Source organism: Schistocerca cancellata, unplaced genomic scaffold (assembly GCF_023864275.1).
Source record: "Schistocerca cancellata isolate TAMUIC-IGC-003103 unplaced genomic scaffold, iqSchCanc2.1 HiC_scaffold_1147, whole genome shotgun sequence".
Classification (NCBI taxonomy): Eukaryota; Metazoa; Arthropoda; class Insecta; order Orthoptera; family Acrididae; genus Schistocerca; species Schistocerca cancellata.
Window position 1 is genome coordinate 4,383,158 of NW_026047146.1, and position 72,089 is coordinate 4,455,246.

The window sequence follows — 72,089 nt, forward strand, 5'->3', positions numbered from 1 at the left end:
TCTCCTTTCCGATGCAGTATTCCTTCTTTACTGCATCTCTCGCTCCCTCTTATTGACGAATTACACTGAAATTGCGTCGGTATGATATACCTTGGGTTATAGGAATTCTCCTTCAAAATCGAGGAACGTTTCTATTGAAACGACAGGATTTTCTTTTGGGATACGAGTATCTCCTTTTCGATGCACTATTCCTTCTTTACTGCATCTCTCGCTGCCTCTTATTACGAATTAACGCAGAGAATGCGTCGCTATGAAATACTATGGTTTATAGGAATTCTTATTCTAAATCGAGGAACGTTTCTATGGAAACGACAGGATTTAATTTTGGGATACGAGTATCTCCATTTCGATGCACTATTCCTTCTTTACTGCATCTCTCGCTCCCTCACATTGACGAATTAACACAGAATTGCGTCGCTATGAAATACCATGTGTTATAGGAATTCTCCTACTAAGTCAGGAACGTTTCTATGGAAACGACAGGATTTTCTTTTGGGATACGAGTATCTCCTTTCCGATGCACTATTCCTTCTTTACTGCAAATCTCGCTCTCTCTTATTGACGAATTACACTGAAATTGCGTCGCTATGAAATACCATGGGTTATAGGAATTCTCCTTCTAAATCGAGGAACGTTTCTATGGAAACGACAGGATTTTCTTTTGGGATACGAGTATCCCCTTTTCGGTGCACTATTCCTTCTTTAATGCATCTCTCCCTGCCTCTTATTACGAATTAAAACAGAAAATGCGTCGCTATGAAATACTATGGTTCATAGGAATTCTCCTTCTAAATCGAGGAACGTTTCTATGGAAACGACAGGATTTTCTTTTGGGATACGAGTATCTCCTTTTCGATGCACTATTCCTTCTTTACTGCATCTCTCGGTGCCTCTTATTACGAATTAACACAGAAAATGCGTCGCTATGAAATACTATGGTTTATAGGAATTCTCCTTCAAAAACGAGGAACGTTTCTATGGAAACGACAGGATTTTCTTTTGGGATACGAGTATCTCCTTTTCGATGCACTATTCCTTCTTTAATGCATCTCTCCCTGCCTCTTATTACGAATTAACACAGAAAATGCGTCGCTATGAAATACTATGGTTCATAGGAATTCTCCTTCTAAATCGAGGAACGTTTCTATGGAAACGACAGGATTTTCTTTTGGGATACGAGTATCTCCTTTTCGATGCACTATTCCTTCTTTACTGCATCTCTCGGTGCCTCTTATTACGAATTAACACAGAAAATGCGTCGCTATGAAATACTATGGTTTATAGGAATTCTCCTTCTAAATCGAGGAACGTTTCTATGGAAACGACAGGATTTTCTTTTGGGATACGAGTATCTCCTTTCCGATGCACTATTCCTTCTTTACTGCAAATCTCGCTCTCTCTTATTGACGAATTACACTGAAATTGCGTCGCTATGAAATACCATGGGTTATAGGAATTCTCCTTCTAAATCGAGGAACGTTTCTATGGAAACGACAGGATTTTCTTTTGGGATACGAGTATCTCCTTTCCGATGCACTATTCCTTCTTTACTGCAACTCTCGCTCTCTCTTATTGACGAAATACACTGAAATTGCGTCGCTATGAAATACCATGGGTTATAGGAATTCTCCTTCTAAATCGAGGAACGTTTCTATGGAAACGACAGGATTTTCTTTTGGGATACGAGTATCTCCTTTCCGATGCACTATTCCTTCTTTACCTCGCATTGACGAATTACACTGAAATAGCGTCGCTATGAAATAACATGGGTTATAGGAATTCTCCTTCTAAATCGAGGAACGTTTCTATGGAAACGACGGGATTTTCTTTTGGGATACGAGTATCTCCTTTTCGGTGCACTATTCCTTCTTTACTGCATCTTTCGCTCCCTCACATTGACGAATTAACACAGAATTGCGTCGCTATGAAATACCATGGGTTATAGGAATTCTCCTACTAAATCGAGGAACGTTTCTATGGAAACGACAGGATTTTCTTTTGGGATACGAGTATCTCCTTTCCGATGCACTATTCCTTCTTTACTACATCTCTCGCTCCCTCTTATTGACGAATTACACTGAAATTGCGTCGCTATGAAATACCATGGGTTATAGGATTTCTCCTTCTAAATCGAGGAACGTTTCTATGGAAACGACAGGATTTTCTTTTGGGATACGAGTATCTCCTTTCCGATGCACTATTCCTTCTTAACTGCATCTCTCGCTCCCTCTTATTGACGAATTACACTGAAATTGCGTCGCTATGAAATACCATGGGTTATAGGAATTCTCCTTCTAAATCGAGGAACGTTTCTATGCAAACGACAGGATTTTCTTTTGGGATACGAGTATCTCCTTTTCGATGCACGATTCCTTCTTTACTGCATCTCTCGCTGCCTCTTATTACGAATTAACACAGAAAATGCGTCGCTATGAAATACTATGGTTTATAGGAATTCTCCTTCTAAATCGAGGAACGTTTCTATGGAAACGACAGGATTTAATTTTGGGATACGAGTATCTCCTTTCCGATGCACTATTCCTTCTTTACTGCAACTCTCGCTGCCTCTTATTACGAATTAACACAGAAAATGCGTCGCTATGAATTACTATGGTTTATAGGAATTCTCCTTCTAAATCGAGGAACGTTTCAATGGAAACGACAGGATTTTCTTTTGGGATACGAGTATCTCCTTTTCGATGCACTATTCCTTCTTTACTGCATCTCTCGCTCCCTCACATTGACGAATTAACGCAGAATTGCGTCGCTATGAAATACTATGGGTTATAGGAATTCTCCGACTAAATCGTGGAACGTTTCTATGGAAATGACAGGATTTTCTTTTGGGATACGAGTATCTCCTTTCCGATGCATTATTCCTTCTTTACTGTATCTCTCGCCCCCTTTTATTGACGAATTACACTGAAATTGCGTCGCTATGAAATATTATGGGTTATAGGAATTCTCCTTCTAAATCGCGGAACGTTTCTATGGAAACGACAGGATTTTCTTTTGGGATACGAATATCTCCTTTTCGATGCACTATTCCTTCTTTATTGCATCTCTCGCTCCCTCACATTGACGAATTAACACAGAATAGCGTCGCTATGAAATACCATGGGTTATAGGAATTCTCCTACTAAATCGAAGAACGTTTCTATGGAAACGACAGGATTATCTTTTGGGATACGAGTATCTCCTTTCCGATGCACTATTCCTTCTTTACTGCATCTCTCGCTCCCTCTTATTGACGAATTACACTGAAATTGCGTCGCTATGAAATACAATGGGTTATAGGAATTCTCCTTCTAAATCGAGGAACGTTTCTATGGAAACGACAGGATTTTCTTATGGGATACGAGTATCTCCTTTTCGATTCACTATTCCTTCTTTACTGCATCTCTCGCTGCCTCTTATTACGAATTAACGCAGAGAATGCGTCGCTATGAAATACTATGGTTTATAGGAATTCTCCTTCTAAATCGAGGAACGTTTCTATGGAAAGGACAGGATTTTCTTTTGGGATACGAGTATCTCCATTTCGATGCACTATTCCTTCTTTACTGCATCTCTCGCTCCCTCACATTGACGAATTAACACAGAATTGCGTCGCTATGAAATACCATGTGTAATAGGAATTCTCCTACTAAATCAGGAACGTTTCTATGGAAGCGACGGGATTTTCTTTTGGGATACGAGTATCTCCTTTCCGATGCACTATTTCTTCTTTACTACATCTCTCGCTCCCTCTTATTGACGAATTACACTGAAATTGCGTCGTTATGAAATACCTTGGGTTATAGGAATTCTCCTTCAAAATCGAGGAACGTTTCTATGGAAACGACAGGATTTTCTTATGGGATACGAGTATCTCCTTTTCGATGCACTATTCCTTCTTTACTGCATCTCTCGCTGCCTCTTATTACGAATTAACGCAGAGAATGCGTCGCTATGAAATACTATGGTTTATAGGAATTCTCCTTCTAAATCGAGGAACGTTTCTATGGAAACGACAGGATTTTCTTTTGGGATACGAGTATCTCCTTTTCGATGCACTATTCCTTCTTTACTGCATCTCTCGCTCCCTCGCATTGACGAATTAACACAGAAATTGCGTCGCTATGAAATACTATGGGTTATAGGAATTCTCCTTCTAAATCGAGGAACGTTTCTATGCAAACGACAGGATTTTCTTTTGGGATACGAGTATCTCCTTTCCGATGCACTATTCCTTCTTTACTGCATCTCTCGCTCCCTCTTATTGACGAATTACACTGGAATTGCGTCGCTATGAAATACCATGGGTTATAGGAATCCTCCTTCTAAATCGAGGAACGTTTCTATGGAAACGACAGGATTTTCTTTTGGGATACGAGTATCTCCTTTCCGATGCACTATTCCTTCTTTACTGCATCTCTCGCTCCCTCTTATTGACGAATTACACTGGAATTGCGTCGCTATGAAATACCATGGGTTATAGGAATTCTCCTTCTAAATCGCGGAACGTTTCTATGGAAACGACAGGATTTTCTTTTGGGATACGAATATCTCCTTTTCGATGCACTATTCCTTCTTTATTGCATCTCTCGCTCCCTCACATTGACGAATTAACACAGAATAGCGTCGCTATGAAATACCATGGGTTATAGGAATTCTCCTACTAAATCGAAGAACGTTTCTATGGAAACGACAGGATTATCTTTTGGGATACGAGTATCTCCTTTCCGATGCACTATTCCTTCTTTACTGCATCTCTCGCTCCCTCTTATTGACGAATTACACTGAAATTGCGTCGCTATGAAATACAATGGGTTATAGGAATTCTCCTTCTAAATCGAGGAACGTTTCTATGGAAACGACAGGATTTTCTTATGGGATACGAGTATCTCCTTTTCGATTCACTATTCCTTCTTTACTGCATCTCTCGCTGCCTCTTATTACGAATTAACGCAGAGAATGCGTCGCTATGAAATACTATGGTTTATAGGAATTCTCCTTCTAAATCGAGGAACGTTTCTATGGAAAGGACAGGATTTTCTTTTGGGATACGAGTATCTCCATTTCGATGCACTATTCCTTCTTTACTGCATCTCTCGCTCCCTCACATTGACGAATTAACACAGAATTGCGTCGCTATGAAATACCATGTGTAATAGGAATTCTCCTACTAAATCAGGAACGTTTCTATGGAAGCGACGGGATTTTCTTTTGGGATACGAGTATCTCCTTTCCGATGCACTATTTCTTCTTTACTACATCTCTCGCTCCCTCTTATTGACGAATTACACTGAAATTGCGTCGTTATGAAATACCTTGGGTTATAGGAATTCTCCTTCAAAATCGAGGAACGTTTCTATGGAAACGACAGGATTTTCTTATGGGATACGAGTATCTCCTTTTCGATGCACTATTCCTTCTTTACTGCATCTCTCGCTGCCTCTTATTACGAATTAACGCAGAGAATGCGTCGCTATGAAATACTATGGTTTATAGGAATTCTCCTTCTAAATCGAGGAACGTTTCTATGGAAACGACAGGATTTTCTTTTGGGATACGAGTATCTCCTTTTCGATGCACTATTCCTTCTTTACTGCATCTCTCGCTCCCTCGCATTGACGAATTAACACAGAAATTGCGTCGCTATGAAATACTATGGGTTATAGGAATTCTCCTTCTAAATCGAGGAACGTTTCTATGCAAACGACAGGATTTTCTTTTGGGATACGAGTATCTCCTTTCCGATGCACTATTCCTTCTTTACTGCATCTCTCGCTCCCTCTTATTGACGAATTACACTGGAATTGCGTCGCTATGAAATACCATGGGTTATAGGAATCCTCCTTCTAAATCGAGGAACGTTTCTATGGAAACGACAGGATTTTCTTTTGGGATACGAGTATCTCCTTTTCGGTGCACTATTCTTTCTTTACTGCATCTCTCGCTCCCTCACATTGACGAATTAACACAGAATTGCGTCGCTATGAAATACCATGGCTTATAGGAATTCTCCTACTAAATCGAGGAACGTTTCTATGGAAACGACAGGATTTTCTTTTGGGATACGAGTATCTCCTTTCCGATGCACTATTCCTTCTTTACTGCATCTCTCGCTCCCTCTTATTGAGGAATTACACTGAAATTGCGTCGCTATGAAATACCATGGGTTATAGGAATTCTCCTTCTAAATCGAGGAACGTTTCTATGGAAACGACAGGATTTTCTTTTGGGATACGAGTATCTCCTTTTCGATGCACTATTCCTTCTTTACTGCATCTCTTGCTCCCTCACATTGACGAATTAACACAGAATTGCGTCGCTATGAAATACCATGGGTAATAGGAATTCTCCTACTAAATCGAGGAACGTTTCTATGGAAACGACAGGATTTTCTTTTGGGATACGAGTATCTCCTTTCCGATGCACTATTCCTTCTTTACTGCAACTCTCGCTGCCTCTTATTACGAATTAACACAGAAAATGCGTCGCTATGAATTACTATGGTTTATAGGAATTCTCCTTCTAAATCGAGGAACGTTTCAATGGAAACGACAGGATTTTCTTTTGGGATACGAGTATCTCCTTTTCGATGCACTATTCCTTCTTTACTGCATCTCTCGCTCCCTCACATTGACGAATTAACACAGAATTGCGTCGCTATGAAATACTATGGGTTATAGGAATTCTCCGACTAAATCGTGGAACGTTTCTATGGAAATGACAGGATTTTCTTTTGGGATACGAGTATCTCCTTTCCGATGCATTATTCCTTCTTTACTGTATCTCTCGCCCCCTTTTATTGACGAATTACACTGAAATTGCGTCGCTATGAAATATTATGGGTTATAGGAATTCTCCTTCTAAATCGCGGAACGTTTCTATGGAAACGACAGGATTTTCTTTTGGGATACGAATATCTCCTTTTCGATGCACTATTCCTTCTTTATTGCATCTCTCGCTCCCTCACATTGACGAATTAACACAGAATAGCGTCGCTATGAAATACCATGGGTTATAGGAATTCTCCTACTAAATCGAGGAACGTTTCTATGGAAACGACAGGATTATCTTTTGGGATACGAGTATCTCCTTTCCGATGCACTATTCCTTCTTTACTGCATCTCTCGCTCCCTCTTATTGACGAATTACACTGAAATTGCGTCGCTATGAAATACAATGGGTTATAGGAATTCTCCTTCCAAATCGAGGAACGTTTCTATGGAAACGACAGGATTTTCTATTGGGATACGAGTATCTCCTTTTCGATGCACTATTCCTTCTTTACTGCATCTCTCGGTGCCTCTTATTACGAATTAACACAGAAAATGCGTCGCTATGAAATACTATGGTTTATAATAATTCTCCTTCTAAATCGAGGAACGTTTCTATGGAAACGACAGGATTTTCTTTTGGGATACGAGTATCTCCTTTTCGATGCACTATTCCTTCTTTACTGCATCTCTCGCTCCCTCACATAGACGAATTAACACAGAATTGCGTCGCTATGAAATACTATGGGTTATAGGAATTCTCCTACTAAATCGAGGAACGTTTCTATGGAAACGACAGGATTTTTTTTTGGGATACGAGTATCTCCTTTCCGATGCAGTATTCCTTCTTTACTACATCTCTCGCTCCCTCTTATTGACGAATTACACTGAAATTGCGTCGTTATGAAATACCTTGGGTTATAGGAATTCTCCTTCAAAATCGAGGAACGTTTCTATGGAAACGACAGGATTTTCTTATGGGATACGAGTATCTCCTTTTCGATGCACTATTCCTTCTTTACTGCATCTCTCGCTGCCTCTTATTACGAATTAACGCAGAGAATGCGTCGCTATGAAATACTATGGTTTATAGGAATTCTCCTTCTAAATCGAGGAACGTTTCTATGGAAACGACAGGATTTTCTTTTGGGATACGAGTATCTCCATTTCGATGCACTATTCCTTCTTTACTGCATCTCTCGCTCCCTCACATTGACGAATTAACACAGAATTGCGTCGCTATGAAATACCATGTGTAATAGGAATTCTCCTACTAAATCAGGAACGTTTCTATGGAAACGACGGGATTTTCTTTTGGGATACGAGTATCTCCTTTCCGATGCACTATTCCTTCTTTACTGCAACTCTCGCTCTCTCTTATTGACGAATTACACTGAAATTGCGTCGCTATGAAATACCATGGGTTATAGGAATTCTCCTTCTAAATCGAGGAACGTTTCTATGGAAACGACAGGATTTTCTTTTGGGATACGAGTATCTCCTTTTCGGTGCACTATTCCTTCTTTAATGCATCTCTCCCTGCCTCTTATTACGAATTAACACAGAAAATGCGTCGCTATGAAATACTATGGTTCATAGGAATTCTCCTTCTAAATCGAGGAACGTTTCTATGGAAACGACAGGATTTTCTTTTGGGATACGAGTATCTCCTTTTCGATGCACTATTCCTTCTTTACTGCATCTCTCGGTGCCTCTTATTACGAATTAACACAGAAAATGCGTCGCTATGAAATACTATGGTTTATAGGAATTCTCCTTCTAAATCGAGGAACGTTTCTATGGAAACGACAGGATTTTCTTTTGGGATACGAGTATCTCCTTTTCGATGCACTATTCCTTCTTTAATGCATCTCTCCCTGCCTCCTATTACGAATTAACACAGAAAATGCGTCGCTATGAAATACTATGGTTCATAGGAATTCTCCTTCTAAATCGAGGAACGTTTCTATGGAAACGACAGGATTTTCTTTTGGGATACGAGTATCTCCTTTTCGATGCACTATTCCTTCTTTACTGCATCTCTCGGTGCCTCTTATTACGAATTAACACAGAAAATGCGTCGCTATGAAATACTATGGTTTATAGGAATTCTCCTTCTAAATCGAGGAACGTTTCTATGGAAACGACAGGATTTTCTTTTGGGATACGAGTATCTCCTTTTCGATGCACTATTCCTTCTTTACTGCATCTCTCGCTCCCTCTTATTGACGAATTACACTGAAATTGCGTCGCTATGAAATACCATGGGTTATAGGAATTCTCCTTCTAAATCGAGGAACGTTTCTATGCAAACGACAGGATTTTCTTTTGGGATACGAGTATCTCCTTTCCGATGCACTATTCCTTCTTTACTGCATCTCTCGCTCCCTCTTATTGACGAATTACACTGAAATTGCGTCGCTATGAAATACCATGGGTAATAGGAATTCTCCTACTAAATCGAGGAACGTGTCTATGGAAACGACAGGATTTTCTTTTGGGATACGAGTATCTCCTTTCCGATGCACTATTCCTTCTTTACTGCAACTCTCGCTCTCTCTTATTGACGAAATACACTGAAATTGCGTCGCTATGAAATACCATGGGTTATAGGAATTCTCCTTCTAAATCGAGGAACGTTTCAATGGAAACGACAGGATTTTCTTTTGGGATACGAGTATCTCCTTTTCGATGCACTATTCCTTCTTTACTGCATCTCTCGCTCCCTCACATTGACGAATTAACACAGAATTGCGTCGCTATGAAATACTATGGGTTATAGGAATTCTCCGACTAAATCGTGGAACGTTTCTATGGAAACGACAGGATTTTCTTTTGGGATAGGAGTATCTCCTTTCCGATGCATTATTCCTTCTTTACTGTATCTCTCGCTCCCTTTTATTGACGAATTACACTGAAATTGCGTCGCTATGAAATACCATGGGTTATAGGAATTCTCCTTCTAAATCGCGGAACGTTTCTATGGAAACGACAGGATTTTCTTTTGGGATACGAATATCTCCTTTTCGATGCACTATTCCTTCTTTACTGCATCTCTCGCTCCTTCACATTGACGAATTAACACAGAATAGCGTCGCTATGAAATACCATGGGTTATAGGAATTCTCCTACTAAATCGAGGAACGTTTCTATGGAAACGACAGGATTATCTTTTGGGATACGAGTATCTCCTTTCCGATGCACTATTCCTTCTTTACTGCATCTCTCGCTCCCTCTTATTGACGAATTACACTGAAATTGCGTCGCTATGAAATACAATGGGTTATAGGAATTCTCCTTCTAAATCGAGGAACGTTTCTATGGAAACGACAGGATTTTCTTTTGGGATACGAGTATCTCCTTTTCGATGCACTATTCCTTCTTTACTGCATCTCTCGGTGCCTCTTATTACGAATTAACACAGAAAATGCGTCGCTATGAAATACTATGGTTTATAGGAATTCTCCTTCTAAATCGAGGAACGTTTCTATGGAAACGACAGGATTTTCTTTTGGGATACGAGTATCTCCTTTTCGATGCACTATTCCTTCTTTACTGCATCTCTCACTCCCTCACATAGACGAATTAACACAGAATTGCGTCGCTATGAAATACTATGGGTTATAGGAATTCTCCTACTAAATCGAGGAACGTTTCTATGGAAACGACAGGATTTTTTTTTGGGATACGAGTATCTCCTTTCCGATGCAGTATTCCTTCTTTACTGCATCTCTCGCTCCCTCTTATTGACGAATTACACTGAAATTGCGTCGGTATGATATACCTTGGGTTATAGGAATTCTCCTTCAAAATCGAGGAACGTTTCTATTGAAACGACAGGATTTTCTTTTGGGATACGAGTATCTCCTTTTCGATGCACTATTCCTTCTTTACTGCATCTCTCGCTGCCTCTTATTACGAATTAACGCAGAGAATGCGTCGCTATGAAATACTATGGTTTATAGGAATTCTTATTCTAAATCGAGGAACGTTTCTATGGAAACGACAGGATTTAATTTTGGGATACGAGTATCTCCATTTCGATGCACTATTCCTTCTTTACTGCATCTCTCGCTCCCTCACATTGACGAATTAACACAGAATTGCGTCGCTATGAAATACCATGTGTTATAGGAATTCTCCTACTAAGTCAGGAACGTTTCTATGGAAACGACAGGATTTTCTTTTGGGATACGAGTATCTCCTTTCCGATGCACTATTCCTTCTTTACTGCAAATCTCGCTCTCTCTTATTGACGAATTACACTGAAATTGCGTCGCTATGAAATACCATGGGTTATAGGAATTCTCCTTCTAAATCGAGGAACGTTTCTATGGAAACGACAGGATTTTCTTTTGGGATACGAGTATCCCCTTTTCGGTGCACTATTCCTTCTTTAATGCATCTCTCCCTGCCTCTTATTACGAATTAAAACAGAAAATGCGTCGCTATGAAATACTATGGTTCATAGGAATTCTCCTTCTAAATCGAGGAACGTTTCTATGGAAACGACAGGATTTTCTTTTGGGATACGAGTATCTCCTTTTCGATGCACTATTCCTTCTTTACTGCATCTCTCGGTGCCTCTTATTACGAATTAACACAGAAAATGCGTCGCTATGAAATACTATGGTTTATAGGAATTCTCCTTCAAAAACGAGGAACGTTTCTATGGAAACGACAGGATTTTCTTTTGGGATACGAGTATCTCCTTTTCGATGCACTATTCCTTCTTTAATGCATCTCTCCCTGCCTCTTATTACGAATTAACACAGAAAATGCGTCGCTATGAAATACTATGGTTCATAGGAATTCTCCTTCTAAATCGAGGAACGTTTCTATGGAAACGACAGGATTTTCTTTTGGGATACGAGTATCTCCTTTTCGATGCACTATTCCTTCTTTACTGCATCTCTCGGTGCCTCTTATTACGAATTAACACAGAAAATGCGTCGCTATGAAATACTATGGTTTATAGGAATTCTCCTTCTAAATCGAGGAACGTTTCTATGGAAACGACAGGATTTTCTTTTGGGATACGAGTATCTCCTTTCCGATGCACTATTCCTTCTTTACTGCAAATCTCGCTCTCTCTTATTGACGAATTACACTGAAATTGCGTCGCTATGAAATACCATGGGTTATAGGAATTCTCCTTCTAAATCGAGGAACGTTTCTATGGAAACGACAGGATTTTCTTTTGGGATACGAGTATCTCCTTTCCGATGCACTATTCCTTCTTTACTGCAACTCTCGCTCTCTCTTATTGACGAAATACACTGAAATTGCGTCGCTATGAAATACCATGGGTTATAGGAATTCTCCTTCTAAATCGAGGAACGTTTCTATGGAAACGACAGGATTTTCTTTTGGGATACGAGTATCTCCTTTCCGATGCACTATTCCTTCTTTACCTCGCATTGACGAATTACACTGAAATAGCGTCGCTATGAAATAACATGGGTTATAGGAATTCTCCTTCTAAATCGAGGAACGTTTCTATGGAAACGACGGGATTTTCTTTTGGGATACGAGTATCTCCTTTTCGGTGCACTATTCCTTCTTTACTGCATCTTTCGCTCCCTCACATTGACGAATTAACACAGAATTGCGTCGCTATGAAATACCATGGGTTATAGGAATTCTCCTACTAAATCGAGGAACGTTTCTATGGAAACGACAGGATTTTCTTTTGGGATACGAGTATCTCCTTTCCGATGCACTATTCCTTCTTTACTACATCTCTCGCTCCCTCTTATTGACGAATTACACTGAAATTGCGTCGCTATGAAATACCATGGGTTATAGGATTTCTCCTTCTAAATCGAGGAACGTTTCTATGGAAACGACAGGATTTTCTTTTGGGATACGAGTATCTCCTTTCCGATGCACTATTCCTTCTTAACTGCATCTCTCGCTCCCTCTTATTGACGAATTACACTGAAATTGCGTCGCTATGAAATACCATGGGTTATAGGAATTCTCCTTCTAAATCGAGGAACGTTTCTATGCAAACGACAGGATTTTCTTTTGGGATACGAGTATCTCCTTTTCGATGCACGATTCCTTCTTTACTGCATCTCTCGCTGCCTCTTATTACGAATTAACACAGAAAATGCGTCGCTATGAAATACTATGGTTTATAGGAATTCTCCTTCTAAATCGAGGAACGTTTCTATGGAAACGACAGGATTTAATTTTGGGATACGAGTATCTCCTTTTCTATGCACTATTCCTTCTTTACTGCATCTCTCGCACCCTCTTATTGACGAATTACACTGAAATTGCGTCGCTATGAAATACCATGGGTGATAGGAATTCTCCTTCTAAATCGAGGAACGTTTCTATGCAAACGACAGGATTTTCTTTTGGGATACGAGTATCTCCTTTCCGATGCAATATTCCTTCTTTACTGCATCTCTCGCACCCTCTTATTGACGAATTACACTGAAATTGCGTCGCTATGAAATACCATGGGTTATAGGAATCCTCCTTCTAAATCGAGGAACGTTTCTATGCAAGCGACAGGATTTTCTTTTGGGATACGAGTATCTCCTTTTCGATGCACTATTCCTTCTTTACTGCATCTCTTGCTCCCTCACATTGACGAATTAACACAGAATTGCGTCGCTATGAAATACCATGGGTTATAGGAATTCTCCTACTAAATCGAGGAACGTTTCTATGGAAACGACAGGATTTTCTTTTGGGATACGAGTATCTCCTTTCCGATGCAGTATTCCTTCTTAACTGCATCTCTCGCTCCCTCTTATTGACGAATTACACTGAAATTGCGACGCTATGAAATACCATGGGTTATAGGAATTCTCCTTCTAAATCGAGGAACGTTTCTATGCAAACGACAGGATTTTCTTTTGGGATACGAGTATCTCCTTTTCGATGCACTATTCCTTCTTTACTGCATCTCTCGCTGCCTCTAATTACGAATTAAAACAGAAAATGCGTCGCTATGAAATACTATGGTTCATAGGAATTCTCCTTCTAAATCGAGGAACGTTTCTATGGAAACGACAGGATTTTCTTTTGGGATACGAGTATCTCCTTTTCGATGCACTATTCCTTCTTTACTGCATCTCTCGGTGCCTCTTATTACGAATTAACACAGAAAATGCGTCGCTATGAAATACTATGGTTTATAGGAATTCTCCTTCTAAATCGAGGAACGTTTCTATGGAAACGACAGGATTTTCTTTTGGGATACGAGTATCTCCTTTTCGATGCACTATTCCTTCTTTAATGCATCTCTCCCTGCCTCTTATTACGAATTAACACAGAAAATGCGTCGCTATGAAATACTATGGTTCATAGGAATTCTCCTTCTAAATCGAGGAACGTTTCTATGGAAACGACAGGATTTTCTTTTGGGATACGAGTATCTCCTTTCCGATGCAGTATTCCTTCTTAACTGCATCTCTCGCTCTCTCTTATTGACGAATTACACTGAAATTGCGTCGCTATGAAATACCATGGGTTATAGGAATTCTCCTTCTAAATCGAGGAACGTTTCTATGGAAACGACAGGATTTTCTTTTGGGATACGAGTATCTCCTTTCCGATGCACTATTCCTTCTTTACTGCAACTCTCGCTCTCTCTTATTGACGAAATACACTGAAATTGCGTCGCTATGAAATACCATGGGTTATAGGAATTCTCCTTCTAAATCGAGGAACGTTTCTATGGAAACGACAGGATTTTCTTTTGGGATACGAGTATCTCCTTTCCGATGCACTATTCCTTCTTTACCTCGCATTGACGAATTACACTGAAATAGCGTCGCTATGAAATAACATGGGTTATAGGAATTCTCCTTCTAAATCGAGGAACGTTTCTATGGAAACGACGGGATTTTCTTTTGGGATACGAGTATCTCCTTTTCGGTGCACTATTCCTTCTTTACTGCATCTTTCGCTCCCTCACATTGACGAATTAACACAGAATTGCGTCGCTATGAAATACCATGGGTTATAGGAATTCTCCTACTAAATCGAGGAACGTTTCTATGGAAACGACAGGATTTTCTTTTGGGATACGAGTATCTCCTTTCCGATGCACTATTCCTTCTTTACTACATCTCTCGCTCCCTCTTATTGACGAATTACACTGAAATTGCGTCGCTATGAAATACCATGGGTTATAGGATTTCTCCTTCTAAATCGAGGAACGTTTCTATGGAAACGACAGGATTTTCTTTTGGGATACGAGTATCTCCTTTCCGATGCACTATTCCTTCTTAACTGCATCTCTCGCTCCCTCTTATTGACGAATTACACTGAAATTGCGTCGCTATGAAATACCATGGGTTATAGGAATTCTCCATCTAAATCGAGGAACGTTTCTATGCAAACGACAGGATTTTCTTTTGGGATACGAGTATCTCCTTTTCGATGCACGATTCCTTCTTTACTGCATCTCTCGCTGCCTCTTATTACGAATTAACACAGAAAATGCGTCGCTATGAAATACTATGGTTTATAGGAATTCTCCTTCTAAATCGAGGAACGTTTCTATGGAAACGACAGGATTTAATTTTGGGATACGAGTATCTCCTTTTCTATGCACTATTCCTTCTTTACTGCATCTCTCGCACCCTCTTATTGACGAATTACACTGAAATTGCGTCGCTATGAAATACCATGGGTGATAGGAATTCTCCTTCTAAATCGAGGAACGTTTCTATGCAAACGACAGGATTTTCTTTTGGGATACGAGTATCTCCTTTCCGATGCAATATTCCTTCTTTACTGCATCTCTCGCACCCTCTTATTGACGAATTACACTGAAATTGCGTCGCTATGAAATACCATGGGTTATAGGAATCCTCCTTCTAAATCGAGGAACGTTTCTATGCAAGCGACAGGATTTTCTTTTGGGATACGAGTATCTCCTTTTCGATGCACTATTCCTTCTTTACTGCATCTCTTGCTCCCTCACATTGACGAATTAACACAGAATTGCGTCGCTATGAAATACCATGGGTTATAGGAATTCTCCTACTAAATCGAGGAACGTTTCTATGGAAACGACAGGATTTTCTTTTGGGATACGAGTATCTCCTTTCCGATGCAGTATTCCTTCTTAACTGCATCTCTCGCTCCCTCTTATTGACGAATTACACTGAAATTGCGACGCTATGAAATACCATGGGTTATAGGAATTCTCCTTCTAAATCGAGGAACATTTCTATGCAAACGACAGGATTTTCTTTTGGGATACGAGTATCTCCTTTTCGATGCACTATTCCTTCTTTACTGCATCTCTCGCTGCCTCTAATTACGAATTAAAACAGAAAATGCGTCGCTATGAAATACTATGGTTCATAGGAATTCTCCTTCTAAATCGAGGAACGTTTCTATGGAAACGACAGGATTTTCTTTTGGGATACGAGTATCTCCTTTTCGATGCACTATTCCTTCTTTACTGCATCTCTCGGTGCCTCTTATTACGAATTAACACAGAAAATGCGTCGCTATGAAATACTATGGTTTATAGGAATTCTCCTTCTAAATCGAGGAACGTTTCTATGGAAACGACAGGATTTTCTTTTGGGATACGAGTATCTCCTTTTCGATGCACTATTCCTTCTTTACTGCATCTCTCGCTCAATCACATTGACGAATTAACACAGAATTGCGTCGCTATGAAATACTATGGGTTATAGGAATTCTCCGACTAAATCGTGGAACGTTTCTATGGAAACGACAGGATTTTCTTTTGGGATACGAGTATCTCCTTTTCGATGCACTATTCCTTCTTTACTGCATCTCTCGGTGCCTCTTATTACGAATTAACACAGAAAATGCGTCGCTATGAAATACTATGGTTTATAGGAATTCTCCTTCTAAATCGAGGAACGTTTCTATGGAAACGACAGGATTTTCTTTTGGGATACGAGTATCTCCTTTTCGATGCACTATTCCTTCTTTACTGCATCTCTCGCTCCCTCACATAGACGAATTAACACAGAATTGCGTCGCTATGAAATACTATGGGTTATAGGAATTCTCCTACTAAATCGAGGAACATTTCTATGGAAACGACAGGAATTTTTTTTGGGATACGAGTATCTCCTTTCCGATGCAGTATTCCTTCTTTACTGCATCTCTCGCTGCCTCTTATTACGAATTAACGCAGAGAATGCGTCGCTATGAAATACTATGGTTTATAGGAATTCTCCTTCTAAATCGAGGAACGTTTCTATGGAAACGACGGGATTTTCTTTTGGGATACGAGTATCTCCTTTTCGGTGCACTATTCCTTCTTTACTGCATCTTTCGCTCCCTCACATTGACGAATTAACACAGAATTGCGTCGCTATGAAATACCATGGGTTATAGGAATTCTCCTACTAAATCGAGGAACGTTTCTATGGAAACGACAGGATTTTCTTTTGGGATACGAGTATCTCCTTTCCGATGCACTATTCCTTCTTTACTACATCTCTCGCTCCCTCTTATTGACGAATTACACTGAAATTGCGTCGCTATGAAATACCATGGGTTATAGGATTTCTCCTTCTAAATCGAGGAACGTTTCTATGGAAACGACAGGATTTTCTTTTGGGATACGAGTATCTCCTTTCCGATGCACTATTCCTTCCTAACTGCATCTCTCGCTCCCTCTTATTGACGAATTACACTGAAATTGCGTCGCTATGAAATACCATGGGTTATAGGAATTCTCCTTCTAAATCGAGGAACGTTTCTATGCAAACGACAGGATTTTCTTTTGGGATACGAGTATCTCCTTTTCGATGCACGATTCCTTCTTTACTGCATCTCTCGCTGCCTCTTATTACGAATTAACACAGAAAATGCGTCGCTATGAAATACTATGGTTTATAGGAATTCTCCTTCTAAATCGAGGAACGTTTCTATGGAAACGACAGGATTTAATTTTGGGATACGAGTATCTCCTTTTCTATGCACTATTCCTTCTTTACTGCATCTCTCGCACCCTCTTATTGACGAATTACACTGAAATTGCGTCGCTATGAAAGACCATGGGTGATAGGAATTCTCCTTCTAAATCGAGGAACGTTTCTATGCAAACGACAGGATTTTCTTTTGGGATACGAGTATCTCCTTTCCGATGCAATATTCCTTCTTTACTGCATCTCTCGCACCCTCTTATTGACGAATTACACTGAAATTGCGTCGCTATGAAATACCATGGGTTATAGGAATCCTCCTTCTAAATCGAGGAACGTTTCTATGCAAACGACAGGATTTTCTTTTGGGATACGAGTATCTCCTTTTCGATGCACTATTCCTTCTTTACTGCATCTCTTGCTCCCTCACATTGACGAATTAACACAGAATTGCGTCGCTATGAAATACCATGGGTTATAGGAATTCTCCTACTAAATCGAGGAACGTTTCTAAGGAAACGACAGGATTTTCTTTTGGGATACGAGTATCTCCTTTCCGATGCAGTATTCCTTCTCAACTGCATCTCTCGCTCCCTCTTATTGACGAATTACACTGAAATTGCGACGCTATGAAATACCATGGGTTATAGGAATTCTCCTTCTAAATCGAGGAACGTTTCTATGGAAACGACAGGATTTTCTTTTGGGATACGAGTATCTCCTTTTCGATGCACTATTCCTTCTTTACTGCATCTCTCGCTGCCTCTAATTACGAATTAACACAGAAAATGCGTCGCTATGAAATACTATGGTTTATAGGAATTCTCCTTCTAAATCGAGGAACGTTTCTATGGAAACGACAGGATTTTCTTTTGGGATACGAGTATCTCCTTTTCGATGCACTATTCCTTCTTTACTGCATCTCTCGCTCCCTCTTATTGACGAATTACACTGAAATTGCGTCGCTATGAAATACCATGGGTTATAGGAATTCTCCTTCTAAATCGAGGAACGTTTCTATGCAAACGACAGGATTTTCTTTTGGGATACGAGTATCTCCTTTCCGATGCACTATTCCTTCTTTACTGCATCTCTCGCTCCCTCTTATTGACGAATTACACTGGAATTGCGTCACTATGAAATACCATGGGTTATAGGAATCCTCCTTATAAATCGAGGAACGTTTCCATGGAAACGACAGGATTTTCTTTTGGGATACGAGTATCTCCTTTTCGGTGCACTATTCCTTCTTTACTGCATCTCTCGCTCCCTCACATTGACGAATTAACACAGAATTGCGTCGCTATGAAATACCATGGCTTATAGGAATTCTCCTACTAAATCGAGGAACGTTTCTATGGAAACGACAGGATTTTCTTTTGGGATACGAGTATCTCCTTTCCGATGCACTATTCCTTCTTTACTGCATCTCTCGCACCCTCTTATTGAGGAATTACACTGAAATTGCGTCGCTATGAAATACCATGGGTTATAGGAATTCTCCTTCTAAATCGAGGAACGTTTCTATGGAAACGACAGGATTTTCTTTTGGGATACGAGTATCTCCTTATCGATGCACTATTCCTTCTTTACTGCATCTCTTGCTCCCTCACATTGACGAATTAACACAGAATTGCGTCGCTATGAAATACCATGGGTAATAGGAATTCTCCTACTAAATCGAGGAACGTTTCTATGGAAACGACAGGCTTTTCTTTTGGGATACGAGTATCTCCTTTCCGATGCACTATTCCTTCTTTACTGCATCTCTCGCTGCCTCTTATTACGAATTAACACAGAAAATGCGTCGCTATGAATTACTATGGTTTATAGGAATTCTCCTTCTAAATCGAGGAACGTTTCTATGGAAACGACAGGATTTTCTTTTGGGATACGAGTATCTCCTTTTCGATGCACTATTCCTTCTTTACTGCATCTCTCGCTCAATCACATTGACGAATTAACACAGAATTGCGTCGCTATGAAATACTATGGGTTATAGGAATTCTCCTACTAAATCGTGGAACGTTTCTATGGAAACGACAGGATTTTCTTTTGGGATACGAGTATCTCCTTTCCGATGCACTATTCCTTCTTTACTGTATCTCTCGCTCCCTTTTATTGACGAATTACACTGAAATTGCGTCGCTATGAAATACCATGGGTTATAGGAATTCTCCTTCTAAATCGCGGAACGTTTCTATGGAAACGACAGGATTTTCTTTTGGGATACGAATATCTCCTTTTCGATGCACTATTCCTTCTTTTCTGCATCTCTCGCTCCCTCACATTGACGAATTAACACAGAATAGCGTCGCTATGAAATACCATGGGTTATAGGAATTCTCCTACTAAATCGAGGAACGTTTCTATGGAAACGACAGGATTTTCTTTTGGGATACGAGTATCTCCTTTTCGATGCACTATTCCTTCTTTACTGCATCTCTCGCTCCCTCACATTGACGAATTAACACAGAATTGCGTCGCTATGAAATACCATGGGTTATAGGAATTCTCCTACTAAATCGAGGAACGTTTCTATGGAAACGACAGGATTTTCTTTTGGGATACGAGTATCTCCTTTCCGATGCACTATTCCTTCTTTACTGCATCTCTCGCTCCCTCTTATTGACGAATTACACTGAAATTGCGTCGTTATGAAATACCTTGGGTTATAGGAATTCTCCTTCAAAATCGAGGAACGTTTCTATGGAAACGACAGGATTTTCTTTTGGGATACGAGTATCTCCTTTTCGATGCACTATTCCTTCTTTACTGCATCTCTCGCTGCCTCTTATTACGAATTAACGCAGAGAATGCGTCGCTATGAAATACTATGGTTTATAGGAATTCTCCTTCTAAATCGAGGAACGTTTCTATGGAAACGACAGGATTTTCTTTTGGGATACGAATATCTCCTTTTCGATGCACTATTCCTTCTTTACTGCATCTCTCGCTCCCTCACATTGACGAATTAACACAGAATAGCGTCGCTATGAAATACCATGGGTTATAGGAATTCTCCTACTAAATCGAGGAACGTTTCTATGGAAACGACAGGATTTTCTTTTGAGATACGAGTATCTCCTTTTCGATGCACTATTCCTTCTTTACTGCATCTCTCGCTCCCTCACATTGACGAATTAACACAGAATTGCGTCGCTATGAAATACCATGGGTTATAGGAATTCTCCTAATAAATCGAGGAACGTTTCTATGGAAACGACAGGATTTTCTTTTGGGATACGAGTATCTCCTTTCCGATGCACTATTCCTTCTTTACTGCATCTCTCGCTCCCTCTTATTGACGAATTACACTGAAATTGCGTCGTTATGAAATACCTTGGGTTATAGGAATTCTCCTTCAAAATCGAGGAACGTTTCTATGGAAACGACAGGATTTTCTTTTGGGATACGAGTATCTCCTTTCCGATGCACTATTCCTTCTTTACTGCATCACTCGCTCCCTCTTATTGACGAATTACACTGAAATTGCGTCGCTATGAAATACCATGGGTTATAGGAATTCTCCTTCTAAATCGAGGAACGTTTCTATGGAAACGACAGGATTTTCTTTTGGGATACGAGTATCTCCTTTTCGGTGCACTATTCCTTCTTTAATGCATCTCTCCCTGCCTCTTATTACGAATTAACACAGAAAATGCGTCGCTATGAAATACTATGGTTCATAGGAATTCTCCTTCTAAATCGAGGAACGTTTCTATGGAAACGACAGGATTTTCTTTTGGGATACGAGTATCTCCTTTTCGATGCACTATTCCTTCTTTACTGCATCTCTCGCTCCCTCACATAGACGAATTAACACAGAATTGCGTCGCTATGAAATACTATGGGTTATAGGAATTCTCCTACTAAATCGAGGAACGTTTCTATGGAAACGACAGGATTTTTTTTTGGGATTCGAGTATCTCCTTTCCGATGCAGTATTCCTTCTTTACTGCATCTCTCGCTCCCTCTTATTGACGAATTACACTGAAATTGCGTCGTTATGAAATACCTTGGGTTATAGGAATTCTCCTTCAAAATCGAGGAACGTTTCTATGGAAACGACAGGATTTTCTTTTGGGATACGAGTATCTCCTTTTCGATGCACTATTCCTTCTTTACTGCATCTCTCGCTGCCTCTTATTACGAATTAACGCAGAGAATGCGTCGCTATGAAATACTATGGTTTATAGGAATTCTCCTTCTAAATCGAGGAACGTTTCAATGGAAACGACAGGATTTTCTTTTGGGATACGAGTATCCCCATTTCGATGCACTATTCCTTCTTTACTGCATCTCTCGCTCCCTCAAATTGACGAATTAACACAGAATTGCGTAGCTATGAAATACCATGTGTTATAGGAATTCTCCTACTAAATCGAGGAACGTTTCTATGGAAACGACAGGATTTTCTTTTGGCATACGAGTATCTCCTTTCCGATGCACTATTCCTTCTTTACTGCATCTCTCGCTCCCTCTTATTGAGGAATTACACTGAAATTGCGTCGCTATGAAATACCATGGGTAATAGGAATTCTCCTACTAAATCGAGGAACGTTTCTATGGAAAAGACAGGATTTTCTTTTGGGATACGAATATCTCCTTTCCGATGCACTATTCCTTCTTTACTGCATCTCTCGCTGCCTCTTATTACGAATTAACACAGAAAATGCGTCGCTATGAAATACTATGGTTTATAGGAATTCTCCTTCTAAATCGAGGAACGTTTCTATGGAAACGACAGGATTTTCTTTTGAGATACGAGTATCTCCTTTTCGATGCACTATTCCTTCTTTACTGCATCTCTCGCTCCCTCACATTGACGAATTAACACAGAATTGCGTCGCTATGAAATACCATGGGTTATAGGAATTCTCCTAATAAATCGAGGAACGTTTCTATGGAAACGACAGGATTTTCTTTTGGGATACGAGTATCTCCTTTCCGATGCACTATTCCTTCTTTACTGCATCTCTCGCTCCCTCTTATTGACGAATTACACTGAAATTGCGTCGTTATGAAATACCTTGGGTTATAGGAATTCTCCTTCAAAATCGAGGAACGTTTCTATGGAAACGACAGGATTTTCTTTTGGCATACGAGTATCTCCTTTTCGATGCACTATTCCTTCTTTACTGCATCTCTCGCTCCCTCACATTGACGAATTAACACAGAATTGCGTCGCTATGAAATACCATGGGTTATAGGAATTCTCCTACTAAATCGAGGAACGTTTCTATGGAAATGACAAGATTTTGTTTTGGGATACGAGGAACTCCTTTTCGATGCACTATTCCTTCTTTACTGCATCTCTCGCTCCCTCTTATTGACGAATTACACTGAAATTGCGTCGCTTTGAAATACCATGGGTTATAGGAATTCTCCTTCTAAATCGAGGAACGTTTCTATGGAAACGACAGGATTTTCTTTTGGGATACGAGTATCGCCTTTTCGATGCAGTATTCCTTCTTTACTGCATCTCTGGCTTTCTCTTGTTACGAATTAACACAGAATTGCGTCGCTATGAAATACTATGGGTTATAGGAATTCTCCTACTAAATCGAGGAATGTTTCTATGGAAACGAAAGGATTTTCTTTTGGGATACGAGTATCTCCTTTCCGATGCACTATTCCTTCTTTACTGCATCTCTCGCTCCCTGTTATTGACGAATTACACTGAAATTGCGTCGCTATGAAATACCATGGGTTATAGGAACTCTCCTTCTAAATCGAGGAACGTTTCTATGGAAACGACAGGATTTTCTTTTGGGATACGAGTATCTCCTTTTCGGTGCACTATTCCTTCTTTTCTGCAACTCTCGCTGCCTCTTATTACGAATTAACACAGAAAATGCGTCGCTATGAAATTCTATGGTTTATAGGAATTCTCCTTCTAAGTCGAGGAACGTTTCTGTGGAAACGACAGGATTTTATTTTGGGATACGAGTATCTCCTTTTCGATGCACTATTCCTTCTTTACTGCAGCTCTCGCTCCCTCACATTGACGAATTAACACAGAATTGCGTCCCTATGAAATACCATGGGTTATAGGAATTCCCCTACTAAATCCAGGAACGTTTCTATGGAAACGACAGAATTTTCTTTTGGGATACGAGTATCTCCTATCCGATGCACTGTTCCTTCTTTACTGCATCTCTCGCTTTCTCACATTGACGAATTAACACAGAAATTGCGTCGCAATGAAATACTGTGGGTTATAGGAAACCTCCTTCTCAATCGAGGAACGTTTCTATGGAAACGACAGGATTTTCTTTTGGGATACGAGTATCTCCTATCCGATGCACTATTCCTACTTTACTGGATCTCTCGCTCCCTCACATCGACGAATTGACACAGAAATTGCGTCGCTCTGAAATACTTTGGGTTCTATGACTTCTCCTTCTAAATGGAGGAATGTTTCTATGGAAACGACAGGATTATCTTTTGGGATACGAGTATCTCCTATCCGATGCACTATTCCTTCTTTACTGCATCTCCCTCTTATTGGCGAATTAACTCAGAAATTGCGCCGCTATGAAAAACTATGTGTTATAGGAGTCCTCCTTCTAAATCGAGGAACGTTTCTATGGAAACGACAGGATTATCTTTTGGGATACGAGTATCTCCTTTCCGATGCACTATTCCTTCTTTACTGCAACTCTCGCTGCCTCTTATTGACGAATTAACACAGAATATGCGTCGCTATGAACTACTATGGTTTATAGGAATTCTCCTTCTAAATCGAGGAACGTTTCTATGGAAACGACCGGATTATCTTTTCGGATACGAGTATCTCCTTTTCGATGCGCTATTCCTTCTTTACTGCATATCTCGCTCCCTCGCAATTACGAATTAACACAGAAATTGCGTGGCTATGAAATACTATGGGTTATAAGAATTGTCCTTCTAAATCGAGGAACGTTTCTATGGAAACGACAGGATTTTCTTTTGGGATACGATTATCTCCTTTCCGATGCACTATACCTTCTTTACTGCATCTCACGTTCCCTCACATTGACGAATTAACACAGATATTGCGTCGCTATGAAAAACTATGTGTTATAGGAGTTCTCATTCTAAATCGTGGAACGTTTCTATGGAAACGGCAGGATTATCTTTTGGGATACGAGTATCTCCTTTCCGATGCACTATTACATCTTTACTGCAACTCTCGCTCCCTCCCATTGACGAATTTACACAGAAAATGCGTCGCCATGTAATATTATGGGTTATAAGAAATCTCCATCTAAATCGAGGAACGTTTCTATGAAACGACAGGATTTTCTTTTGGGATACGAGTATCTCCTTTCCGATGCACTATTCCTTCTTTACTGCATCTCTCGCTCCCTCACATTTACGAATTGACAGGGAAATTGCGTCGCTATGAAATACTATGGGTTATAGGAATTCTAATTCAAAATGGAGGAACGTTTCTATGGAAACGACAGGATTTTCTTTTGGGATACGAGTATCTCCTTTTCGATGCACTATTCCTTCTTTACTGCATCTCTCGCTCCCTCGCATTGACGAATTAACACAGAAATTATGTCGCTAAGAAATACTATGTGTTATAGGAGTTCTCCTTGAAAATCGAGGAACGTTTCTATGGAAACGACAGGATTATCTTTTGGGATACGAGTATCTCCTTTCCGATGCACTATTCCTTCTTTACTGCATCTCTCGCTCCCTCACAGTGACGAATTAACACAGAATTGCGTCGCTATGAAATACCGTGGGTTATAGGAATTCTCCTACTAAATCGAGGAACGTTTCTATGGAAACGAGAGGATTTTCTTTTGGGATACGAGTATCTCCTTTTCGATGCACTATTCCTTCTTTACTGCATCTCTCGCTGCCTCTTATTACGAATTAACACAGAAAATGCGTCGCTATGAAATACTATGGTTTATAGGAATTCTGCTTCTAAATCGAGGAACGTTTCTATGGAAACGACAGGATTTTCTTTTGGGATACGAGTATCTCCTTTTCGATGCACTATTCCTTCTTTACTGCATCTCTCGCTGCCTCTTATTACGAATTAACACAGAAAATGCGTCGCTATGAAATTTTATGGTTTATAGGAATTCTCCTTCTAAATCGAGGAACGTTTCTATGGAAATGAAAGGATTTTCTTTTGGGATACGAGTATCTCCTTTTCGATGCACTATTCCTTCTTTACTGCATCTCTCGCTAACTCACATTGACGAATTAACACAGAATTGCGTCGCTATGTAATACTATGGGTTATAGGAATTCTCCCACTAAATCGAGGTACGTTTCTATGGAAACGAAAGGATTTTCTTTTGGGATACGAGTATCTCCTTTCCGATGCACTATTCCTTCCTTACTGCATCTCTCGCTCCCTCTTATTGACGAATTACACTGAAATTGCGTCGCTATGAAATACCATGGGTTATAGGAATTCTCCTTCTAAATCGAGGAACGTTTCTATGGAAACGACAGGATTTTCTTTTGGGATACGAGTATGTCCTTTTCGATGCACTATTCCTTCTTTACTGCATCTCTCGCTCCCTCCCATTGACAAATTAACATAGAATTGCGTCGCTATGAAATACCATGGGTTATAGGAATTCTACTAAATCGAGGAACGTTTCTATGGAAATGACAGGATTTTCTTTTGGGATACGAGTAACTCCTTTTCGATGCACTATTCCTTCTTTAGTGCATCACTCGCTCCCTCTTATTGACGAATTACACTGAAATTGCGTCACTTTGAAATACCATGGTTTATAGGAATTCTCCTTCTAAATCGAGGAACGTTTCTATGGAAACCACAGGATTTTCTTTTGGGATACGAGTATCTCCTTTTCGATGCACTATTCCTTCCGTACTGCATCTCTCGCTGCCTCTTATTACGAATTAACACAGAAAATGCGTCGCTATGAAATACTATGGTTTATTGGAATTCTCTTTCTAAATCGAGGAACGTTTCTATGGAAACGACAGGATTTTCTTTTGGGATACGAGTATCTCCTTTTCGATGCAGTATTCCTTCTTTACTGCATCTCTCGCTCCCTCACATTGACGAATTAACACAGAATTGCGTCGCTATGAAATACTATGGGTTATAGGAGTTCTCCTTCTAAATCGAGGAACGTTTCTATGGAAACGACAGGATTTTCATTTGGGATACGAGTATCTCCTTTCCGATGCACTATTCCTTCTTTACTGCTTCCCTCGCTCCCTCTTATTGACGAATTACACAGAAATTGCGTCGCTATGAAATACCATGGGTTATAGGAATTCTCCTTCTAAATCGAGGAACGTTTCTATGGAAACGACAGGATTTTCTTTTGGGATACGAGTATCTCCTTTTCGATGCACTATTCCTTCTTTACTGCATCTCTCGCTCCCTTACATTGACGAATTAACACAGAATTGCGTCGCTATGTAATACTATGGGTTATAGAAATTCTCCTACTAAATCGAGGTACGTTTCTATGGAAACGACAGGATTTTCTTTTGGGATACGAGTATCTCCTTTCCGATGCACTATTCCTTCTTTCCTGCATCTCTCGCTCCCTGTTATTGACGAATTACTCTGAAATTGCGTCGCCATGAAATACCATGGGTTATAGGAATTCTCCTTCTAAATCGAGCAACGTTTCTATGGAAACGACAGGATTTTCTTTTGCGTTACGAGTATGTCCTTTACGATGCACTATTCCTTCTTTACTGCATCTCACGCTCCCTCCCATTGACGAATTAACACAGAATTGCGTCGCTATGAAATACCATGGGTTATAGGAATTCTCCTACTAAATCCAGGAACGTTTCTATGGAAATGACAGGATTTTCTTTTGGGATACGAGTAACTCCTTTTCGATGCACTATTCCTTCTTTAGTGCATCTCTCGCTCACACTTATTGACGAATTACACTGAAATTGCGTCGCTTTGAAATACCATGGGTTATAGGAAATCTCCTTCTAAATCGAGGAACGTTTCTATGGAAACGACAGGATTTTCTTTTGGGATACGAGTATCTCCTTCTCGATGCACTATTTCTTCTTTACTGCATCTCTCGCTGCCTCTTATTACGAATTAACACAGAAAATGCGTCGCTATGAAATACTATGGTTTATAGGAATTCTCCTTCTAAATCGAGGAACGTTTCTATGGAAACGACAGGATTTTCTTTTGGGATACGAGTATCTCCTTTTCGATGCACTATTCCTTCTTTACTGCATCTCTCGCTCCCTCACATTGACAAATTAACACAGAATTGCGTCGCTATGAAATACTATGGGTTATAGGAATTCTCCTACTAAATCGAGGAACGTTTCTATGGAAACGACAGGATTTTCTTTTGGGATACGAGTATGTCCTTTCCGATGCACTATTCCTTCTTTACTGCATCCCTCGCTCCCTCTTATTGACGAATTACACAGAAATTGCGTCGCTATGAAATACCATGGGTTATAGGAATTCTCCTTCTAAATCGAGGAACGTTTCTATGGAAACGACAAGGATTTTCTTTTGGGATACTATCTCCTTTTCGATGCACTATTCCTTCTTTACTGCATCTCTCGCTGCCTCTTATTACGAATTAACACAGAAAATGCGTCGCTATCAAATACAATGGTTTATAGGAATTCTCCTTCTAAATCGAGGAACGTTTCTATGGAAACGACAGGATTTTCTTTTGGGAGACGAGTATCTCCTTTTCGATGCACTATTCCTTCTTTACTGCATCTCTCGCTCCCTCACATTGACGAATTAACACAGAATTGCGTCGCTATGAAATACTATGGGTTATAGGAATTTTCCTACTAAATCGAGGATCGTTTCTATGGAAGCGACAGGATTTTCTTTTGGGATACGATTATCTCCATTCCGATGCACTATTCCTTCTTTACCTCGCATTGACGAATTACACTGAAATAGCGTCGCTATGAAGTAACATGGGTTATAGGAATTCTCCTTCTAAATCGAGGAACGTTTCTATGGAAACGACGGGATTTTCTTTTGGGATACGAGTATCTCCTTTTCGGTGCACTATTCCTTCTTTACTGCAACTTTCGCTCCCTCACATTGACGAATTAACACAGAATTGCGTCGCTATGAAATACCATGGGTTATAGGAATTCTCCTACTAAATCGAGGAACGTTTCTATGGAAACGACAGGATTTTCTTTTGGGATACGAGTATCTCCTTTCCGATGCACTATTCCTTCTTTACTGCATCTCTCGCTCCCTCTTATTGACGAATTACACTGAAATTGCGTCGCTATGAAATACCATGGGTTATAGGAATTCTCCTTCTAAATCGAGGAACGTTTCTATGGAAACGACAGGATTTTCTTCTGGGATACGAGTATCTCCTTTCCGATGCACTATTCCTTCTTAACTGCATCTCTCGCTCCCTCTAATTGACGAATTACACTGAAATTGCGTCGCTATGAAATACCATGGGTTATAGGAATTCTCCTTCTAAATCGAGGAACGTTTCTATGCAAACGACAGGATTTTCTTTTGGGATACGAGTATCTCCTTTTCGATGCACTATTCCTTCTTTACTGCATCTCTCGCTGCCTCTTATTACGAATTAACACAGAAGATGCGTCGCTATGAAATACTATGGTTTATAGGAATTCTCCTTCTAAATCGAGGAACGTTTCTATGGAAACGACAGGATTTTCTTTTGGGATACGAGTATCTCCTTTTCTATGCACTATTCCTTCTTTACTATATCTCTCGCTCCCTCTTATTGACGAATTACACTGAATTTGCGTCTCTATGAAATACCATGGGTTATAGGAATTCTCCTTCTAAATCGAGGAACGTTTCTATGCAAACGACAGGATTTTCTTTTGGGATACGAGTATCTCCTTTCCGATGCAATATTCCTTCTTTACTGCATCTCTCGCTCCCTCTTATTGACGAATTACACTGAAATTGCGTCGCTATGAAATACCATGGGTTATAGGAATCCTCCTTCTAAATCGAGGAACGTTTCTATGCAAACGACTGGATTTTCTTTTGGGATACGAGTATCTCCTTTTCGATGCACTATTCCTTCTTTACTGCATCTCTTGCTCCCTCACATTGACGAATTAACACAGAATTGCGTCGCTATGAAATACCATGGGTTATAGGAATTCTCCTACTAAATCGAGGAACGTTTCTATGGAAACGACAGGATTCTCTTTTGGGATACGAGTATCTCCTTTCCGATGCACTATTCCTTCTTAACTGCATCTCTCGCTCCCTCTTATTGACGAATTACACTGAAATTGCGACGCTGTGAAATACCATGGGTTATAGGAATTCTCCTTCTAAATCGAGGAACGTTTCTATGCAAACGACAGGATTTTCTTTTGGGATACGAGTATCTCCTTTTCGATGCACTATTCCTTCTTTACTGCATCTCTCGCTGCCTCTAATTACGAATTAACACAGAAAATGCGTCGCTATGAAATACTATGGTTTATAGGAATTCTCCTTCTAAATCGAGGAACGTTTCTATGGAAACGACAGGATTTTCTTTTGGGATACGAGTATCTTCTTTTCGATGCACTATTCCTTCTTTACTGCATCTCTCGCTCCCTCTTATTGACGAATTACACTGAAATTGCGTCGCTATGAAATACCATGGGTTATAGGAATTCTCCTTCTAAATCGAGGAACGTTTCTATGCAAACGACAGGAATTTCTTTTGGGATACGAGTATCTCCTTTCCGATGCACTATTCCTTCTTTACTGCATCTCTCGCTCCCTCTTATTGACGAATTACACTGGAATTGCGTCGCTATGAAATACCATGGGTTATAGGAATCCTCCTTCTAAATCGAGGAACGTTTCTATGGAAACGACAGGATTTTCTTTTGGGATACGAGTATCTCTTTTTCGGTGCACTATGCCTTCTTTACTGCATCTCTCGCTCCCTCACATTGACGAATTAACACAGAATTGCGTCGCTATGAAATACCATGGGTTATAGGAATTCTCCTACTAAATCGAGGAACGTTTCTATGGAAACGACAGGATTTTCTTTTGGGATACGAGTATCTCCTTTCCGATGCACTATTCCTTCTTTACTGCATCTCTCGCTCCCTCTTATTGAGGAATTACACTGAAATTGCGTCGCTATGAAATACCATGGGTTATAGGAATTCTCCTTCTAAATCGAGGAACGTTTCTATGGAAACGACAGGATTTTCTTTTGGGATACGAGTATCTCCTTTTCGATGCACTATTCCTTCTTTACTGCATCTCTTGCTCCCTCACATTGACGTATTAACACAGAATTGCGTCGCTATGAAATACCATGGGTAATAGGAATTCTCCTACTAAATCGAGGAACGTTTCTATGGAAACGACAGGATTTTCTTTTGGGATACGAGTATCTCCTTTCCGATGCACTATTCCTTCTTTACTGCATCTCTCGCTGCCTCTTATTACGAATTAACACAGAAAATGCGTCGCTATGAATTACTATGGTTTATAGGAATTCTCCTTCTAAATCGAGGAACGTTTCTATGGAAACGACAGGATTTTCTTTTGGGATACGAGTATCTCCTTTTCGATGCACTATTCCTTCTTTACTGCATCTCTCGCTCCCTCACATTGACGAATTAACACAGAATTGCGTCGCTATCAAATACAATGGTTTATAGGAATTCTCCTTCTAAATCGAGGAACGTTTCTATGGAAACGACAGGATTTTCTTTTGGGAGACGAGTATCTCCTTTTCGATGCACTATTCCTTCTTTACTGCATTTCTCGCTCCCTCACATTGACGAATTAACACAGAATTGCGTCGCTATGAAATACTATGGGTTATAGGAATTCTCCTACTAAATCGAGGATCGTTTCTATGGAAGCGACAGGATTTTCTTTTGGGATACGAGTATCTCCATTCCGATGCACTATTCCTTCTTTACCTCGCATTGACGAATTACACTGAAATAGCGTCGCTATGATGTAACATGGGTTATAGGAATTCTCCTTCTAAATCGAGGAACGTTTCTATGGAAACGACGGGATTTTCTTTTGGGATACGAGTATCTCCTTTTCGGTGCACTATTCCTTCTTTACTGCAACTTTCGCTCCCTCACATTGACGAATTAACACAGAATTGCGTCGCTATGAAATACCATGGGTTATAGGAATTCTCCTACTAAATCGAGGAACGTTTCTATGGAAACGACAGGATTTTCTTTTGGGATACGAGTATCTCCTTTCCGATGCACTATTCCTTCTTTACTGCATCTCTCGCTCCCTCTTATTGACGAATTACACTGAAATTGCGTCGCTATGAAATACCATGGGTTATAGGAATTCTCCTTCTAAATCGAGGAACGTTTCTATGGAAACGACAGGATTTTCTTTTGGGATACGAGTATCTCCTTTCCGATGCACTATTCCTTCTTAACTGCATATCTCGCTCCCTCTAATTGACGAATTACACTGAAATTGCATCGCTATGAAATACCATGGGTTATAGGAATTCTCCTTCTAAATCGAGGAACGTTTCTATGCAAACGACAGGATTTTCTTTTGGGATATGAGTATCTCCTTTTCGATGCACTATTCCTTCTTTACTGCATCTCTCGCTGCCTCTTATTACGAATTAACACAGAAGATGCGTCGCTATGAAATACTATGGTTTATAGGAATTCTCCTTCTAAATCGAGGAACGTTTCTATGGAAACGACAGGATTTTCTTTTGGGATACGAGTATCTCCTTTTCTATGCACTATTCCTTCTTTACTGCATCTCTCGCTCCCTCTTATTGACGAATTACACTGAATTTGCGTCGCTATGAAATACCATGGGTTATAGGAATTCTCCTTCTAAATCGAGGAACGTTTCTATGCAAACGACAGGATTTTCTTTTGGGATACGAGTATCTCCTTTCCGATGCAATATTCCTTCTTTACTGCATCTCTCGCTCCCTCTTATTGACGAATTACACTGAAATTGCGTCGCTATGAAATACCATGGTTTATAGGAATCCTCCTTCTAAATCGAGGAACGTTTCTATGCAAACGACTGGATTTTCTTTTGGGATACGAGTATCTCCTTTTCGATGCACTATTCCTTCTTTACTGCATTTCTTGCTCCCTCACATTGACGAATTAACACAGAATTGCGTCGCTATGAAATACCATGGGTTATAGGAATTCTCCTACTAAATCGAGGAACGTTTCTATGGAAACGACAGGATTCTCTTTTGGGATACGAGTATCTCCTTTCTGATGCACTATTCCTTCTTAACTGCATCTCTCGCTCCCTCTTATTGACGAATTACACTGAAATTGCGACGCTATGAAATACCATGGGTTATAGGAATTCTCCTTCTAAATCGAGGAACGTTTCTATGCAAACGACAGGATTTTCTTTTGGGATACGAGTATCTCCTTTTCGATGCACTATTCCTTCTTTACTGCATCTCTCGCTGCCTCTAATTACGAATTAACACAGAAAATGCGTCGCTATGAAATACTATGGTTTATAGGAATTCTCCTTCTACATCGAGGAACGTTTCTATGGAAACGACAGGATTTTCTTTTGGGATACGAGTATCTCCTTTTCGATGCACTATTCCTTCTTTACTGCATCTCTCGCTCCCTCTTATTGTCGAATTACACTGAAATTGCGTCGCTATGAAATACCATGGGTTATAGGAATTCTCCTTCTAAATCGAGGAACGTTTCTATGGAAACGACAGGATTTTCTTTTGGGATACGAGTATCTCCTTTTCGATGCACTATTCCTTCTTTACTGCATCTCTTGCTCCCTCACATTGACGTATTAACACAGAATTGCGTCGCTATGAAATACCATGGGTAATAGGAATTCTCCTACTAAATCGAGGAACGTTTCTATGGAAACGACAGGATTTTCTTTTGGGATACGAGTATCTCCTTTCCGATGCACTATTCCTTCTTTACTGCATCTCTCGCTGCCTCTTATTACGAATTAACACAGAAAATGCGTCGCTATGAATTACTATGGTTTATAGGAATTCTCTTTCTAAATCGAGGAACGTTTCTATGGAAACGACAGGATTTTCTTTTGGTATACGAGTATCTCCTTTTCGATGCACTATTCCTTCTTTACTGCATCTCTCGCTCCCTCACATTGACGAATTAACACAGAATTGCGTCGCTATGAAATACTATGGGTTATAGGAATTCTCCGACTAAATCGTTGAACGTTTCTATGGAAACGACAGGATTTTCTTTTGGGATACGAGTATCTCCTTTCCGATGCACTATTCCTTCTTTACTGTATCTCTCGCTCCCTTTTATTGACGAATTACACTGAAATTGCGTCGCTATGAAATACCATGGGTTATAGGAATTCTCCTTCTAAATCGCGGAACGTTTCTATGGAAACGACAGGATTTTCTTTTGGGATGCGAATATCTCTTTTTCGATGCACTATTCCTTCTTTACTGCATCTCTCGCTCCCTCACATTGACGAATTAACACAGAATAGCGTCGCTACGAAATACCATGGGTTATAGGAATTCTCCTACTAAATCGAGGAACGTTTCAATGGAAACGACAGGATTTTCTTTTGGGATACGAGTATCTCCTCTTCGATGCACTATTCCTTCTTTACTGCATCTCTCGCTCCCTCACATTGACGAATTAACACAGAATTGCGTCGCTATGAAATACCATGGGTTATAGGAATTCTCCTAATAAATCGAGGAACGTTTCTATGGAAACGACAGGATTTTCTTTTGGGATACGAGTATCTCCTTTCCGATGCACCATTCCTTCTTTACTGCATCTCTCGCTACCTCTTATTGACGAATTTCACTGAAATTGCGTCGCTATGAAATAAAATGGGTTATAGGAATTCTCATTCTAAATCGAGGAACGTTTCTATGGAAACGACAGGATTTTCTTTTGGGATACGAGTATCTCCTTTTCGATGCACTATTCCTTCTTTACTGCATCTCTCGCTGCCTCTTATTACGAATTAACGCAGAGAATGCGTCGCTATGAAATACTATGGTTTATAGGAATTCTCCTTCTAAATCGAGGAACGTTTCTATGGAAACGACAGGATTTTCTTTTGGGATACGAGTATCTCCTTTTCGATGCACTATTCCTTCTTTACTGCATCTCTCGCTGCCTCTTATTACGAATTAACGCAGAGAATGCGTCGCTATGAAATACTATGGTTTATAGGAATTCTCCTTCTAAATCGAGGAACGTTTCTATGGAAACGACAGGATTTTCTTTTGGGATACGAGTATCTCCTTTTCGATGCACTATTCCTTCTTCACTGCATCTCTCGCTCCCTCTTATTGACGAATTACACTGAAATTGCGTCGCTATGAAATACCATGGGTTATAGGAATTCTCCTTCTAAATCGAGGAACGTTTCTATGCAAACGACAGGAATTTCTTTTGGGATACGAGTATCTCCTTTCCGATGCACTATTCCTTCTTTACTGCATCTCTCGCTCCCTCTTATTGACGAATTACACTGGAATTGCGTCGCTATGAAATACCATGGGTTATAGGAATCCTCCTTCTAAATCGAGGAACGTTTCTATGGAAACGACAGGATTTTCTTTTGGGATACGAGTATCTCTTTTTCGGTGCACTATTCCTTCTTTACTGCATCTCTCGCTCCCTCACATTGACGAATTAACACAGAATTGCGTCGCTATGAAATACCATGGCTTATAGGAATTCTCCTACTAAATCGAGGAACGTTTCTATGGAAACGACAGGGTTTTCTTTTGGGATACGAGTATCTCCTTTCCGATGCACTATTCCTTCTTTACTGCATCTCTCGCTCCCTCTTATTGAGGAATTACACTGAAATTGCGTCGCTATGAAATACCATGGGTTATAGGAATTCTCCTTCTAAATCGAGGAACGTTTCTATGGAAACGACAGGATTTTCTTTTGGGATACGAGTATCTCCTTTTCGATGCACTATTCCTTCTTTACTGCATCTCTTGCCCCCTCACATTGACGTATTAACACAGAATTGCGTCGCTATGAAATACCATGGGTAATAGGAATTCTCCCACTAAATCGAGGAACGTTTCTATGGAAACGACAGGATTTTCTTTTGGGATACGAGTATCTCCTTTCCGATGCACTATTTCTTCTTTACTGCATCTCTCGCTGCCTCTTATTACGAATTAACACAGAATTGCGTCGCTATGAAATCCTATGGGTTATAGGAATTCTCCGACTAAATCGTGGAACGTTTCTATGGAAACGACAGGATTTTCTTTTGGGATACGAGTATCTCCTTTCCGATGCACTATTCCTTCTTTACTGTATCTCTCGCTCCCTTTTATTGACGAATTACACTGAAATTGCGTCGCTATGAAATACCATGGGTTATAGGAATTCTCCTTCTAAATCGCGGAACGTTTCTATGGAAACGACAGGATTTTCTTTTGGGATACGAATATCTCTTTTTCGATGCACTATTCCTTCTTTACTGCATCTCTCGCTCCCTCACATTGACGAATTAACACAGAATAGCGTCGCTATGAAATACCATGGGTTATAGGAATTCTCCTACTAAATCGAGGAACGTTTCAATGGAAACGACAGGATTTTCTTTTGGGATACGAGTATCTCCTCTTCGATGCACTATTCCTTCTTTACTGCATCTCTCGCTCCCTCACATTGACGAATTAACACAGAATTGCGTCGCTATGAAATACCATGGGTTATAGGAATTCTCCTTCTAAATCGAGGAACGTTTCTATGGAAACGACAGGATTTTCTTTTGGGATACGAGTATCTCCTTTCCGATGCACTATTCCTTCTTTACTGCATCTCTCGCTACCTCTTATTGACGAATTTCACTGAAATTGCGTCGCTATGAAATAAAATGGGTTATAGGAATTCTCATTCTAAATCGAGGAACGTTTCTATGGAAACGACAGAATTTTCTTTTGGGATACGAGTATCTCCTTTTCGATGCACTATTCCTTCTTTACTGCATCTCTCGCTGCCTCTTATTACGAATTAACGCAGAGAATGCGTCGCTATGAAATACTATGGTTTATAGGAATTCTCCTTCTAAATCGAGGAACGTTTCTATGGAAACGACAGGATTTTCTTTTGGGATACGAGTATCTCCTTTTCGATGCACTATTCCTTCTTTACTGCATCTCTCGCTGCCTCTTATTACGAATTAACGCAGAGAATGCGTCGCTATGAAATACTATGGTTTATAGGAATTCTCCTTCTAAATCGAGGAACGTTTCTATGGAAACGACAGGATTTTCTTTTGGGATACGAGTATCTCCTTTCCGATGCACTATTCCTTCTTTACTGCATCTCTCGCTCCCTCTTATTGACGAATTACACTGAAATTGCGTCGCTATGTAATAAAATGGGTTATAGGAATTCTCCTTCTAAATCGAGGAACGTTTCTATGGAAACGACAGGATTTTCTTTTGGGATACGAGTATCTCCTTTTCGATGCACTATTCCTTCTTTACTGCATCTCTCGCTGCCTCTTATTACGAATTAACGCTGAGAATGCGTCGCTATGAAATACTATGGTTTATAGGAATTCTCCTTCTAAATCGAGGAACGTTTCTATGGAAACGACAGGATTTTCTTTTGGGATACGAGTATCTCCTTTTCGATGCCTTATTCCTTCTTTACTGCATCTCTCACTCCCTCACATAGACGAATTAACACAGAATTGCGTCGCTATGAAATACTATGGGTTATAGGAATTCTCCTACTAAATCGAGGAACGTTTCTATGGAAACAACAGGATTTTCTTTTGGGATACGAGTATCTCCTTTTCGATGCACTATTCCTTCTTTACTGCATCTCTCGCTGCCTCTAATTACGAATTAACACAGAAAATGCGTCGCTATGAAATACTATGGTTTATAGGAATTCTCCTTCTAAATCGAGGAACGTTTCTATGGAAACGACAGGATTTTCTTTTGGGATACGAGTATCTCCTTTTCGATGCACTATTCCTTCTTTACTGCATCTCTCGCTCCCTCTTATTGACGAATTACACTGAAATTGCGTCGCTATGAAATACCATGGGTTATAGGAATTCTCCTTCTAAATCGAGGAACGTTTCTATGCAAACGACAGGATTTTCTTTTGGGATACGAGTAACTCCTTTCCGATGCACTATACTGCATCTCTCGCTCCCTCTTATTGACGAATTACACTGGAATTGCGTCGCTATGAAATACCATGGGTTATAGGAATCCTCCTTCTAAATCGAGGAACGTTTCTATGGAAACGACAGGATTTTCTTTTGGGATACGAGTATCTCCTTTTCGGTGCACTATTCCTTCTTTACTGCATCTCTCGCTCCCTCACATTGACGAATTAACACAGAATTGCGTCGCTATGAAATACCATGGCTTATAGGAATTCTCCTACTAAATCGAGGAACGTTTCTATGGAAACGACAGGATTTTCTTTTGGGATACGAGTATCTCCTTTCCGATGCACTATTCCTTCTTTACTGCATCTCTCGCTCCCTCTTATTGAGGAATTACACTGAAATTGCGTCGCTATGAAATACCATGGGTTATAGGAATTCTCCTTCTAAATCGAGGAACGTTTCTATGGAAACGACAGGATTTTCTTTTGGGATACGAGTATCTCCTTTTCGATGCACTATTCCTTCTTTACTGCATCTCTTGCTCCCTCACATTGACGTATTAACACAGAATTGCGTCGCTATGAAATACCATGGGTAATAGGAATTCTCCTACTAAATCGAGGAACGTTTCTATGGAAACGACAGGATTTTCTTTTGGGATACGAGTACCTCCTTTCCGATGCACTATTCCTTCTTTACTGCATCTCTCGCTGCCTCTTATTACGAATTAACACAGAAAATGCGTCGCTATGAATTACTATGGTTTATAGGAATTCTCCTTCTAAATCGAGGAACGTTTCTATGGAAACGACAGGATTTTCTTTTGGGATACGAGTATCTCCTTTTCGATGCACTATTCCTTCTTTACTGCATCTCTCGCTCCCTCACATTGACGAATTAACACAGAATTGCGTCGCTATGAAATACTATGGGTTATAGGAATTCTCCGACTAAATCGTGGATCGTTTCTATGGAAACGACAGGATTTTCTTTTGGGATAGGAGTATCTCCTTTCCGATGCACTATTCCTTCTTTACTGTATCTCTCGCTCCCTTTTATTGACGAATTACACTGAAATTGCGTCGCTATGAAATACCATGGGTTATAGGAATTCTCCTTCTAAATCGCCGAACGTTTCTATGGAAACGACACGATTTTCTTTTGGGATACGAATAACTCTTTTTCGATGCACTATTCCTTCTTTACTGCATCTCTCGCTCCCTCACATTGACGAATTAACACAGAATAGCGTCGCTATGAAATACCATGGGTTATAGGAATTCTCCTACTAAATCGAGGAACGTTTCTATGGAAACGACAGGATTTTCTTTTGGGATACGAGTATCTCCTTTTCGATGCACTATTCCTTCTTTACTGCATCTCTCGCTCCCTCACATTGACGAATTAACACAGAATTGCGTCGCTATGAAATACCATGGGTTATAGGAATTCTCCTACTAAATCGAGGAACGTTTCTATGGAAACGACAGGACTTTCTTTTGGGATACGAGTATCTCCTTTCCGATGCACTATTCCTTCTTTACTGCATCTCTCGCTCCCTCTTATTGACGAATTACACTGAAATTGCGTCGCTATGAAATAAAATGGGTTATAGGAATTCTCCTTCTAAATCGAGGAACGTTTCTATGGAAACGACAGGATTTTCTTTTGGGATACGAGTATCGCCTTTCCGATGCACTATTCCTTCTTTACTGCATCTCTCGCTCCCTCTTATTGACGAATTACACTGAAATTGCGTCGTTATGAAATACCTTGGGTTATAGGAATTCTCCTTCATAATCGAGGAACGTTTCTATGGAAACGACTGGATCTTCTTTTGGGATACGAGTATCTCCTTTTCGATGCACTATTCCTTCTTTACTGCATCTCTCGCTGCCTCTTATTACGAAATAACACAGAAAATGCGTCGCTATTGAATACAATGGTTTATAGGAATTCTCCTTCTAAATCGAGGAACGTTTCTATGGAAACGACAGGATTTTCTTTTGGGAGACGAGTATCTCCTTTTCGATGCACTATTCCTTCTTTACAGCATCTCTCGCTCCCTCACATTGACGAATTAACACAGAATTGCGTCGCTATGAAATACTATGGGTTATAGGAATTCTCCTACTAAATCGAGGAACGTTTCTATGGAAACGACAGGATTTTCTTTTGGGATACGAGTATCTCATTTCCGATGCACTATTCCTTCTTTACCTCGCATTGACGAATTACACTGAAATAGCGTCGCTATGAAGTAACATGGGTTATAGGAATTCTCCTTCCAAATCGAAAAACGTTTGTATGGAGACGACGGGATTTTCTTTTGGGATACGAGTATCTCCTTTTCGGTGCACTATTCCTTCTTTACTGCATCTTTCGCTCCCTCACATTGACGAATTACACTGAAATTGCGTCGCTATGAAATACCATGGGTTATAGGAATTCTCCTTCTAAATCGAGGGACGTTTCTATGCAAACGATAGGATTTTCTTTTGGGATACGAGTATCTCCTTTTCGATGCACTATTCCTTCTTTACTGCATCTCTCGCTGCCTCTTATTACGAATTACACTGAAATTGCGACGCTATGAAATACTATGGTTTATAAGAATTCTCCTTCTAAATCGAGGAACGTTTCTATGGAAACGACAGGATTTTCTTTTGGGATACGAGTATCTCCTTTTCTATGCACTATTCCTTCTTTACTGCATCTCTCGCTCCATATTATTGACGAATTACACTGAAATTGCGTCGCTATGAAATACCATGGGTTATAGGAATTCTCCTTCTAAATCGAGGAACGTTTCTATGCAAACGACAGGATTTTCTTTTGGGATACGAGTATCTCCTTTCCGATGCAATATTCCTTCTTTACTGCATCTCTCGCTCCCTCTTATTGACGAATTACACTGAAATTGCGTCGCTATGAAATACCATGGGTTATAGGAATCCTCCTTCTAAATCGAGGAACGTTTCTATGCAAACGACAGGATTTTCTTTTGGGATACGAGTATCTCCTTTTCGATGCACTATTCCTTCTATACTGCATCTCTTGCTCCCTCACATTGACGAATTAACACAGAATTGCGTCGCTATGAAATACCATGGGTTATAGGAATTCTCCTACTAAATCGAGGAACGTTTCTATGGAAACGACAGGTTTTTCTTTTGGGATACGAGTATCTCCTTTCCGATGCACTATTCCTTCTTAACTGCATCTCTCGCTCCCTCTTATTGACGAATTACACTGAAATTGCGACGCTATGAAATACCATGGGTTATAGGAATTCTCCTTCTAAATCGAGGAACGTTTCTATGCAAACGACAGGATTTTCTTTTGGGATACGAGTATCTCCTTTCCGATGCACTATTCCTTCTTTACTGCATCTCTCGCTCCCTCTTATTGACGAATTACACTGGAATTGCGTCGCTATGAAATACCATGGGTTATAGGAATCCTCCTTCTAAATCGAGTAACGTTTCTATGGAAACGACAGGATTTTCTTTTGGGATACGAGTATCTCCTTTTCGGTGCACTATTCCTTCTTTACTGCATCTCTCGCTCCCTCACATTGACGAATTAACACAGAATTGCGTCGCTATGAAATACCATGGCTTATAGGAATTCTCCTACTAAATCGAGGAACGTTTCTATGGAAACGACAGGATTTTCTTTTGGGATACGAGTATCTCCTTTCCGATGCACTATTCCTTCTTTACTGCATCTCTCGCTCCCTCTTATTGAGGAATTACACTGAAATTGCGTCGCTATGAAATACCATGGGTTATAGGAATTCTCCTACTAAATCGAGGAACGTTTCTATGGAAACGACAGGATTTTCTTTTGGGATACGAGTATCTCCTTTTCGATGCACTATTCCTTCTTTACTGCATCTCTCGCTCCCTCACATTGACGAATTAACACAGAATTGCGTCGCTATGAAATACTATGGGTTATACGAATTCTCCGACTAAATCGTGGAACGTTTCTATGGAAACGACAGGATTTTCTTTTGGGATACGAGTATCTCCTTTCCGATGCATTATTCCTTCTTTACTGTATCTCTCGCCCCCTTTTATTGACGAATTACACTGAAATTGCGTCGCTATGAAATATTATGGGTTATAGGAATTCTCCTTCTAAATCGCGGAACGTTTCTATGGAAACGACAGGATTTTCTTTTGGGATACGAATATCTCCTTTTCGATGCACCATTCCTTCTTTATTGCATCTCTCTTCCCTCACATTGACGAATTAACACAGAATAGCGTCGCTATGAAATACCATGGGTTATAGGAATTCTCCTACTAAATCGAGGAACGTTTCTATGGAAACGACAGGATTATCTTTTGGGATACGAGTATCTCGTTTCCGATGCACTTTTCCTTCTTTACTGCATCTCTCGCTCCCTCTTATTGACGAATTACACTGAAATTGCGTCGCTATGAAATACAATGGGTTATAGGAATTCTCCTTCTAAATCGAGGAACGTTTCTATGGAAACGACAGGATTTTCTTTTGGGATACGAGTATCTCCTATTCGATGCACTATTCCGTCTTTACTGCATCTCTCGGTGCCTCTTATTACGAATTAACACAGAAAATGCGTCGCTATGAAATACTATGGTTTATAATAATTCTCCTTCTAAATCGAGGAACGTTTCAATGGAAACGACAGGATTTTCTTTTGGGATACGAGTATCTCCTTTTCGATGCACTATTCCTTCTCTACTGCATCTCTCGCTCCCTCACATAGACGAATTAACACAGAATTGCGTCGCTATGAAATACTATGTGTTATAGGAATTCTCCTACAAAATCGAGGAACGTTTCTATGGAAACGACAGGATTTTTTTTTGGGATACGAGTATCTCCTTTCCGATGCAGTATTCCCTCTTTACTGCATCTCTCGCTCCCTCTTTTTGACGAATTACACTGAAATTGCGTCGTTATGAAATACCTTGGGTTATAGGAATTCTCCTTCAAAATCGAGGAACGTTTCTATGGAAACGACAGGATTTTCTTATGGGATACGAGTATCTCCTTTTCGATGCACTATTCCTTCTTTACTGCATCTCTCGCTGCCTCTTATTACGAATTAACGCAGAGAATGCGTTGCTATGAAATACTATGGTTTATAGGAATTCTCCTTCTAAATCGAGGAACGTTTCTATGGAAACGACAGGATTTTCTTTTGGGATACGAGTATCTCCTTTTCGATGCACTATTCCTTCTTTACTGCATCTCTCGCTGCCTCTTATTACGAATTAACACAGAAAATGCGTCGCTATGAAATACTATGGTTTATAGGAATTCTCCTTCTAAATCGAGGAACGTTTCTATGGAAACGACAGGATTTTCTTTTGGGATACGAGTATCTCCTTTTCGATGCACTATTCCTTCTTTAATGCATCTCTCCCTGCCTCTTATTACGAATTAACACAGAAAATGCGTCGCTATGAAATACTATGGTTCATAGGAATTCACCTTCTAAATCGAGGAACGTTTCTATGGAAACGACACGATTTTCTTTTGGGATACGAGTATCTCCTTTTCGATGCACTATTCCTTCTTTACTGCATCTCTCGCTCCCTCTTATTGACGAATTACACTGAAATTGCGTCGCTATGAAATACCATGGGTTATAGGAATTCTCCTTCTAAATCGAGGAACGTTTCTATGCAAACGACAGGATTTTCTTTTGGGATACGAGTATCTCCTTTCCGATGCACTATTCCTTCTTTACTGCATCTCTCGCTCCCTCTTATTGACGAATTACACTGGAATTGCTTCGCTATGAAATACCATGGGTTATAGGAATCCTCCTTCTAAATCGAGGAACGTTTCTATGGAAACGACAGGATTTTCTTTTGGGATACGAGTATCTCCTTTTCGGTGCACTATTCCTTCTTTACTGCATCTCTCGCTCCCTCACATTGACGAATTAACACAGAATTGCGTCGCTATGAAATACCATGGCTTATAGGAATTCTCCTACTAAATCGAGGAACGTTTCTATGGAAACGACAGGATTTTCTTTTGGGATACGAGTATCTCCTTTCCGATGCACTCTTCCTTCTTTACTGCATCTCTCGCTCCCTCTTATTGAGGAATTACACTGAAATTGCGTCGCTATGAAATACCATGGTTTATAGGAATTCTCCTTCTAAATCGAGGAACGTTTCTATGGAAACGACAGGATTTTCTTTTGGGATACGAGTATCTCCTTTTCGATGCACTATTCCTTCTTTACTGCATCTCTTGCTCCCTCACATTGACGAATTAACACAGAATTGCGTCGCTATGAAATACCATGGGTAATAGGAATTCTCCTACTAAATCGAGGAACGTTTCTATGGAAACGACAGGATTTTCTTTTGGGATACGAGTATCTCCTTTCCGATGCACTATTCCTTCTTTACTGCATCTCTCGCTGCCTCTTATTACGAATTAACACAGAAAATGCGTCGCTATAAATTACTATGGTTTATAGGAATTCTCCTTCTAAATCGAGGAACGTTTCAATGGAAACGACAGGATTTTCTTTTGGGATACGAGTATCTCCTTTTCGATGCACTATTCCTTCTTTACTGCATCTCTCGCTCCCTCACATTGACGAATTAACACAGAATAGCGTCGCTATGAAATACCATGGGTTATAGGAATTTTCCTACTAAATCGAGGAACGTTTCTATGGAAACGACAGGATTATCTTTTGGGATACGAGTATCTCCTTTCCGATGCACTATTCCTTCTTTACTGCATCTCTCGCTCCCTCTTATTGACGAATTACACTGAAATTGCGTCGCTATGAAATACAATGGGTTATAGGAATTCTCCTTCTAAATCGAGGAACGTTTCTATGGAAACGACAGGATTTTCTTTTGGGATACGAGTATCTCCTTTTCGATGCACTATTCCTTCATTACTGCATCTCTCGGTGCCTCTTATTACGAATTAACACAGAAAATGCGTCGCTATGAAATACTATGGTTTATAGGAATTCTCCTTCTAAATCGAGGAACGTTTCTATGGAAACGACAGGATTTTCTTTTGGGATACGAGTATCTCCTTTTCGATGCACTATTCCTTCTTTACTGCATCTCTCACTCCCTCACATAGACGAATTAACACAGAATTGCGTCGCTATGAAATACTATTGGTTATAGGAATTCTCCTACTAAATCGAGGAACGTTTCTATGGAAACGACAGGATTTTCTTTTGGGATACGAGTATCTCCTTTCCGATGCAGTATTCCTTCTTTACTGCATCTCTCGCTCCCTCTTATTGACGAATTACACTGAAATTGCGTCGTTATGATATACCTTGGGTTATAGGAATTCTCCTTCAAAATCGAGGAACGTTTCTATGGAAACGACAGGATTTTCTTTTGGGATACGAGTATCTCCTTTTCGATGCACTATTCCTTCTTTACTGCATCTCTCGCTGCCTCTTATTACGAATTAACGCAGAGAATGCGTCGCTATGAAATACTATGGTTTATAGGAATTCATATTCTAAATCGAGGAACGTTTCTATGGAAACGACAGGATTTTCTTTTGGGATACGAGTATCTCCATTTCGATGCACTATTCCTTCTTTACTGCATCTCTCGCTCCCTCACATTGACGAATTAACACAGAATTGCGTCGCTATGAAATACCATGTGTTATAGGAATTCTCCTACTAAATCAGGAACGTTTCTATGGAAACGACAGGATTTTCTTTTGGGATACGAGTATCTCCTTTCCGATGCACTATTCCTTCTTTACTGCAAATCTCGCTCTCTCTTATTGACGAATTACACTCAAATTGCGTCGCTATGAAATACCATGGGTTATAGGAATTCTCCTTCTAAATCGAGGAACGTTTCTATGGAAACGACGGGATTTTCTTTTGGGATACGAGTATCTCCTTTTCGGTGCACTATTCCTTCTTTAATGCATCTCTCCCTGCCTCTTATTACGAATTAACACAGAAAATGCGTCGCTATGAAATACTATGGTTCATAGGAATTCTCCTTCTAAATCGAGGAACGTTTCTATGGAAACGACAGGATTTTCTTTTGGGATACGAGTATCTCCTTTTCGATGCACTATCCCTTCTTTACTGCATCTCTCGGTGCCTCTTATTAGGAATTAACACAGAATTGCGTAGCTATGAAATACCATGTGTTATAGGAATTCTCCTACTAAATCGAGGAACGTTTCTATGGAAACGACAGGATTTTCTTTTGGGATACGAGTATCTCCATTTCGATGCACTATTCCTTCTTTACTGCATCTCTCGCTCCCTCTTATTGACGAATTACACTGAAATTGCGTCGCTTTGAAATACCATGGGTTATAGGAATTCTCCTTCTAAATCGAGGAACGTTTCTATGGAAACGACAGGATTTTCTTTTGGGATACGAGTATCGCCTTTTCGATGCAGTATTCCTTCTTTACTGCATCTCTTGCTTTCTCTTGTTACGAATTAACACAGAATTGCGTCGCTATGAAATACTATGGGTTATAGGAATTCTCCTACTAAATCGAGGAATGTTTCAATGGAAACGAAAGGATTTTCTTTTGGGATACGAGTATCTCCTTTCCGATGCACTATTCCTTCTTTACTGCATCTCTCGCTCACTGTTATTGACGAATTACACTGAAATTGCGTCGCTATGAAATACCATGGGTTATAGGAACTCTCCTTCTAAATCGAGGAACGTTTCTATGGAAACGACAGGATTTTCTTTTGGGATACGAGTATCTCCTTTTCGGTGCACTATTCCTTCTTTTCTGCAACTCTCGCTGCCTCTTATTACGAATTAACACAGAAAATGCGTCGCTATGAAATTCTATGGTTTATAGGAATTCTCCTTCTAAGTCGAGGAACGTTTCTGTGGAAACGACAGGATTTTATTTTGGGATACGAGTATCTCCTTTTCGATGCACTATTCCTTCTTTACTGCATCTCTCGCTCCCTCACATTGACGAATTAACACAGAATTGCGTTCCTATGAAATACCATGGGTTATAGGAATTCCCCTACTATATCCAGGAACGTTTCTATGGAAACGACAGAATTTTCTTTTGGGATACGAGTAACTCCTTTCCGATGCACTGTTCCTTCTTTACTGCATCTCTCGCTCCCTCTTATTGACGAATTACACTGAAATTGCGTCGCTATGAAATACCATGGGTTATAGGAATTCTCCTTCTAAATCGAGGAACGTTTCTATGGAAACGACAGGATTTTCTTTTGGGATACGAGTATCTCCTATCCGATGCACTATTCCTTCTTTACTGCATCTCTCGCTTTCTCACATTGACGAATTAACACAGAAATTGCGTCGCAATGAAATACTGTGGGTTATAGGAAACCTCCTTCTCAATCGAGGAACGTTTCTATGGAAACGACAGGATTTTCTTTTGGGATACGAGTATCTCCTATCCGATGCACTATTCCTACTTTACTGGATCTCTCGCTCCCTCACATCGACGAATTGACACAGAAATTGCGTCGCTCTGAAATACTTTGGGTTCTATGACTTCTCCTTCTAAATGGAGGAATGTTTCTATGGAAACGACAGGATTATCTTTTGGGATACGAGTATCTCCTTTCCGATGCACTATTCCTTCTTTACTGCATCTCTCTCTCCCTCTTATTGGCGAATTAACTCAGAAATTGCGCCGCTATGAAAAACTATGTGTTATAGGAGTCCTCCTTCTAAATCGAGGAACGTTTCTATGGAAACGACAGGATTATCTTTTGGGATACGAGTATCTCCTTTCCGATGCACTATTCCTTCTTTACTGCAACTCTCGCTGCCTCTTATTGACGAATTAACACAGAATATGCGTCGCTATGAACTACTATGGTTTATAGGAATTCTCCTTCTAAATCGAGGAACGTTTCTATGGAAACGACCGGATTATCTTTTCGGATACGAGTATCTCCTTTTCGATGCGCTATTCCTTCTTTACTGCATATCTCGCTCCCTCGCAATTACGAATTAACACAGAAATTGCGTCGCTATGAAATACTATGGGTTATAAGAATTGTCCTTCTAAATCGAGGAACGTTTCTATGGAAACGACAGGATTTTCTTTTGGGATACGATTATCTCCTTTCCGATGCACTATACCTTCTTTACTGCATCTCACGCTCCCTCACATTGACGAATTAACACAGATATTGCGTCGCTATGAAAAACTATGTGTTATAGGAGTTCTCATTCTAAATCGTGGAACGTTTCTATGGAAACGGCAGGATTATCTTTTGGGATACGAGTATCTCATTTCCGATGCACTATTACATCTTTACTGCAACTCTCGCTCCCTCCCATTGACGAATTTACACAGAAAATGCGTCGCCATGTAATATTATGGGTTATAAGAAATCTCCATCTAAATCGAGGAACGTTTCTATGAAACGACAGGATTTTCTTTTGGGATACGAGTATCTCCTTTCCGATGCACTATTCGTTCTTTACTGCATCTCTCGCTCCCTCACATTTACGAATTGACAGGGAAATTGCGTCGCTATGAAATACTATGGGTTATAGGAATTCTAATTCAAAATGGAGGAACGTTTCTATGGAAACGACAGGATTTTCTTTTGGGATACGAGTATCTCCTTTTCGATGCACTATTCCTTCTTTACTGCATCTCTCGCTCCCTCGCATTGACGAATTAACACAGAAATTATGTCGCTAAGAAATACTATGTGTTATAGGAGTTCTCCATGAAAATCGAGGAACGTGTCTATGGAAACGACAGGATTATCTTTTGGGATACGAGTATCTCCTTTCCGATGCACTATTCCTTCTTTACTGCATCTCTCGCTCCCTCACAGTGACGAATTAACACAGAATTGCGTCGCTATGAAATACCGTGGGTTATAGGAATTCTCCTACTAAATCGAGGAACGTTTCTATGGAAACGAGAGGATTTTCTTTTGGGATACGAGTATCTCCTTTTCGATGCACTATTCCTTCTTTACTGCATCTCTCGCTGCCTCTTATTACGAATTAACACAGAAAATGCGTCGCTATGAAATACTATGGTTTATAGAAATTCTGCTTCTAAATCGAGGAACGTTTCTATGGAAACGACAGGATTTTCTTTTGGGATACGAGTATCTCCTTTTCGATGCACTATTCCTTCTTTACTGCATCTCTCGCTGCCTCTTATTACGAATTAACACAGAAAATGCGTCGCTATGAAATTTTATGGTTTATAGGAATTCTCCTTCTAAATCGAGGAACGTTTCTATGGAAACGAAAGGATTTTCTTTTGGGATACGAGTATCTCCTTTTCGATGCACTATTCCTTCTTTACTGCATCTCTCGCTAACTCACATTGACGAATTAACACAGAATTGCGTCGCTATGTAATACTATGGGTTATAGGAATTCTCCCACTAAATCGAGGTACGTTTCTATGGAAACGAAAGGATTTTCTTTTGGGATACGAGTATCTCCTTTCCGATGCACTATTCCTTCCTTACTGCATCTCTCGCTCCCTCTTATTGACGAATTACTCTGAAATTGCGTCGCTATGAAATACCATGGGTTATAGGAATTCTCCTTCTAAATCGAGGAACGTTTCTATGGAAACGACAGGATTTTCTTTTGGGATACGAGTATGTCCTTTTCGATGCACTATTCCTTCTTTACTGCATCTCTCGCTCCCTCCCATTGACAAATTAACATAGAATTGCGTCGCTATGAAATACCATGGGTTATAGGAATTCTACTAAATCGAGGAACGTTTCTATGGAAATGACAGGATTTTCTTTTGGGATACGAGTAACTCCTTTTCGATGCACTATTCCTTCTTTAGTGCATCACTCGCTCCCTCTTATTGACGAATTACACTGAAATTGCGTCACTTTGAAATACCATGGTTTATAGGAATTCTCCTTCTAAATCGAGGAACGTTTCTATGGAAACGACAGGATTTTCTTTTGGGATACGAGTATCTCCTTTTCGATGCACTATTCCTTCCGTACTGCATCTCTCGCTGCCTCTTATTACGAATTAACACAGAAAATGCGTCGCTATGAAATACTATGGTTTATAGGAATTCTCTTTCTAAATCGAGGAACGTTTCTATGGAAACGACAGGATTTTCTTTTGGGATACGAGTATCTCCTTTTCGATGCAGTATTCCTTCTTTACTGCATCTCTCGCTCCCTCACATTGACGAATTAACACAGAATTGCGTCGCTATGAAATACTATGGGTTATAGGAATTCTCCTTCTAAATCGAGGAACGTTTCTATGGAAACGACAGGATTTTCTTTTGGGATACGAGTATCTCCTTTCCGATGCACTATTCCTTCTTTACTGCATCCCTCGCTCCCTCTTATTGACGAATTACACAGAAATTGCGTCGCTATGAAATACCATGGGTTATAGGAATTCTCCTTCTAAATCGAGGAACGTTTCTATGGAAACGACAGGATTTTCTTTTGGGATACGAGTATCTCCTTTTCGATGCACTATTCCTTCTTTACTGCATCTCTCGCTCCCTTACATTGACGAATTAACACAGAATTGCGTCGCTATGTAATACTATGGGTTATAGAAATTCTCCTACTAAATCGAGGTACGTTTCTATGGAAACGACAGGATTTTCTTTTGGGATACGAGTATCTCCTTTCCGATGCACTATTCCTTCTTTCCTGCATCTCTCGCTCCCTGTTATTGACGAATTACACTGAAATTGCGTCGCCATGAAATACCATGGGTTATAGGAATTCTCCTTCTAAATCGAGCAACGTTTCTATGGAAACGACAGGATTTTCTTTTGCGTTACGAGTATGTCCTTTACGATGCACTATTCCTTCTTTACTGCATCTCACGCTCCCTCCCATTGACGAATTAACACAGAATTGCGTCGCTATGAAATACCATGGGTTATAGGAATTCTCCTACTAAATCCAGGAACGTTTCTATGGAAATGACAGGATTTTCTTTTGGGATACGAGTAACTCCTTTTCGATGCACTATTCCTTCTTTAGTGCATCTCTCGCTCACTCTTATTGACGAATTACACTGAAATTGCGTCGCTTTGAAATACCATGGGTTATAGGAAAACTCCTTCTAAATCGAAGAACGTTTCTATGGAAACGACAGGATTTTCTTTTGGGATACGAGTATCTCCTTCTCGATGCACTATTTCTTCTTTACTGCATCTCTCGCTGCCTCTTATTACGAATTAACACAGAAAATGCGTCGCTATGAAATACTATGGTTTATAGGAATTCTCCTTCTAAATCGAGGAACGTTTCTATGGAAACGACAGGATTTTCTTTTGGGATACGAGTATCTCCTTTTCGATGCACTATTCCTTCTTTACTGCATCTCTCGCTCCCTCACATTGACAAATTAACACAGAATAGCGTCGCTATGAAATACTATGGGTTATAGGAATTCTCCTACTAAATCGAGGAACGTTTCTATGGAAACGACAGGATTTTCTTTTGGGATACGAGTATGTCCTTTCCGATGCACTATTCCTTCTTTACTGCATCCCTCGCTCCCTCTTATTGACGAATTACACAGAAATTGCGTCGCTATGAAATACCATGGGTTATAGGAATTCTCCTTCTAAATCGAGGAACGTTTCTATGGAAACGACAAGGATTTTCTTTTGGGATACTATCTCCTTTTCGATGCACTATTCCTTCTTTACTGCATCTCTCGCTGCCTCTTATTACGAATTAACACAGAAAATGCGTCGCTATCAAATACAATGGTTTATAGGAATTCTCCTTCTAAATCGAGGAACGTTTCTATGGAAACGACAGGATTTTCTTTTGGGAGACGAGTATCTCCTTTTCGATGCACTATTCCTTCTTTACTGCATCTCTCGCTCCCTCACATTGACGAATTAACACAGAATTGCGTCGCTATGAAATACTATGGGTTATAGGAATTTTCCTACTAAATCGAGAATCGTTTCTATGGAAGCGACAGGATTTTCTTTTGGGATACGAGTATCTCCATTCCGATGCACTATTCCTTCTTTACCTCGCATTGACGAATTACACTGAAATAGCGTCGCTATGAAGTAACATGGGTTATAGGAATTCTCCTTCTAAATCGAGGAACGTTTCTATGGAAACGACGGGATTTTCTTTTGGGATACGAGTATCTCCTTTTCGGTGCACTATTCCTTCTTTACTGCAACTTTCGCTCCCTCACATTGACGAATTAACACAGAATTGCGTCGCTATGAAATACCATGGGTTATAGGAATTCTCCTACTAAATCGAGGAACGTTTCTATGGAAACGACAGGATTTTCTTTTGGGATACGAGTATCTCCTTTCCGATGCACTATTCCTTCTTTACTGCATCTCTCGCTCCCTCTTATTGACGAATTACACTGAAATTGCGTCGCTATGAAATACCATGGGTTATAGGAATTCTCCTAAATCGAGGAACGTTTCTATGGAAACGACAGGATTTTCTTTTGGGATACGTGTATCTCCTTTCCGATGCACTATTCCTTCTTAACTGCATCTCTCGCTCCCTCTAATTGACGAATTACACTGAAATTGCGTCGCTATGAAATACCATGGGTTATAGGAATTCTCCTTCTAAATCGAGGAACGTTTCTATGCAAACGACAGGATTTTCTTTTGGGATACGAGTATCTCCTTTTCGATGCACTATTCCTTCTTTACTGCATCTCTCGCTGCCTCTTATTACGAATTAACACAGAAGATGCGTCGCTATGAAATACTATGGTTTATAGGAATTCTCCTTCTAAATCGAGGAACGTTTCTATGGAAACGACAGGATTTTCTTTTGGGATACGAGTATCTCCTTTTCTATGCACTATTCCTTCTTTACTATATCTCTCGCTCCCTCTTATTGACGAATTACACTGAATTTGCGTCTCTATGAAATACCATGGGTTATAGGAATTCTCCTTCTAAATCGAGGAACGTTTCTATGCAAACGACAGGATTTTCTTTTGGGATACGAGTATCTCCTTTCCGATGCAATATTCCTTCTTTACTGCATCTCTCGCTCCCTCTTATTGACGAATTACACTGAAATTGCGTCGCTATGAAATACCATGGGTTATAGGAATCCTCCTTCTAAATCGAGGAACGTTTCTATGCAAACGACTGGATTTTCTTTTGGGATACGAGTATCTCCTTTTCGATGCACTATTCCTTCTTTACTGCATCTCTTGCTCCCTCACATTGACGAATTAACACAGAATTGCGTCGCTATGAAATACCATGGGTTATAGGAATTCTCCTACTAAATCGAGGAACGTTTCTATGGAAACGACAGGATTCTCTTTTGGGATACGAGTATCTCCTTTCCGATGCACTATTCCTTCTTAACTGCATCTCTCGCTCCCTCTTATTGACGAATTACACTGAAATTGCGACGCTATGAAATACCATGGGTTATAGGAATTCTCCTTCTAAATCGAGGAACGTTTCTATGCAAACGACAGGATTTTCTTTTGGGATACGAGTATCTCCTTTTCGATGCACTATTCCTTCTTTACTGCATCTCTCGCTGCCTCTAATTACGAATTAACACAGAAAATGCGTCGCTATGAAATACTATGGTTTATAGGAATTCTCCTTCTAAATCGAGGAACGTTTCTATGGAAACGACAGGATTTTCTTTTGGGATACGAGTATCTCCTTTTCGATGCACTATTCCTTCTTTACTGCATCTCTCGCTCCCTCTTATTGACGAATTACACTGAAATTGCGTCGCTATGAAATACCATGGGTTATAGGAATTCTCCTTCTAAATCGAGGAACGTTTCTATGCAAACGACAGGAATTTCTTTTGGGATACGAGTATCTCCTTTCCGATGCACTATTCCTTCTTTACTGCATCTCTCGCTCCCTCTTATTGACGAATTACACTGGAATTGCGTCGCTATGAAATACCATGGGTTATAGGAATCCTCCTTCTAAATCGAGGAACGTTTCTATGGAAACGACAGGATTTTCTTTTGGGATACGAGTAGCTCTTTTTCGGTGCACTATTCCTTCTTTACTGCATCTCTCGCTCCCTCACATTGACGAATTAACACAGAATTGCGTCGCTATGAAATACCATGGCTTATAGGAATTCTCCTACTAAATCGAGGAACGTTTCTATGGAAACGACAGGATTTTCTTTTGGGATACGAGTATCTCCTTTCCGATGCACTATTCCTTCTTTACTGCATCTCCCGCTCCCTCTTATTGAGGAATTACACTGAAATTGCGTCGCTATGAAATACCATGGGTTATAGGAATTCTCCTTCTAAATCGAGGAACGTTTCTATGGAAACGACAGGATTTTCTTTTGGGATACGAGTATCTCCTTTTCGATGCACTATTCCTTCTTTACTGCATCTCTTGCTCCCTCACATTGACGTATTAACACAGAATTGCGTCGCTATGAAATACCATGGGTAATAGGAATTCTCCTACTAAATCGAGGAACGTTTCTATGGAAACGACAGGATTTTCTTTTGGGATACGAGTATCTCCTTTCCGATGCACTATTCCTTCTTTACTGCATCTCTCGCTGCCTCTTATTACGAATTAACACAGAAAATGCGTCGCTATGAATTACTATGGTTTATAGGAATTCTCCTTCTAAATCGAGGAACGTTTCTATGGAAACGACAGGATTTTCTTTTGGGATACGAGTATCTCCTTTTCGATGCACTATTCCTTCTTTACTGCATCTCTCGCTCCCTCACATTGACGAATTAACACAGAATTGCGTCGCTATCAAATACAATGGTTTATAGGAATTCTCCTTCTAAATCGAGGAACGTTTCTATGGAAACGACAGGATTTTCTTTTGGGAGACGAGTATCTCCTTTTCGATGCACTATTCCTTCTTTACTGCATTTCTCGCTCCCTCACATTGACGAATTAACACAGAATTGCGTCGCTATGAAATACTATGGGTTATAGGAATTCTCCTACTAAATCGAGGATCGTTTCTATGGAAGCGACAGGATTTTCTTTTGGGATACGAGTATCTCCATTCCGATGCACTATTCCTTCTTTACCTCGCATTGACGAATTACACTGAAATAGCGTCGCTATGAAGTAACATGGGTTATAGGAATTCTCCTTCTAAATCGAGGAACGTTTCTATGGAAACGACGGGATTTTCTTTTGGGATACGAGTATCTCCTTTTCGGTGCACTATTCCTTCTTTACTGCAACTTTCGCTCCCTCACATTGACGAATTAACACAGAATTGCGTCGCTATGAAATACCATGGGTTATAGGAATTCTCCTACTAAATCGAGGAACGTTTCTATGGAAACGACAGGATTTTCTTTTGGGATACGAGTATCTCCTTTCCGATGCACTATTCCTTCTTTACTGCATCTCTCGCTCCCTCTTATTGACGAATTACACTGAAATTGCGTCGCTATGAAATACCATGGGTTATAGGAATTCTCCTTCTAAATCGAGGAACGTTTCTATGGAAACGACAGGATTTTCTTTTGGGATACGAGTATCTCCTTTCCGATGCACTATTCCTTCTTAACTGCATCTCTCGCTCCCTCTAATTGACGAATTACACTGAAATTGCGTCGCTATGAAATACCATGGGTTATAGGAATTCTCCTTCTAAATCGAGGAACGTTTCTATGCAAACGACAGGATTTTCTTTTGGGATATGAGTATCTCCTTTTCGATGCACTATTCCTTCTTTACTGCATCTCTCGCTGCCTCTTATTACGAATTAACACAGAAGATGCGTCGCTATGAAATACTATGGTTTATAGGAATTCTCCTTCTAAATCGAGGAACGTTTCTATGGAAACGACAGGATTTTCTTTTGGGATACGAGTATCTCCTTTTCTATGCACTATTCCTTCTTTACTGCATCTCTCGCTCCCTCTTATTGACGAATTACACTGAATTTGCGTCGCTATGAAATACCATGGGTTATAGGAATTCTCCTTCTAAATCGAGGAACGTTTCTATGCAAACGACAGGATTTTCTTTTGGGATACGAGTATCTCCTTTCCGATGCAATATTCCTTCTTTACTGCATCTCTCGCTCCCTCTTATTGACGAATTACACTGAAATTGCGTCGCTATGAAATACCATGGTTTATAGGAATCCTCCTTCTAAATCGAGGAACGTTTCTATGCAAACGACTGGATTTTCTTTTGGGATACGAGTATCTCCTTTTCGATGCACTATTCCTTCTTTACTGCATCTCTTGCTCCCTCACATTGACGAATTAACACAGAATTGCGTCGCTATGAAATACCATGGGTTATAGGAATTCTCCTACTAAATCGAGGAACGTTTCTATGGAAACGACAGGATTCTCTTTTGGGATACGAGTATCTCCTTTCTGATGCACTATTCCTTCTTAACTGCATCTCTCGCTCCCTCTTATTGACGAATTACACTGAAATTGCGACGCTATGAAATACCATGGGTTATAGGAATTCTCCTTCTAAATCGAGGAACGTTTCTATGCAAACGACAGGATTTTCTTTTGGGATACGAGTATCTCCTTTTCGATGCACTATTCCTTCTTTACTGCATCTCTCGCTGCCTCTAATTACGAATTAACACAGAAAATGCGTCGCTATGAAATACTATGGTTTATAGGAATTCTCCTTCTAAATCGAGGAACGTTTCTATGGAAACGACAGGATTTTCTTTTGGGATACGAGTATCTCCTTTTCGATGCACTATTCCTTCTTTACTGCATCTCTCGCTCCCTCTTATTGACGAATTACACGGAAATTGCGTCGCTATGAAATACCATGGGTTATAGGAATTCTCCTTCTAAATCGAGGAACGTTTCTATGCAAACGACAGGAATTTCTTTTGGGATACGAGTATCTCCTTTCCGATGCACTATTCCTTCTTTACTGCATCTCTCGCTCCCTCTTATTGACGAATTACACTGGAATTGCGTCGCTATGAAATACCATGGGTTATAGGAATCCTCCTTCTAAATCGAGGAACGTTTCTATGGAAACGACAGGATTTTCTTTTGGGATACGAGTATCTCTTTTTCGGTGCACTATTCCTTCTTTACTGCATCTCTCGCTCCCTCACATTGACGAATTAACACAGAATTGCGTCGCTATGAAATACCATGGCTTATAGGAATTCTCCTACTAAATCGAGGAACGTTTCTATGGAAACGACAGGATTTTCTTTTGGGATACGAGTATCTCCTTTCCGATGCACTATTCCTTCTTTACTGCATCTCTCGCTCCCTCTTATTGAGGAATTACACTGAAATTGCGTCGCTATGAAATACCATGGGTTATAGGAATTCTCCTTCTAAATCGAGGAACGTTTCTATGGAAACGACAGGATTTTCTTTTGGGATACGAGTATCTCCTTTTCGATGCACTATTCCTTCTTTACTGCATCTCTTGCTCCCTCACATTGACGTATTAACACAGAATTGCGTCGCTATGAAATACCATGGGTAATAGGAATTCTCCTACTAAATCGAGGAACGTTTCTATGGAAACGACAGGATTTTCTTTTGGGATACGAGTATCTCCTTTCCGATGCACTATTCCTTCTTTACTGCATCTCTCGCTGCCTCTTATTACGAATTAACACAGAAAATGCGTCGCTATGAATTACTATGGTTTATAGGAATTCTCCTTCTAAATCGAGGAACGTTTCTATGGAAACGACAGGATTTTCTTTTGGGATACGAGTATCTCCTTTTCGATGCACTATTCCTTCTTTACTGCATCTCTCGCTCCCTCACATTGACGAATTAACACAGAATTGCGTCGCTATCAAATACAATGGTTTATAGGAATTCTCCTTCTAAATCGAGGAACGTTTCTATGGAAACGACAGGATTTTCTTTTGGGAGACGAGTATCTCCTTTTCGATGCACTATTCCTTCTTTACTGCATTTCTCGCTCCCTCACATTGACGAATTAACACAGAATTGCGTCGCTATGAAATACTATGGGTTATAGGAATTCTCCTACTAAATCGAGGATCGTTTCTATGGAAGCGACAGGATTTTCTTTTGGGATACGAGTATCTCCATTCCGATGCACTATTCCTTCTTTACCTCGCATTGACGAATTACACTGAAATAGCGTCGCTATGAAGTAACATGGGTTATAGGAATTCTCCTTCTAAATCGAGGAACGTTTCTATGGAAACGACGGGATTTTCTTTTGGGATACGAGTATCTCCTTTTCGGTGCACTATTCCTTCTTTACTGCAACTTTCGCTCCCTCACATTGACGAATTAACACAGAATTGCGTCGCTATGAAATACCATGGGTTATAGGAATTCTCCTACTAAATCGAGGAACGTTTCTATGGAAACGACAGGATTTTCTTTTGGGATACGAGTATCTCCTTTCCGATGCACTATTCCTTCTTAACTGCATCTCTCGCTCCCTCTAATTGACGAATTACACTGAAATTGCGTCGCTATGAAATACCATGGGTTATAGGAATTCTCCTTCTAAATCGAGGAACGTTTCTATGCAAACGACAGGATTTTCTTTTGGGATATGAGTATCTCCTTTTCGATGCACTATTCCTTCTTTACTGCATCTCTCGCTGCCTCTTATTACGAATTAACACAGAAGATGCGTCGCTATGAAATACTATGGTTTATAGGAATTCTCCTTCTAAATCGAGGAACGTTTCTATGGAAACGACAGGATTTTCTTTTGGGATACGAGTATCTCCTTTTCTATGCACTATTCCTTCTTTACTGCATCTCTCGCTCCCTCTTATTGACGAATTACACTGAATTTGCGTCGCTATGAAATACCATGGGTTATAGGAATTCTCCTTCTAAATCGAGGAACGTTTCTATGCAAACGACAGGATTTTCTTTTGGGATACGAGTATCTCCTTTCCGATGCAATATTCCTTCTTTACTGCATCTCTCGCTCCCTCTTATTGACGAATTACACTGAAATTGCGTCGCTGTGAAATACCATGGTTTATAGGAATCCTCCTTCTAAATCGAGGAACGTTTCTATGCAAACGACTGGATTTTCTTTTGGGATACGAGTATCTCCTTTTCGATGCACTATTCCTTCTTTACTGCATCTCTTGCTCCCTCACATTGACGAATTAACACAGAATTGCGTCGCTATGAAATACCATGGGTTATAGGAATTCTCCTACTAAATCGAGGAACGTTTCTATGGAAACGACAGGATTCTCTTTTGGGATACGAGTATCTCCTTTCTGATGCACTATTCCTTCTTAACTGCATCTCTCGCTCCCTCTTATTGACGAATTACACTGAAATTGCGACGCTATGAAATACCATGGGTTATAGGAATTCTCCTTCTAAATCGAGGAACGTTTCTATGCAAACGACAGGATTTTCTTTTGGGATACGAGTATCTCCTTTTCGATGCACTATTCCTTCTTTACTGCATCTCTCGCTGCCTCTAATTACGAATTAACACAGAAAATGCGTCGCTATGAAATACTATGGTTTATAGGAATTCTCCTTCTAAATCGAGGAACGTTTCTATGGAAACGACAGGATTTTCTTTTGGGATACGAGTATCTCCTTTTCGATGCACTATTCCTTCTTTACTGCATCTCTCGCTCCCTTTTATTGACGAATTACACTGAAATTGCGTCGCTATGAAATACCATGGGTTATAGGAATTCTCCTTCTAAATCGAGGAACGTTTCTATGCAAACGACAGGAATTTCTTTTGGGATACGAGTATCTCCTTTCCGATGCACTATTCCTTCTTTACTGCATCTCTCGCTCCCTCTTATTGACGAATTACACTGGAATTGCGTCGCTATGAAATACCATGGGTTATAGGAATCCTCCTTCTAAATCGAGGAACGTTTCTATGGAAACGACAGGATTTTCTTTTGGGATACGAGTATCTCTTTCTCGGTGCACTATTCCTTCTTTACTGCATCTCTCGCTCCCTCACATTGACGAATTAACACAGAATTGCGTCGCTATGAAATACCATGGCTTATAGGAATTCTCCTACTAAATCGAGGAACGTTTCTATGGAAACGACAGGGTTTTCTTTTGGGATACGAGTATCTCCTTTCCGATGCACTATTCCTTCTTTACTGCATCTCTCGCTCCCTCTTATTGAGGAATTACACTGAAATTGCGTCGCTATGAAATACCATGGGTTATAGGAATTCTCCTTCTAAATCGAGGAACGTTTCTATGGAAACGACAGGATTTTCTTTTGGGATACGAGTATCTCCTTTTCGATGCACTATTCCTTCTTTACTGCATCTCTTGCTCCCTCACATTGACGTATTAACACAGAATTGCGTCGCTATGAAATACCATGGGTAATAGGAATTCTCCTACTAAATCGAGGAACGTTTCTATGGAAACGACAGGATTTTCTTTTGGGATACGAGTATCTCCTTTCCGATGCACTATTCCTTCTTTACTGCATCTCTCGCTGCCCCTTATTACGAATTAACACAGAAAATGCGTCGCTATGAATTACTATGGTTTATAGGAATTCTCCTTCTAAATCGAGGAACGTTTCTATGGAAACGACAGGATTTTCTTTTGGGATACGAGTATCTCCTTTTCGATGCACTATTCCTTCTTTACTGCATCTCTCGCTCCCTCACATTGACGAATTAACACAGAATTGCGTCGCTATGAAATACTATGGGTTATAGGAATTCTCCGACTAAATCGTGGAACGTTTCTATGGAAACGACAGGATTTTCTTTTGGGATACGAGTATATCCTTTCCGATGCACTATTCCTTCTTTACTGTATCTCTCGCTCCCTTTTATTGACGAATTACACTGAAATTGCGTCGCTATGAAGTACCATGGGTTATAGGAATTCTCCTTCTAAATCGCGGAACGTTTCTATGGAAACGACAGGATTTTCTTTTGGGATACGAATATCTCTTTTTCGATGCACTATTCCTTCTTTACTGCATCTCTCGCTCCCTCACATAGACGAATTAACACAGAATAGCGTCGCTATGAAATACCATGGGTTATAGGAATTCTCCTACTAAATCGAGGAACGTTTCAATGGAAACGACAGGATTTTCTTTTGGGATACGAGTATCTCCTCTTCGATGCACTATTCCTTCTTTACTGCATCTCTCGCTCCCTCACATTGACGAATTAACACAGAATTGCGTCGCTATGAAATACCATGGGTTATAGGAATTCTCCTACTAAATCGAGGAACGTTTCTATGGAAACGACAGGATTTTCTTTTGGGATACGAGTATCTCCTTACCGATGCACTATTCCTTCTTTACTGCATCTCTCGCTACCTCTTATTGACGAATTTCACTGAAATTGCGTCGCTATGAAATAAAATGGGTTATAGGAATTCTCATTCTAAATCGAGGAACGTTTCTATGGAAACGACAGGATTTTCTTTTGGGATACGAGTATCTCCTTTTCGATGCACTATTCCTTCTTTACTGCATCTCTCGCTGCCTCTTATTACGAATTAACGCAGAGAATGCGTCGCTATGATATACTATGGTTTATAGGAATTCTCCTTCTAAATCGAGGAACGTTTCTATGGAAACGACAGGATTTTCTTTTGGGATACGAGTATCTCCTTTTCGATGCACTATTCCTTCTTTACTGCATCTCTCGCTGCCTCTTATTACGAATTAACGCAGAGAATGCGTCGCTATGAAATACTATGGTTTATAGGAATTCTCCTTCTAAATCGAGGAACGTTTCTATGGAAACGACAGGATTTTCTTTTGGGATACGAGTATCTCCTTTTCGATGCACTATTCCTTCTTTACTGCATCTCTCGCTCCCTCTTATTGACGAATTACACTGAAATTGCGTCGCTATGAAATACCATGGGTTATAGGAATTCTCCTTCTAAATCGAGGAACGTTTCTATGGAAACGACAGGGTTTTCTTTTGGGATACGAGTATCTCCTTTCCGATGCACTATTCCTTCTTTACTGCATCTCTCGCTCCCTCTTATTGAGGAATTACACTGAAATTGCGTCGCTATGAAATACCATGGGTTATAGGAATTCTCCTTCTAAATCGAGGAACGTTTCTATGGAAACGACAGGATTTTCTTTTGGGATACGAGTATCTCCTTTTCGATGCACTATTCCTTCTTTACTGCATCTCTTGCTCCCTCACATTGACGTATTAACACAGAATTGCGTCGCTATGAAATACCATGGGTAATAGGAATTCTCCTACTAAATCGAGGAACGTTTCTATGGAAACGACAGGATTTTCTTTTGGGATACGAGTATCTCCTTTCCGATGCACTATTTCTTCTTTACTGCATCTCTCGCTGCCTCTTATTACGAATTAACACAGAAAATGCGTCGCTATGAATTACTATGGTTTATAGGAATTCTCCTTCTAAATCGAGGAACGTTTCTATGGAAACGACAGGATTTTCTTTTGGGATACGATTATCTCCTTTTCGATGCACTATTCCTTCTTTACTGCATCTCTCGCTCCCTCACATTGACGAATTAACACAGAATTGCGTCGCTATGAAATACTATGGGTTATAGGAATTCTCCGACTAAATCGTGGAACGTTTCTATGGAAACGACAGGATTTTCTTTTGGGATACGAGTATCCCCTTTCCGATGCACTATTCCTTCTTTACTGTATCTCTCGCTCCCTTTTATTGACGAATTACACTGAAATTGCGTCGCTATGAAATACCATGGGTTATAGGAATTCTCCTTCTAAATCGCGGAACGTTTCTATGGAAACGACAGGATTTTCTTTTGGGATACGAATATCTCTTTTTCGATGCACTATTCCTTCTTTACTGCATCTCTCGCTCCCTCACATTGACGAATTAACACAGAATAGCGTCGCTATGAAATACCATGGGTTATAGGAATTCTCCTACTAAATCGAGGAACGTTTCAATGGAAACGACAGGATTTTCTTTTGGGATACGAGTATCTCCTCTTCGATGCACTATTCCTTCTTTACTGCATCTCTCGCTCCCTCACATTGACGAATTAACACAGAATTGCGTCGCTATGAAATACCATGGGTTATAGGAATTCTCCTACTAAATCGAGGAACGTTTCTATGGAAACGACAGGATTTTCTTTTGGGATACGAGTATCTCCTTTCCGATGCACTATTCCTTCTTTACTGCATCTCTCGCTACCTCTTATTGACGAATTTCACTGAAATTGCGTCGCTATGAAATAAAATGGGTTATAGGAATTCTCATTCTAAATCGAGGAACGTTTCTATGGAAACGACAGGATTTTCTTTTGGGATACGAGTATCTCCTTTTCGATGCACTATTCCTTCTTTACTGCATCTCTCGCTGCCTCTTATTACGAATTAACGCAGAGAATGCGTCGCTATGAAATACTATGGTTTATAGGAATTCTCCTCCTAAATCGAGGAACGTTTCTATGGAAACGACAGGATTTTCTTTTGGGATACGAGTATCTCCTTTTCGATGCACTATTCCTTCTTTACTGCATCTCTCGCTGCCTCTTATTACGAATTAACGCAGAGAATGCGTCGCTATGAAATACTATGGTTTATAGGAATTCTCCTTCTAAATCGAGGAACGTTTCTATGGAAACGACAGGATTTTCTTTTGGGATACGAGTATCTCCTTTCCGATGCACTATTCCTTCTTTACTGCATCTCTCGCTCCCTCTTATTGACGAATTACACTGAAATTGCGTCGCTATGAAATAAAATGGGTTATAGGAATTCTCCTTCTAAATCGAGGAACGTTTCTATGGAAACGACAGGATTTTCTTTTGGGATACGAGTATCTCCTTTTCGATGCACTATTCCTTCTTTACTGCATCTCTCGCTGCCTCTTATTACGAATTAACGCTGAGAATGCGTCGCTATGAAATACTATGGTTTATAGGAATTCTCCTTCTAAATCGAGGAACGTTTCTATGGAAACGACAGGATTTTCTTTTGGGATACGAGTATCTCCTTTTCGATGCACTATTCCTTCTTTACTGCATCTCTCACTCCCTCACATAGACGAATTAACACAGAATTGCGTCGCTATGAAATACTATGGGTTATAGGAATTCTCCTACTAAATCGAGGAACGTTTCTATGGAAACAACAGGATTTTCTTTTGGGATACGAGTATCTCCTTTTCGATGCACTATTCCTTCTTTACTGCATCTCTCGCTGCCTCTAATTACGAATTAACACAGAAAATGCGTCGCTATGAAATACTATGGTTTATAGGAATTCTCCTTCTAAATCGAGGAACGTTTCTATGGAAACGACAGGATTTTCTTTTGGGATACGAGTATCTCCTTTTCGATGCACTATTCCTTCTTTACTGCATCTCTCGCTCCCTCTTATTGACGAATTACACTGAAATTGCGTCGCTATGAAATACCATGGGTTATAGGAATTCTCCTTCTAAATCGAGGAACGTTTCTATGCAAACGACAGGATTTTCTTTTGGGATACGAGTAACTCCTTTCCGATGCACCATACTGCATCTCTCGCTCCCTCTTATTGACGAATTACACTGGAATTGCGTCGCTATGAAATACCATGGGTTATAGGAATCCTCCTTCTAAATCGAGGAACGTTTCTATGGAAACGACAGGATTTTCTTTTGGGATACGAGTATCTCCTTTTCGGTGCACTATTCCTTCTTTACTGCATCTCTCGCTCCCTCACATTGACGAATTAACACAGAATTGCGTCGCTATGAAATACCATGGCTTATAGGAATTCTCCTACTAAATCGAGGAACGTTTCTATGGAAACGACAGGATTTTCTTTTGGGATACGAGTATCTCCTTTCCGATGCACTATTCCTTCTTTACTGCATCTCTCGCTCCCTCTTATTGAGGAATTACACTGAAATTGCGTCGCTATGAAATACCATGGGTTATAGGAATTCTCCTTCTAAATCGAGGAACGTTTCTATGGAAACGACAGGATTTTCTTTTGGGATACGAGTATCTCCATTTCGATGCACTATTCCTTCTTTACTGCATCTCTTGCTCCCTCACATTGACGTATTAACACAGAATTGCGTCGCTATGAAATACCATGGGTAATAGGAATTCTCCTACTAAATCGAGGAACGTTTCTATGGAAACGACAGGATTTTCTTTTGGGATACGAGTACCTCCTTTCCGATGCACTATTCCTTCTTTACTGCATCTCTCGCTGCCTCTTATTACGAATTAACACAGAAAATGCGTCGCTATGAATTACTATGGTTTATAGGAATTCTCCTTCTAAATCGAGGAACGTTTCTATGGAAACGACAGGATTTTCTTTTGGGATACGAGTATCTCCTTTTCGATGCACTATTCCTTCTTTACTGCATCTCTCGCTCCCTCACATTGACGAATTAACACAGAATTGCGTCGCTATGAAATACTATGGGTTATAGGAATTCTCCGACTAAATCGTGGATCGTTTCTATGGAAACGACAGGATTTTCTTTTGGGATAGGAGTATCTCCTTTCCGATGCACTATTCCTTCTTTACTGTATCTCTCGCTCCCTTTTATTGACGAATTACACTGAAATTGCGTCGCTATGAAATACCATGGGTTATAGGAATTCTCCTTCTAAATCGCCGAACGTTTCTATGGAAACGACACGATTTTCTTTTGGGATACGAATAACTCTTTTTCGATGCACTATTCCTTCTTTACTGCATCTCTCGCTCCCTCACATTGACGAATTAACACAGAATAGCGTCGCTATGAAATACCATGGGTTATAGGAATTCTCCTACTAAATCGAGGAACGTTTCTATGGAAACGACAGGATTTTCTTTTGGGATACGAGTATCTCCTTTTCGATGCACTATTCCTTCTTTACTGCATCTCTCGCTCCCTCACATTGACGAATTAACACAGAATTGCGTCGCTATGAAATACCATGGGTTATAGGAATTCTCCTACTAAATCGAGGAACGTTTCTATGGAAACGACAGGATTTTCTTTTGGGATACGAGTATCTCCTTTCCGATGCACTATTCCTTCTTTACTGCATCTCTCGCTCCCTCTTATTGACGAATTACACTGAAATTGCGTCGCTATGAAATAAAATGGGTTATAGGAATTCTCCTTCTAAATCGAGGAACGTTTCTATGGAAACGACAGGATTTTCTTTTGGGATACGAGTATCTCCTTTCCGATGCACTATTCCTTCTTTACTGCATCTCTCGCTCCCTCTTATTGACGAATTACACTGAAATTGCGTCGCTATGAAATAAAATGGGTTATAGGAATTCTCCTTCTAAATCGAGGAACGTTTCTATGGAAACGACAGGATTTTCTTTTGGGATACGAGTATCTCCTTTCCGATGCACTATTCCTTCTTTACTGCATCTCTCGCTCCCTCTTATTGACGAATTACACTGAAATTGCGTCGTTATGAAATACCTTGGGTTATAGGAATTCTCCTTCAAAATCGAGGAACGTTTCTATGGAAACGACTGGATCTTCTTTTGGGATACGAGTATCTCCTTTTCGATGCACTATTCCTTCTTTACTGCATCTCTCGCTGCCTCTTATTACGAAATAACACAGAAAATGCGTCGCTATTGAATACAATGGTTTATAGGAATTCTCCTTCTAAATCGAGGAACGTTTCTATGGAAACGACAGGATTTTCTTTTGGGAGACGAGTATCTCCTTTTCGATGCACTATTCCTTCTTTACTGCATCTCTCGCTCACTCACATTGACGAATTAACACAGAATTGCGTCGCTATGAAATATAATGGGTTATAGGAATTCTCCTACTAAATCGAGGAACGTTTCTATGGAAACGACAGGATTTTCTTTTGGGATACGAGTATCTCATTTCCGATGCACTATTCCTTCTTTACCTCGCATTGACGAATTACACTGAAATAGCGTCGCTATGAAGTAACATGGGTTATAGGAATTCTCCTTCCAAATCGAAAAACGTTTCTATGGAAACGACGGGATTTTCTTTTGGGATACGAGTATCTCCTTTTCGGTGCACTATTCCTTCTTTACTGCATCTTTCGCTCCCTCACATTGACGAATTACACTGAAATTGCGTCGCTATGAAATACCATGGGTTATAGGAATTCTCCTTCTAAATCGAGGGACGTTTCTATGCAAACGATAGGATTTTCTTTTGGGATACGAGTATCTCCTTTTCGATGCACTATTCCTTCTTTACTGCATCTCTCGCTGCCTCTTATTACGAATTACACTGAACAAATCTTTAACATATTGCAGCGTGTCAGCAACTGTGAAATGTACAGCAAATAAACAATGTTTTCAGCCTTCAGTTGCAAGGTAAGGTACTACATTTGACAGCTTGCATTGCTTAATGAAAGATATTGCCATACCTGTTTTCAGTATTTTATACACTATGTCCATATATCTGTTAGCTGCTTTACTTGCCTCGGCAGGTACAAATTTACAAATCTTTAACATATTGCAGCGTGTCAGCAACTGTGAAATGTACAGCAAATAAACAATGTTTTCAGCCTTCAGTTGCAACTGAAGGCTGAAAACATTGTTTATTTGCTGAATTACACTGAAATTGCGACGCTATGAAATACTATGGTTTATAAGAATTCTCCTTCTAAATCGAGGAACGTTTCTATGGAAACGACAGGATTTTCTTTTGGGATACGAGTATCTCCTTTTCTATGCACTATTCCTTCTTTACTGCATCTCTCGCTCCATATTATTGACGAATTACACTGAAATTGCGTCGCTATGAAATACCATGGGTTATAGGAATTCTCCTTCTAAATCGAGGAACGTTTCTATGCAAACGACAGGATTTTCTTTTGGGATACGAGTATCTCCTTTCCGATGCAATATTCCTTCTTTACTGCATCTCTCGCTCCCTCTTATTGACGAATTACACTGAAATTGCGTCGCTATGAAATACCATGGGTTATGGGAATCCTCCTTCTAAATCGAGGAACGTTTCTATGCAAACGACAGGATTTTCTTTTGGGATACGAGTATCTACTTTTCGATGCACTATTCCTTCTTTACTGCATCTCTTGCTCCCTCACATTGACGAATTAACACAGAATTGCGTCGCTATGAAATACCATGGGTTATAGGAATTCTCCTACTAAATCGAGGAACGTTTCTATGGAAACGACAGGTTTTTCTTTTGGGATACGAGTATCTCCTTTCCGATGCACTATTCCTTCTTAACTGCATCTCTCGCTCCCTCTTATTGACAAATTACACTGAAATTGCGACGCTATGAAATACCATGGGTTATAGGAATTCTCCTTCTAAATCGAGGAACGTTTCTATGCAAACGACAGGATTTTCTTTTGGGATACGAGTATCTCCTTTCCGATGCACTATTCCTTCTTTACTGCATCTCTCGCTCCCTCTTATTGACGAATTACACTGGAATTGCGTCGCTATGAAATACCATGGGTTATAGGAATCCTCCTTCTAAATCGAGTAACGTTTCTATGGAAACGACAGGATTTTCTTTTGGGATACGAGTATCTCCTTTTCGGTGCACTATTCCTTCTTTACTGCATCTCTCGCTCCCTCACATTGACGAATTAACACAGAATAGCGTCGCTATGAAATACCATGGCTTATAGGAATTCTCCTACTAAATCGAGGAACGTTTCTATGGAAACGACAGGATTTTCTTTTGGGATACGAGTATCTCCTTTCCGATGCACTATTCCTTCTTTACTGCATCTCTCGCTCCCTCTTATTGAGGAATTACACTGAAATTGCGTCGCTATGAAATACCATGGGTTATAGGAATTCTCCTACTAAATCGAGGAACGTTTCTATGGAAACGACAGGATTTTCTTTTGGGATACGAGTATCTCCTTTTCGATGCACTATTCCTTCTTTACTGCATCTCTCGCTCCCTCACATTGACGAATTAACACAGAATTGCGTCGCTATGAAATACTATGGGTTATACGAATTCTCCGACTAAATCGTGGAACGTTTCTATGGAAACGACAGGATTTTCTTTTGGGAGACGAGTATCTCCTTTCCGATGCATTATTCCTTCTTTACTGTATCTCTCGCCCCCTTTTATTGACGAATTACACTGAAATTGCGTCGCTACGAAATATTATGGGTTATAGGAATTCTCCTTCTAAATCGCGGAACGTTTCTATGGAAACGACAGGATTTTCTTTTGGGATTCGAATATCTCCTTTTCGATGCACCATTCCTTCTTTATTGCATCTCTCGCTCCCTCACATTGACGAATTAACACAGAATAGCGTCGCTATGAAATACCATGGGTTATAGGAATTCTCCTACTAAATCGAGGAACGTTTCTATGGAAACGACAGGATTATCTTTTGGGATACGAGTATCTCCTTTCCGATGCACTATTCCTTCTTTACTGCATCTCTCGCTCCCTCTCATTGACGAATTACACTGAAATTGCGTCGCTATGAAATACAATGGGTTATAGGAATTCTCCTTCTAAATCGAGGAACGTTTCTACGGAAACGACAGGATTTTCTTTTGGGATACGAGTATCTCCTATTCGATGCACTATTCCTTCTTTACTGCATCTCTCGGTGCCTCTTATTACGAATTAACACAGAAAATGCGTCGCTATGAAATACTATGGTTTATAATAATTCTCCTTCTAAATCGAGGAACGTTTCTATGGAAACGACAGGATTTTCTTTTGGGATACGAGTATCTCCTTTTCGATGCACTATTCCTTCTTTACTGCATCTCTCGCTCCCTCACATAGACGAATTAACACAGAATTGCGTCGCTATGAAATACTATGGGTTATAGGAATTCTCCTACTAAATCGAGGAACGTTTCTATGGAAACGACAGGATTTTTTTTTGGGATACGAGTATCTCCTTTCCGATGCAGTATTCCCTCTTTACTGCATCTCTCGCTCCCTCTTATTGACGAATTACACTGAAATTGCGTCGTTATGAAATACCTTGGGTTATAGGAATTCTCCTTCAAAATCGAGGAACGTTTCTATGGAAACGACAGGATTTTCTTATGGGATACGAGTATCTCCTTTTCGATGCACTATTCCTTCTTTACTGCATCTCTCGCTGCCTCTTATTACGAATTAACGCAGAGAATGCGTCGCTATGAAATACTATGGTTTATAGGAATTCTCCTTCTAAATCGAGGAACGTTTCTATGGAAACGACAGGATTTTCTTTTGGGATACGAGTATCTCCTTTTCGATGCACTATTCCTTCTTTACTGCATCTCTCGGTGCCTCTTATTACGAATTAACACAGAAAATGCGTCGCTATGAAATACTATGGTTTATAGGAATTCTCCTTCTAAATCGAGGAACGTTTCTATGGAAACGACAGGATTTTCTTTTGGGATACGAGTATCTCCTTTTCGATGCACTATTCCTTCTTTAATGCATCTCTCCCTGCCTCTTATTACGAATTAACACAGAAAATGCGTCGCTATGAAATACTATGGTTCATAGGAATTCTCCTTCTAAATCGAGGAACGTTTCTATGGAAACGACAGGATTTTCTTTTGGGATACGTGTATCTCCTTTTCGATGCACTATTCCTTCTTTACTGCATCTCTCGCTCCCTCTTATTGACGAATTACACTGAAATTGCGTCGCTATGAAATACCATGGGTTATAGGAATTCTCCTTCTAAATCGAGGAACGTTTCTATGCAAACGACAGGATTTTCTTTTGGGATACGAGTATCTCCTTTCCGATGCACTATTCCTTCTTTACTGCATCTCTCGCTCCCTCTTATTGACGAATTACACTGGAATTGCTTCGCTATGAAATACCATGGGTTATAGGAATCCTCCTTCTAAATCGAGGAACGTTTCTATGGAAACGACAGGATTTTCTTTTGGGATACGAGTATCTCCTTTTCGGTGCACTATTCCTTCTTTACTGCATCTCTCGCTCCCTCACATTGACGAATTAACACAGAATTGCGTCGCTATGAAATACCATGGCTTATAGGAATTCTCCTACTAAATCGAGGAACGTTTCTATGGAAACGACAGGATTTTCTTTTGGGATACGAGTATCTCCTTTCCGATGCACTATTCCTTCTTTACTGCATCTCTCGCTCCCTCTTATTGAGGAATTACACTGAAATTGCGTCGCTATGAAATACCATGGTTTATAGGAATTCTCCTTCTAAATCGAGGAACGTTTCTATGGAAACGACAGGATTTTCTTTTGGGATACGAGTATCTCCTTTTCGATGCACTATTCCTTCTTTACTGCATCTCTTGCTCCCTCACATTGACGAATTAACACAGAATTGCGTCGCTATGAAATACCATGGGTAATAGGAATTCTCCTACTAAATCGAGGAACGTTTCTATGGAAACGACAGGATTTTCTTTTGGGATACGAGTATCTCCTTTCCGATGCACTATTCCTTCTTTACTGCATCTCTCGCTGCCTCTTATTACGAATTAACACAGAAAATGCGTCGCTATGAATTACTATGGTTTATAGGAATTCTCCTTCTAAATCGAGGAACGTTTCAATGGAAACGACAGGATTTTCTTTTGGGATACGAGTATCTCCTTTTCGATGCACTATTCCTTCTTTACTGCATCTCTCGCTCCCTCACATTGACGAATTAACACAGAATAGCGTCGCTATGAAATACCATGGGTTATAGGAATTTTCCTACTAAATCGAGGAACGTTTCTATGGAAACGACAGGATTATCTTTTGGGATACGAGTATCTCCTTTCCGATGCACTATTCCTTCCTTACTGCATCTCTCGCTCCCTCTTATTGACGAATTACACTGAAATTGCGTCGCTATGATATACAATGGGTTATAGGAATTCTCCTTCTAAATCGAGGAACGTTTCTATGGAAACGACAGGATTTTCTTTTGGGATACGAGTATCTCCTTTTCGATGGACTATTCCTTCATTACTGCATCTCTCGGTGCCTCTTATTACGAATTAACACAGAAAATGCGTCGCTATGAAATACTATGGTTTATAGGAATTCTCCTTCTAAATCGAGGAACGTTTCTATGGAAACGACAGGATTTTCTTTTGGGATACGAGTATCTCCTTTTCGATGCACTATTCCTTCTTTACTGCATCTCTCACTCCCTCACATAGACGAATTAACACAGAATTACGTCGCTATGAAATACTATGGGTTATAGGAATTCTCCTACTAAATCGAGGAACGTTTCTATGGAAACGACAGGATTTTCTTTTGGGATACGAGTATCTCCTTTCCGATGCAGTATTCCTTCTTTACTGCATCTCTCGCTCCCTCTTATTGACGAATTACACTGAAATTGCGTCGTTATGATATACCTTGGGTTATAGGAATTCTCCTTCAA